General features: G+C 41.1%; 3 protein-coding genes across 3 annotated transcripts; 1 reads left to right on the top strand and 2 right to left on the bottom strand.

Moving 5' to 3' along the window:
- Positions 1-1,897: 1,897 nt before the first annotated feature.
- Positions 1,898-2,845, bottom strand: LOC309553010 (olfactory receptor 5B21-like; the record flags this gene model as incomplete). The annotated part of the gene is made up of 1 exon (XM_082253913.1): positions 1,898-2,845. The coding sequence occupies one exon, from the start codon at positions 2,843-2,845 to the stop codon at positions 1,898-1,900; it is 948 nt and encodes a 315-aa protein (XP_082110039.1).
- Positions 2,846-33,090: 30,245 nt separating this feature from the next.
- LOC309553009 (olfactory receptor 5AP2-like) lies at positions 33,091-34,059 on the bottom strand (the record flags this gene model as incomplete). Its single annotated transcript, XM_082253912.1, has 1 exon — positions 33,091-34,059. One exon carries the CDS (start codon positions 34,057-34,059, stop codon positions 33,091-33,093), a length of 969 nt encoding a protein of 322 aa, XP_082110038.1.
- Positions 34,060-63,466: 29,407 nt separating this feature from the next.
- On the top strand, positions 63,467-64,396 carry LOC309553008 (olfactory receptor 5AP2-like; the record flags this gene model as incomplete). Its single annotated transcript, XM_082253911.1, has 1 exon — positions 63,467-64,396. One exon carries the CDS (start codon positions 63,467-63,469, stop codon positions 64,394-64,396), a length of 930 nt encoding a protein of 309 aa, XP_082110037.1.
- Between the last annotated feature and the right edge of the window lie 7,693 nt (positions 64,397-72,089).

Below are 72,089 nucleotides of genomic sequence, written 5' to 3'. Positions count from 1 at the left end.
TCCCTGTATGTTGTGTTCTTTAAGATGCATGTTCAAGAGTCTTTTAAAAGTATCAATATTCCCTGCTGAGTGCTGACACCACCAATTGTGGAAGAGAGTTCCACATCCTTATTGCCCTGAAAGTAAAACCCCCCTGTGCAGCTTAAGGCTAAACCTCTTCTTCTCCAACCTCATTGCATGGCCGCATGTCCTTTTACACTCCCTGAGACTGAATCGTTTTTTCCTATGCTGGGATCACCATTGAGGTATTTGTAAATCGCTATCATGTCCTCTTTCAAATTTCTCTTCTCCAGCTAGATTAAATGTAATGCTTGTAGTCTTTCCTCGTAATTGAGGTCCTCCAATACCCTTATTAATGTTGTTGCCTTTCTTTGAACTCTCTCTAGCTCCAGCACATCCCTTCTGAGGACTGGAGACAAGAACTGGATGGAATACTCCACATGTGGTCTAACCAGAGTTTTATAAAGTGTCAAGATTATAGTTTTATCTCTGGAGTATATTCCCTTTTTATGAATGCTAACATTCTGCCAGCCTCTCCCCATCTAGATGGCAGCTTACTTCCTCGTAGAATGTTAACAGTTTGTTTTGGCAAGAACGACCCATAGTAAACCCATGCTGATTATTACTAATGATACTTGTGATGAACTCCAGACACCCCAGCCAAGAAGCTGCTTCCTAAGCTCTGGAACACGAAATCCATGAATCTGGCTATAGTTACCCCAAGAACGGGACAGTACCAGTTTTTGAGTCAACCAGAATAAAACTGTTTATTCGAACACAGACACAAAGAGATATACACTTTGGGACAACCCCTCCCCCTTAGCAGCCAATACACATATACATCCCATAATAGGTTGATCTAGGTTGAAGACAGAAACAATAGAACAATGGGATACAGGCACTTAACAATAACAAACCCCACCCCACCTCACTATCTAACAAGGGTGTATGAGACACTTCTGCAATATTCTAGCAATCTTTAAAGTCAAATTGTCTATCTCTATATATCTCTTGAGGGACATTGTCCAGAAATATTATTGTTCCAATTGAAAGAGGCCCTTCACTCTTTCAACACAAACCACACATATAAAACCCAGGATAACCGGGGTAACACGAAATGCTGAGTCCTGTGTGGTTGTACAGTGAGTCTGATTAGTGCAGACCCGACTGGGGTTCTTGGTCACCCTGTGCCCCTAATAGACACAGGGTAACTTACACATAAGAGGGGCCGGGGAAGCTGGACAAGGAGTTTCCTGACCTCTCTAAAGTAATCTGGGTTCCACAAGCCCCCCAACCAAAGTGACGCCTGTCACAATACTGTTTTCTTCAGCAAATTCTTGGATATATTCCCTTATCATCTCTTCCAATATTTTACTTACTATTGATGTTAGGCTGACTTGCCTGTAGTTTCCAGGAATATGTCTCTGCCCTTTTTTGAATATTGATTCCACATTGGCTTTTCTCTAATCAGCTGGTACAATTCCTGTCAGTATGCTGTCCGCAATGATTAGGAATAATGGTCTAGCTATTATTAGTAGGGCATTTTCTATGTTAATATTCCAATGTTTGAAACCGTATTTTAAAGCTTATAAATAAATGTATTAACATTTATAATTTTATGTGGTCTCCCATATTGGGCCTATAAAGTTTTTTTCTTTTCTAGGCGGTGCTTGAGATTGTCAGCCTGCATTTTTTTTTTCTTTTGTAATTTAAACAGTTGTGGCTAACTTCTTGTTTCAGTGACAACTGTAAAATGCTGGATTCCTTCTTATTTTCTGTCACAGTAACATTGGTTCCAGAACCCACATGGTTATTCTCCCCAGGAGACACAGACAAGAATAAAAACCTGGCATGGATTCTAACCTTTTCCCATGCCACATAAAAAATAAATAAATATTTATACAATTTGAAATACATGTAAAATATTATGCATTGCTTGCATGATGGCCTTTTTCACCTCTTTGTTCCTTAAACTGTAAATAAGAGGGTTCAACATTTGGGTCATTACTGAATAAAAGACAGAGGCCACTTTGTTCTTTTGGTCCCAGGCACTGGAAGGTGAGTTCAAATAAGTAATAAAAACTGAAACAAAGAAGACGCTGGCGCACATGAGATGGGAAGAGCAAGTGCTGAATGCTTTCTGTCGTCCCTCGGAAGATTTTATACGTAATATGGTGGTAAAGATAAAAACATAAGAGACCACGACTGTTGACAGTGAATAAAAACAATAACAACCAACAACGAGAATAGTTAACATGCTGCAAAGAAGTGTTTTGGAGCAAGACAACAGGAGTATGGGAGGGACGTCACAGTAGAAATGGTCTATAAGATTTGAACCGCAGTACTGGAGACTGAACAAGCAGCTGGTCAGTACAGCTGACTGAAAGAAGCCCATGGAGAATGAGAGACCTACAAGGGAGAAACATTTGCTTTTGGTCATGATGGAAACATAGTGAAGAGGGTGGCAGATAGCAATGTAGCGGTCATATGACATACTGGAGAGTAGGAGAACCTCAGTTCCTGCTAGGCCAGCAAAAGAAAACAATTGCATGGCACAACCATTAAATGAGATGGTCTTCCTGATGGACGGAAGATCAGACAACATTTTAGGAGTGATAGCTGTAGAGTAGAGGAGGTCAACTGCTGAGAGGCAACTCAAGAAGTAATACATTGGAGTGTGAAGGTTGGAGGCGACAAGGACAAGAATAATTATGCCAATGTTTCCGAGTACGGTCACAAGGTACACCATCAAGAAAAAAGCAAAGAGGAATGGAATTAATTTATCATTATTGGTTAGCCCAGAAAATACAAACACTGTCACCTCTGTGTTGTTTTCCATAGCCATTGAGCTCTTTCTAGATAAGAAATGGACGTACATTTTGGATAGCATGGGTGTGGAATTTTTTAAGAAATCTTATGCTGAGAGAAATACGTAGGCTGTTTATCTCGTTCTAAAAAAAGAAAAAAAAAAACGTATCATCTTGTTGACGTTAGCTTCATTGACTTTTAGGTCAGCAACAAAGGACAAGCATGCAGCAAGCAAAGTTAGAAAGAGCTTTGTTCAACATACAGTATATGTTCCACACCAGGAAGTATTGAAGACATTGAAGTCATGATAACCAGGCAACTATCATTTTCAGAAGAGAGGGAGAACAATGTTAGCCATGTTATTTCTTTCAGTAAAGGCTCTTGCACACCAGTGGCAGTGCCTACCGCCTTCTGAAAAGCTGAGCTAGATGTCTTTCAATAGGGTGGTAATGCAATGGTCGACAGGCTTTTAGGAGATGATCCTGGCACCTCCTTAATGTCTGTCTCTTTTTTATTCTCATGAGGAATTTTGTATAAAAAAATTGCACCAGACCACCAACCAAGCATTTTGGCTCGTGGTTGCAGCAAGCTTCCGTTGACTTCCCGTTGATCTCATTGACTGTCAAATTCTGCAGGCCGGGTTATGCCATGTGAAACAGTCCTAAAGGTTTTCTTTCTGTATATTGCCATCACTACAGCTTTGATTTTTTTGTTTTTTGAGAAGAAAATTGGAAGTCTACTGACTTCAGCACAGTTTGAAATAATTAGGAGAATATTTATGAAGCAGCGAATGTGACATTCACCAAATATTTCCTGCTGGTGTATCTTCCTGGTGTATATGTTTGAAATTTGAATGCTTGTTAAATGTCACACTCCATGCTTTATAAATGTACCCCTTGATTTCACTCATTGAGCTACTTAATCAAAATTTCCTTGTTCTTTTTTTTTTTTTTTTTTAATTTAGAAGGGTTTTTTTTTTCTTCTTTTGCATTTTGGGTAGATTAGTATTTTTTGGATGTTCTGTTCTTGCATTTTTTTTACTGTCATTTTTTTTTTTTTTTTTTTTTTGGTAGAATCTACATTTTAATACTTGGTAAATATCACATTACATGTCTTATAAATATGCCCTTTATGTCACTCATTGGGCTACTTATACAACATTTAATTTATTTTTTTAATTTGGAAGGGGTTTTTTTTCATTTTGGGTAGTTTAGTTTATTTAATTTTCTGTTATTAATTTTTTTTTTATTTCATTTTTTTTCCTGTCAGTTTTTTTTTTTTTGTCAAAAGTTTTAAATATCAGTGCTTGGTAAATGTCAATGTTCCATGCTTTATAAATGTGCCACTTAAATTCACCCATTGAGCTACTTAATCAAAATTTCCTTGTTCTTTTTTTTTTTTTTTTTAATTTAGAAGGGTTTTTTTTCGCATTTTGGGTAGATTAGTATTTTTGGATTTTCTGTTCTTGCATTTTTTATACTGTCATTTTTTTTTTTTTTGAAGAATCTACATTTTAATACTTGGTAAATATCACATTACATGTCTTATAAATATGCCCTTTATGTCACTCATTGGGCTACTTATACAATATTTACTTTTTTTTTTTTTTAATTTGGAAGGGTTTTTTTTTTTTGCATTTTGGGTAGTTTAGTTTATTTGATTTTCTGTTATTAATTTTTTTTTATTTCATTTTTTTCCTGTCAGTTTTTTTTTTTTTTGTCGAAAGCTTTAAATTTCAGTGCTTGGTAAATGTCAATGTTCCATGCTTTATAAATGTGCCACTTAATTTCACCCATTGAGCTACTTAAATTACCTAAATTTTACTTGATTTTTATTTTTATTTAGTGGGTATTTTTTTGGCATTTTGGGTAGTTTAGTTTATTTCATTTTACGTTCTTCATTTTTTTTATTTCAATTTTTTTTACTGTTGGATTCCTCTTTTTGTCAAAGGTTGAAAAATAATGAGACAAATGAGGGGCCACTATTTGGCACAAGCAAGGTTTCAGGATACTTTGAGGTAGCTTCGATAACCCTCAGGAGACATTTAAAAACCCAGTGGATCTTTAAAAACATCACTAAACAACCTAATTTCATCTTCCCTAATAACTTTTTTTTTGTATTTTGCCCAAATTATGAAATTTTGGTGAAATGTTCAAATTTTCAAGGAAGCAAAATCTGTCAATTTCGCTAATCCTTAGTGACCAGTGAAAGTAAACAAATCAAAGCATGTCAAGGTGTCTGGATCGATCTACTTTTTTTAAACATGTTTAAAACTACTCTCACGTTGTTACTTTTAAACATTATTTTTGTTCTCTTTTCCAGCTCTAGTGTGAAAAATTATTGTTGAAGAACATGTACTATACAAACAATACATACATCATGATGATTTTCAAGACCACAGATACAAGGCTGAGATTCAGCACTTAAGGATGCAATTGGGCTGATTTAATAAAGGAGTTAAGAATCTTCATATAATAAATTGTGTGAATGTTTTTTTTGAATATTCAGTCGTGTGCAGATAAAATAGGGATTTACTTTTCACATGATTGGATCGGTTAGTTGAATGCTTTAACGTTTTTGACCGTGAAGATTCTCAGCTCCTTTAATAAGCCGACCTAAAGTATTAATATGTAAAAAAAAATACAGTGGGGAAAATAAGTATTTGATCTCCTGCAGATTTTGTAAGTTTGCCCACTTACAAGAAAATTAAGGGTCTAACATTTTTTTATTTTTTTATTATAGGTGTATTTTAAATAAAGAGAAAAAAAAATCAACCAAAAATCCAGGAAAAATACATAAAACAAATGCTTTAAATTAGGTTACATATAAAATAAAAATAAAAAATAAAAATAAATCCATATAAAAAAATTACTTTCAGATAAATGCTGCAGTTATGACACAAATGACTAGCTTACTAAAAATACTCTGTACCTGCTCTTTCATAAAATGTTGGAAAATAGCATGGAGGCTGAAACTGTGATGAATCACAATGGACATTTTGTTTCCAAAACTGACCAATAAATGAACGATGCCTGGTTACCATTTGCTGTGCCATTTCCTCATCCCTCCTGTATTCACACCAGTCTGATGTTAGAGATCTGTCCATGGAAATCTGGAATATTTTTATAGTATAGCATTTTAGCTTGGGAGCTATTTTCATCAATCCCAGAGCATTTTATTAATTTTCATCAACAAACAAGGCCATTACTAACTGGTTTCTTGTGGATTAATTTACTGTGGCATTGAGGAATTCTTCATTTAGTTTGTGTTTTATGTATTAACCCCACAATTATGAGCAGTGTGAGAAATTATTACTAAATGCTAAAAATACACAAACTCCCAAACTTTTCATAGATACATTGATGACATAGAAAGATCACATAGAAGATGTCAGAAAAAGGCCAATGACCCGTTAAAGTGCAACTAAAGGCATTTTTTTTTTATAAGAGTGGAGAGAGATTAGAACACCCGTTGGCTCTTATTTCTGTATGTGCCCCCCATTAGGGAGATTCACTCTTTGACTTGTTTACCATTATCATTGAAAGTGAAAGTAAAAGAAAATCTCAAATTTTGGATTGTCCCCAGAAAAATAATGGAGGGGAAATCTTCGAATAGGGATGTAGTTCTGGTGACCTGAGGGTTCCCAATGGATTTTTTTAATTTGCAGAGATTTCCTATCACATACTTTGTTTTGGCTATGGGAGAGGAAGTGATGGGAAATCTCCCCAACAGGACACAGAACACTAAAAATAAACTGACATGGGTTTTAACTTTAACCCTCCCTTAGAAGTGAAATGGAAAACGTTGGTTCACATTAACAAACCAATCATTGCCACATCCCTGGGTCATAGACAAAAAGTAAATAAAATTAGTCAGGGGTAGTCTTGGCATTCGACCAAAACAAAAGGCTGGAGGGATACCAGATTTCCACCTCACTAAAAGTGTGGGATTTTTAAGGGCTGTGATATGGTCTGTGAGATTAGTAAGAGAGTATAACAAAAAACAATTGTAAAAAGCAAACAATTTTATTCAATATACAAATACAAACATTAAAAAAAATAATTTGGCAAGAAGTTGCATATCCAAACATTAATAGAAAGATAAACAGTAGTATGGATCACATAGGTCCTACATGTTTCGCCGAGGTGTAAATCCTCATAAAGTGGCTTCTCCAGAGACCAGGTAGGTGTAATCACATTACTGATTCATTTCATACAGGATATGACATCTGCTGAAGGTGACGGCAACCCATGGTGTGAAGGCACAGATGATGGCTCCAGCTGCACGGCAGACCAGGGGACAGTAAGTTTCTGCTTCACGCTAGGCAATACTCCTTGGAATATTGGTAAAATTTATTTTACCCCTTGGACCCACTTACTTCACCTGCGGGCCAATTTTTGGGGACCCCGGTCTCTGCCGAACTCGTCCTGGCTATTACCGGGTCAGCACTCAGGCTGTGCCTTCACACCATGGGCTGTTGTATTTGTATATTGAATAAAATTGTTTCCTTTTTACAAATGTTTTTTGTTATACTCTCTTACTAATCTCACAGACCATATCACAGCCGTTGAAAATCCCACACTTTTAGTGAGGTGGAAATCTGGTATCCCTCCAGCCTTTTGGTTTGGTCGAATGCCAAGACTACCCCTGACTAATTTTATTCACTTTTTAACCCTCCCTTACTCTATCCAAAATGAAAAAAAAAAAAAAAGTTTTGCCTGTAATTCTACTGTCTTTTTTTTAACATTGTTTCCAAGAATGTTTAAAGGCTAACTTCACTTTCGTGGGGGAACAAAATCAGCAAATAAGGAAAAAACAATATAACATATACAATTGCGACACAAATCATATTGTAATTGAATGTTATTAAAAATGATCTTTCCTTTTCAATCTGTAACTGTTATAAATTTCTGAAAATGCAATGCAATATGGCCACCTGGAGCTGTTCTGTATGCAGAAGGAGGAGCTAATCCAGCGTCACCTCGTCACACCCGGAAGCCCGAGGTCAGCCATCTTTTTGGTGGTAACAGGGAGATTGATCGCCAGAAGCCTCCGGTTCATCACAGCAACTATATGCTCGTTTATTTGGTTTGTGGGTGAGTGCAATTCCTATTTTTGTTTGGCAATAAACTATATTTGGCGGTATCACACTATGGGCTTGTCCCGCTTGTCTATTATTCCCCACTCCATATCATTCCTATGAGAGATTTACCATCAAGATTCTGAGGGAAGCCAGTGCTGGATTGTACCTGTGGTTGGATTTTCCTGGAGCAGTCACGCTGGGAGTAGGCTGTAGTAGTCCTTAACTACTCAATGTGCATATCCTATTTCTCTCTGGTAAGAGACTGTGTTTGGTGGATGGGATCACATGCTGTTTGTCATCTTATCATTCACCTGGGTGGAAGATCTCTGTTATACAACCATTTGGATTGAACTCTATTATTTGATCGTTTATTGGATCATCTACTATTTGAGTGGACTGTACAATGTTTTTGATTTAGGTCACATTAGTGTATCGTTTATATGCTTATACCTAACGATCCTGACTGATCGATGTTACCTATTCGTATTTCACAGCTTTTATAATACGCATCGTCCAGTTGCCACATTTTGATTCTACACATGCTTTAGCGCGACACCCTTTGTCTTTTTTTATATCTTTTAACTTACCAAGAGTTAGGAGTACGCTGCTTCAGCCTCATAGGGGCGCAGGTATATTTTATTGTATTTTACAGAATATATACTGACCACACTACAGAAACATAATTTCCTGCTTGTGTGATTGGCTTACCAATTTTCCCAGAAGTCTACCTGAGAAACAAGTCAGATTTCTTGCATCCCCTGCAACAAAAATTAAATTTTTGGTGAGAAACTCCTAATAGGAACACGTCCAAAAGGATGCAGGCCCAGCAGCTTTCCTCATTAGAGCCCTGCAGCTGCCACAGCTGATAGATAAGTATGAATCCACTCCCATTTGACCCACTTAGCACAGAGGAACAAACAATAATTCCTTCAGAATAACAAAAGGTAGGAATTTGTAACAAAGTTTTTTAAAATCCCTGCAATGTACAGAGATCACCCAGAGGGGAATGTTTTTTTCTCAACAAAAGTGGAGTTACACGTTAAGCAGTTGTAGACACCAGGTGTGCTACACTCATCGTAAAAAAGTCATCAAAGTACACAGTTAAGTGTAAGTTGCCCAGTCCTTCTGCCCTTCTTGCACTTGCAGGCAATTTTCAGCTGTCAAAAAGACAGTCAGGAGTTGCTGTGGAAATTCAACTGTTAAAGTTGAAAATAAAGTACTAACTGCATAAAAGTAATAACCCCATGTACATAAAAACTTTGTGATAGGTGGCTTTCTTCTTGTCTCGTTCAGATCCGGTCCTTCGCCCCTTTTGCGTTTTTTTTTTCCATATTATTTTATTGTAACAAAATAAAGAGCAATACAGAATATTAACTTTAGTCCAATACATCTGTTCATTACAAATAGTACATTTCAATACTGTATTAATTTTGGCAAGCATCATATATGGTAAATATACAGGAAACATTGGTCCCGATTACCGGGTGAAACCTTTGGGTTTATGGTTTGGGGTATAGACTAATATTAGTTCTCAATGTTGTATATGTTAAAAAATATGTATCTGGAAGACTATGTTTACGGGGTATCCCGCTCATTCAGAAGATTGGGTAGGCAAGTTACATTGGTCAGTTGTCTTTGTGGATCGTATATCAGAGATTCAATTTGGTGAAAATCAAGGTAGTACAAAGTTATTGTGTAGAGATACAGTATGATACTTGGTTTCTTTGCATTATTATAATTGGGACTGTGTAAGGGTAGGGGAGGGGTGTACAAGAGGATAGAGGGAAAGGGGTGAGAGGGTGGGTAGAGAGGTAAAGAAAGAGGGAGAGAGAAAAAAAAAGGGGGGGGGAGGGGTTGGGGGAGGGGGTGTGAGAGGAGGCAGAGGGGAGCCTGAGTTGGAATTTGCCTACTTGGTCTCTACCATGGATAGGACTTAGTCTCTTGAATAAGTGAATAGTTAAACAGGTAATATGGCCTATGGGGATACTTAGTAGGTACGGATTTATTCTTAATCACGGATTTGGGCCTCATCAATAGAGGTCTTTTTTGACGTGGCAACCTCCCAAACTCTTTCCATGTTTGTGGGAGGGAGGGCAGATGTCCGTAACTAGGTGTGTAGCCTGATTTGAGAGAAGTACCGGTAAAACCTATGCTGTGAGCGGGATCCAGAGACCATAGACAGATCAGACTGGGCTGATTACTAATCCTATATACCCATACGGAAATTCTGACCGGGAACCCTAAGCAACCAGGCACGTAAACAATGAAGGTGAGAGATGGTGAGAGGGGAAAGACCCTCCCGGAAAGGTTGCAATGACTGGGCTCACAGGGTAATGTGTGCAAAAAAATCTAATTTTATTAATTAAGCGGTGCAATACAAAAAAATGATGAACATTCATGAACAAGTAAAAACTACCTTGTAGCAATAGTAACACAAGTAGTTGTGGGCCCTAGACCATTGATGGCCGCAAAAAGGGCAAAAAATCTGGGGGACCATTTGGTATACTCCAAATTTAACAAGAATAACACACAAAGAAATTGGCTCACTGACCTCCCCAAAATAACGGGAATGTTTCCTTGTGGACATTGCCACATCTGTCAGTATGTTGAAAGAACCAACACATTTACAGATGCACTTGGCTCCAAGCAATATAACATTACATCGTTTATCAATTGTAGCACCTCACGAGTACTTTACCAAATTACATGTCCCTGCAACAAGATCCATGTGGGCAAGACAAAGAGGATTCTTCGAATACGAATAGGTGAACATCTCAAAAGCATCAGACTTAAAGAGGAAACCCCAATTGCCCAACACTTTATTGAGGAGCATGGAGGTGACTCAAAAGGGCTTAGGGTCAAAGGATTCTGGACATTAAATATCTCAGCAAGATGAGGCGATTTTGACAAAATACTCTTACGCCAAGAAAAAGCCTGGATATTCAGGCTCTGTACCTTAGCACCCCTGGGACTTAACAACGAACTCAGTCTCTAGGTCTTCCTAGATCCTTGAAACTACCCTTAAACAGCCTTCCTTCTCCCCCCCCCCCGGTATACATGAGCATATGACAATTCCCTCCCTGATGTTGGTCCTCACCCATGAGGTGATATTGGGTCCATCTTCTCTCTATGTTACTAGTCTAGACTAATGATGCTGAGGAAACCAAAAATATGTTAATCATTATTTATGAAATCTTCTTACAATTATATCTATAAAGCCATATTCAGCACTCTGATAGTCTAACGAATAAGGCACTAAAAAGTGTCTCCCCTCCCTAGCCCCTATTTCCCTCTAATCCCGGTATTCACGGGAGCTACCATATATATATATATATATATATATATATATATATATATATATTTTTTTTTTTTTTTTTTTTCGTTTGGGCTCTGTCTGTCTTTAAGCCCTTCCGCACTATTGGAATGCCAAGATGACAAATTACGGCGGTACATAATGTCTGGGACGTAGGGACATATGACAATAGGTTGCGATAATGACACTAGGTGGCCATAAACATTGTGGCTCCACTACCAAATATAAATTATCCTCCCCCTCAGTATAAGAAAATCCTCCTCCTTAAATAGCCAGCATGCTCTTTCCTCTGTATAATCAAAATGAGTCCTTCTCACTGGGTAGCCTCAGTAATTCTACTTGAGGACATGTATAGGCTCTCTGCAAACCTTCATCTCCTTCTATGGTGTTTTATTCATCATTTACCTATAGTTAACAATATACCTATTGTAATACTCAAACAAGACAAGCCATAATATTAGTATCTTTTAATCCTTCTTTTTATTCGAGTAGACTTATGTGATACATTGTACTGACCACCAGATGGCGCTGACCGGGCTACTCGGTAAGCTGTGATCAATTACCTTCAATTAGGCTGCCGACTATATAAGTAAACTAACTAGCCACGCCATCACGTTCTGAAGAAGCGTGCGCGAGCACGCGAAACGCGTCAACGTCAGACGCCAGCACTCCACGGGCACAGCAGGAAGCCACCTGTCTCCAAGTGGACCAATCGGGCACGGTCACGTGAGACGCCGGAGGAAGTTGTAGCGAGGACGTCCCGGCATTATGGACTAACGGACATTGCTTCCCGGGGAAAAGACACTGGATGAGCGAAGAGAGCATGGAGGATCAGCGCGGACGCTAAGTCAATTATCATCCGGGGAAACGTTACACACCACCTGCCGTGAGTATTACCGGACAAGAGGTAATGGACTTTACCCTTCTACACTGGGAAACATAGAGGAGAAGCTACCGGTAAGGCCCGCCCCTCATACCTCCGCTGGACATTTACTTAGCTATGGCTGCCAGGCGGACTGCCGATGTCTAGCTCTCCCTCACACCACACAGGGTAACGACCTAGGTCACAACAAATCTCACGAAGTAGGACAGGTGACACACGTATCCCCCACAAGTGAGGAACTTCTCCCCCAACTGGAACTATCTGCTCCCTCATGCAAAACCACCTCTCTTCTGGCACCCCATCCCATCCTCCCTCATTTCCACACACTTCCTAAAACCGGCTTCATTATCACCGTGCCATTACGTGCTCAATGGTCCCTAAACCATTTCTACAACTTAGAAGGACATTCTGCCCTCACCATTTAGGTGACAACAGGTCCGCTTGAGACCATAACAGGGTACTTGTGAGCTCTTTTCTGGGTGGCCACCCAGTACACGAAAACACCTTTTTCAAATGACATTTCATTTTTGAAACAAAGTGATACCTAGTGTACCCGCCACCCTCAGATACAATTTGCCCTAAGCAGTATATCCAGCTCCCAGCTGTTATATGTCTACACCGTAGAATACTATCTAGGGTCTATTGACCCATACCTGACACTCTGCAAAATTATTTTGCAGATACTACGAGACATACCAGCATATAGGGATCAAAGTAGTGATCTGCAGCTGTGAATATATCAATATATCACTCCTCTCCCATCGGGCTCTCCGAGACAGAGTCCCTGCACCAGGTGGAGTGCTGGCCAGGGTGGTGTCCCCATACTGCACTCACCACCCATACTGACCCTAGGGGTTGGCTCTTTACTACTTGTGTTACTATTGCTACAAGGTAGTTTTTACTTGTTCGTGAATGTTCATAATTTTTTTGTATTGCACCGCTTAATTAATAAAATTAGATTTTTTTGCACACATTACCCTGTGAGCCCAGTCATTGCAACCTTTTCGGGAGGGTCTTTCCCCTCTCACCATCTCTCACCTTCATTGATTTGAGAGAAGGTTGGTGTAGTCTGCGATTACTGGGGGGGGGGGGGGGTATTATAGTGCCCCAGACCCAGCAGGGTTTTGTAACTATCTATGAATTGGAAGTGGTTCCAGCAGGCCCATGTGCGAGAGAATTTAGTTGGGGAGTCATACAGAGCAGTTCCTCCCATTCCTGAGGTTTTGTTAATGCGTTTGAGCCATTCAGATATACTTGGGGGAGGAGGGAACCCCAGTGTGTCGGGATCCATAGTTTGGCAGCATTTATCATGTGAATGTCCAGGGATTTCCTATAAGAGTGAGCAGATCTGAAAGAATGATGATATCGCATCCTGGTTACATGGCTTCTGGTGATGGCATCTCAGCTTGCTTGTACAATGCCTCCATTTTGTTGGTTCCCCAGCATCCTGGCATTAGACAGTGTCTTAAAGGCTCCCCTGCTTGTCCTAGACTTCCCTGCTTTGAATGGCCACAAGGTTGGGTATGTCTAGCCTCAAATGCCTAACATCTCACCAAATGCAGCAGTTGTTGGTTCAGGAGTTGAGTATTGATCACATTTTATATTGTGCATTATCTTTTAAACATTAAAGTTTAAAAGGTAGACCGTTTTCAGCCCTAATCTATGGCATGGTGAATATTTTTTTATTTCTACATGGGATATTACTTTTATGCAGTTAGTCCTTTATATATTTGATGCGCTATAAGGATGGAGATTATTTTTTCACCATAAAGCAAGTGGTTTTCTAAGAAGCACTAATTTTTTTATTGGACTCTGATCACCAACAACAGCTAGGGTGATCTAGCGCCATGGCATATAGACTGTTTTTGTCAAAAAAAAAAAAAAAATTGGATGACAAAATAAACATTGTGCAGATGCAAAACAAACAGAAGAAAAATACAAAGTAACATTGTTATCTCTATATTTACTCAGTTTCATTAATATACAGATCAAAAGGATGATTATTTATCTGCATATGATGTTATTGAAGCTAAAAACATAAATAGACAGCGCTAACAGGTGACAAAATGTAAAATGAATTATAAATATATATAAATGTGCTACAATAATTAATTGGTGCCCTAAAACATGGATGCTCTAAAAAAATTGATTGGTACAACCAAAAGGTGTATTTATAAACAATACATATATAATAAATAATAAAGTGCTATGATTAAGTGTCCATAATATAACCATTAAGGTGCAAAGTGATTTGTTAAGGTGCAGTCCAATAAATGCTTCTTCAACAGAAAACTAAAGTGCCAAACAGGTGCTCGAATCCATAAAAGTGCCCAAGTGCTCTTCAGGAAAAAGGCCCCCAATGGGGATGCACTCACCAGATTTTGGGTAAAAATGAGCCTTGAACATGTATAATGTTCCTTGATCGGATCACAAGATCGATGCAGCTACCCTAGCATATGAGATATCCCTCAAACGGATGGATGGATGACATGCACCTCATAGACTGGCTCCTTAATAATTCGTCTCCTCTCTCTCTCCCATGTGTGTTTCAAATATAAAGAGAGAAGCCATACATAGTGAAGCCCATAGTATTTATTTAAAACAGAATGGTAAGAATAATACTCACAAAGTATCTTTAAAAAATCGGCAATAAACAGCATTAAGCAGCCTAGCACAGTCAATCCTCTAATTTCCGTGTCGCTGCCGGCGTGCGTTCCACGGTGGTTAACAGGAAATGACGCTGCAAAAGCTCCGCTGCCCGGAAGTGCGTCGACGCGTTTCGCCCGCCTTAATGGGCGTTATCAAAGGTCTTTGATAACGCCCATTAAGGCGGGCGAAACGCGTCGACGCACTTCCGGGCAGCGGAGCTTTTGCAGCGTCATTTCCTGTTAACCACCGTGGAACGCACGCCGGCAGCGACACGGAAATTAGAGGATTGACTGTGCTAGGCTGCTTAATGCTGTTTATTGCCGATTTTTTAAAGATACTTTGTGAGTATTATTCTTACCATTCTGTTTTAAATAAATACTACGGGCTTCACTATGTATGGCTTCTCTCTTTATATTTGAAACACACATGGGAGAGAGAGAGGAGACGAATTATTAAGGAGCCAGTCTATGAGGTGCATGTCATCCATCCATCCGTTTGAGGGATATCTCATATGCTAGGGTAGCTGCATCGATCTTGTGATCCGATCAAGGAACATTATACATGTTCAAGGCTCATTTTTACCCAAAATCTGGTGAGTGCATCCCCATTGGGGGCCTTTTTCCTGAAGAGCACTTGGGCACTTTTATGGATTCGAACACCTGTTTGGCACTTTAGTTTTCTGTTGAAGAAGCATTTATTGGACTGCACCTTAACAAATCACTTTGCACCTTAATGGTTATATTATGGACACTTAATCATAGCACTTTATTATTTATTATATATGTATTGTTTATAAATACACCTTTTGGTTGTACCAATCAATTTTTTTAGAGCATCCATGTTTTAGGGCACCAATTAATTATTGTAGCACATTTATATATATTTATAATTCATTTTACATTTTGTCACCTGTTAGCGCTGTCTATTTATGTTTTTAGTTTTTTCTGGTATTTTACCTAGTGAGCAGCAGCTTCAGGTTTTATACATTGTTTTTATTTTTTTCACCAAAATATACATCACAGCGCGGAAAATAATTTATTGTTTTACATGTTATTGAAGCTATCTGATTTTTTAAATTTTGAATTAAAATAAGTTGTATCTTAAACATTTTCAAAACTTTTTTTACCCTTCTTAGCCCAAATAAATCCTTTCCCATTTCCCCTTTAATGATGAATTCCAGGTATGTATATTTTTGCATGTTTATATTGGTGTAGCTTGGACTTATGTACTGTAAGTATGTATATGTTATACCTGGAAGATGCCAGTGGAAGCTGGATATCACTGTAGTAGGCACCACGACTACAGTGATTGCTTCAAACTTCCATCTCCTGTGCTGAGCAGTAGTGATGGGCCGAACACTCCCCAGTTTGGTTTGCACCAGAGCTCCTGAACATGGTGGTTTGAACCACAAATCCTATTAAAGTCTATGGGACCTAAATTTGAAAAATCAAAAGTCCCCAATTTGAAGGCATATATGCAAATTATTGAACATAAAAAAAGTATTTGACCCTCACGGCTCAACATAGACGTGAGCGGTATGAGAAGATCTGGGGTTTCTGGAATATGTTTATCCTCTCTGACAGGGGGAGATCCCTGATGTGTTCACAAAGTCATGACAGTTGAAGCATGTTCACATCCGTGCCTCCTATCCTACCTTGGCCTTTGCCGTCCCCGCCGCCCGCTCACTCCCCCCCTTCTTTTTTTTTTCTTCTTCCCTCTCCCTCATTTCTGCCTTCTTCTCTCTGCAGCTTTTCTACCTTTGTTCTATCTCTCAAAATCTGGCAGAGACAGAAGGAATTTCCTACGGACATGTTACTCCATATGCGGGTGCTCACGCACCTTCGGGCGTTGCATACACTTTATGCAGCTGCAATGTTGTGGCTCCACTGTTTATTTTGGGTTCATGCTGCCTTTTCTATGTTAATAGCCATTGTGTTAACACTTTTATGGTTTGGTGTGTATGCACTTTACTTTGACGTCGTCCGTTCTGTATGCCAATGTTTTTTTCCACTGTTTCTGGCTTTCTAAATAAAAATATAAAAAAAAAAAAGGTACTGCCCTGTGGGACATGTTTCAATGCAAAAAAGTTTTTAAAAAAGATTGTTTTTGAAGGAGCAGTGATTTTAATGATGCTTAAAGTGAAACAATAAAAATGAAAAATAATGATCCTCTTAGTCTGCCTGTAAAGTGGTGCATCTGTACCATGTATAGAACTTGCTGCAGCAAAACTGACATATATAAAAAAACAAAATTACATTTAAATAGATTTTCCCTGCAAGTTTTCTTTATTTTGGCTTGGGGAGCCAGTCTGTAAATTGAGGCCACTGTTTTTAGCTCTAATCTATGGCATGGCAAATATTTTTTTTTATTTTTTTTTACATGGGGTATTACTTACGCAGCTAGTCCTTTATATATTTGATGCGCTATAAGGATGGAGATCATTTTTTGACAATAAAACTAGTGGTTTTGTGAGCAGTATCCTTTTTTTATTGGACTCCGATCACCAGCATCAGCTAGGGTGATCTAGCGCCATGGCATATAGACTGTTTCTGTAAAAAAAAAAAAAAAAACTGATTGAATGACAAAATAAACATTGTGCAGATGCAAGATAAACAGAAGAAAATACAAAGTAACATTGTTATCTCTATATTTACTCAGTTTCCTTAGATTACTTAGTTTCATTAATATGCAGATCAAAAGGATGATTATCAATCTGCATATGATGTTACTGAAGCTATGTGATTTTTTAAATTTCAATTAAAATAAGTTGTAATTTAAACATTTTTAAAACTTTTTTTTACCCTACTCAGCCCAAATACCGCCTTTTCCCCTTTAAAGTGTGAATTCCAGGTATGTATATTTTTGCATGGTTATATTGGTCTAGCTTGGACCAATGTACTGTAAGTTTGTATATGTTATACCTGGAATATGCCAGTGGAAGCTGGATATCACTGTAGTAGGCACCACTACTACAGTGATTGCTTCTAACTTTTCAGCTCCCGTGCCGTGCAGTAGTTATGGGCAGAACACTCCCCAGTACGGTTCGCACCAGAGCTCCTGAACATGGAAAAAGTTTGAACCCCAAATCCTATGAACGTCTATGGGACCTGAATTTGAAAAATCAAAAGTCCCCAATTTAAAGGTATATATGCAAGGTATTGGACATAAAAAAGGTATGGGGGCCCAGGTACTGCCCTGGGGGATATGTATCTATGCAAAAAAGTTTTTAAAAAAGAATGTTTTTGAAGGAGCAGTGATTTTGATGATGCTTAAAAGGAAACAATAAAAAAGAAAAAAAAAATCTTTAAATATAGTGCCTGAGGGGTCTTCTTAGCCTGCCTGTAAAGTGGTGCATATGTACCATGTATGGAACCTGATGCAGTAAAACTGACATATATAAAGAAAACAAAATTACATTTAAATTGATTTTCCCTGCAAACTTTCTTTATTTTGTAAACAACAGCTTGGGGAGCCAGTCTGTATGATGAGGCCACAATTTAGTGCACTGGGAACAAGATTAGAGATTTTCTGGATAAATTCTGGTGTCTCTTTGGCAGACTTTGGTTTAAAATACCAAAGTTTTGCACCTCACCAAGCAAGCCTTATGTGAAGATGTCAAATTATAGTATACTCAGGCCAAGATTAAAGATTTTTTTTTAGATAAAGTCTGATGTTTCCTTTACATGCTCTTGGAGTCCAGTGACTTCGGCACAGTTTGAAATAATTAAGGGTATACTTATAAAGCAGTGAATTCTACATTCAATATTTCCTGCTGGTGGTGTAGCTTCATGGTGTATATGTTTTCAATTTTAATGCTTGTTAAATGTCCCAATCCATGCTTTATAAATGTACCCCTTAATTTGACTCATTAAGCTACTTAAGCAAAATGTACTTGTTTTTTTTTAAATTAGAAGAGTTTTTTGCATTTTGGGTAGCTTACTGTTTTTTAAAATTTTCTGTTCTTACATTTTTTACTGTCAGTTTTTTGTTAAAACTTTACATTTCAATATTTGGTAAATGTCACATTACATGCTTTATAAATGTGCCCCTTTATGTCACTCATTGAGCTACTTATGCAACATTTACTTAATTTTTTTTTAATTTATAAGGGTTTTTTTGCATTTTGGATAGTTTAGTTTATTTATTTCCTGTTCTTATTTTTTTTTTATTTCATTTTTTTTTACTGTCATTTTTTTCTTTTTGTCAAAAGCTTTACATTTCAATGCTTGGTAAATGTCAAATTCCATGTTTTATAAAATTGACACTTAGTTTCACTTAATGAGCAACTCAAATTACTTAAAATTGACTAGATTTTTAATTATATTTAGAGGGTCTTTTTTGCATTTTGGGTAGTTTAGTTTGTTTAATTGTGTGTTCTTTATTTTTAGTTTTCAATAATTTTTATTGAGAAAGTAAATATAAGAATACAATATTAACAAATACAAAAAAGATATATAATTAACACCACCGATCCATAATACAACCGTCTTCTAGAACGCAATGTGTAGCGTGGAGATCATGGTGTAAAAACAGGAAGCGACGTGCCTGGGAAAACAGGCAAACAGCTGTCATGAACAATTCAATAAACAAGTATCACATGTTCTTTATTTATTTTTTTTATTTATTTATTTTTTTAACTGTCAATTTTTTCTTTTTGTCAAAAGCTTTACATTCCATTGCTTGGTAAATGTCATATTCCATGCTTTATAAATTCAACTCTTAATTTCACTCATTGAGCAACTCAAATTACTTAAAATTGACTTGATTTGTATTTCTATTTAGAGGGTCTTTTTTGCATTTTGGGCAGTTTAGTTTGTTTAATTTTATGTTCTTTATTTTTTTTTTCATTTTTTTCACTGTTAAATTTTTCTTTTTGTCAAAGGTTGAAAAATAATGAGACCAATGAGACAAACGAAGGGCAGTTTTTGGCACAAGCACAGTTTCAGGATACTTTGAAGTAGCTTCTATAACTCTTATGAGACATTTAAAAAAGAAGTGGATCCTTAAAAACATCACAGAACAACCAAATTTCATCGTCCCTATTAACTATTTTTGTATTTTGCCTAAATATGTCAATTTCACTAATCCTTAGTGACCAGTGAGAGTAAACAAATCAAAACACGGCAAGGTGTCTGGAATTGATCTACTTTTTATAAACATGTTTAAAAAAATTCTCACATTGTTACTTTTAAACATTCTTTTTGTTCTCTTTTCCAGCTCCAGTGTGAAAAATTATTGTTGAAGAACATGTATGATAAAACATCATGATGATTTTCAAGACCACAGATACAAGACTGAGATTCAGTCCTTAAGAATGCAATTAGGCTGATTTACTAAATGAGTTGGGAATCTTCAGGTAATAAAGTGTGTGAATATTAATGTTAATTTTCTGACCATGTGAAGATAAAATAGGGATTTACGTTTCGCATGATTGTATAAGTTAATTGAATACTTTAACATTTTATCGATTGTGAAGATTCTCAGCTACTTTAATAAGTCAGCCTGAAGTATTAAGATGTAAAAAAAAAAATACAGTGGGGAAAATAAGTATTTGATCTCTTGCCGATTTTTCAAGTTTGCCCATGCACAAAGAAATAGTTTTTATCATAGGTGTATTTTAAATGATAGAGATAGAAAATCAACCAAAAATCCAGGAAAAATACATTTACAAAATGCTATAAATTAGGTTATAGTTCAGTGTGTAAAATTAGTATTTCATCCCCAAGCAAAACATGACTTAGTACTTGGTGGAGAAACCCTTGTTGGCAAGCAACGAGGTAAGACATTTCTCGTAGTGGTGACCAAGTTTTCACACATCTCAGGGGTTTTTTTTTTGTCTACTCTTCTTTACAGATCTTCGCCAAATCCTTAAGGTTTCTTGGCAACTCAAAGTTTCAGCTCCCTCCATAATTTTTTTTCATAGGATTAAGGTTTGTAGACTGGCTAGGCCACTCCATGACCTTAATGGGCTTCTTCTTGAGCCACTCCTTTGCTGCCTTGGCAGTATGTTTTGGGTCATTGTCATGCTAGAAGACCCCTCCATGACCCATCTTTAGTGTTCTGGCTGAGGGAAGAAGGTTCTCATCCAAGATTTTACAATACATGACCCTGTCCCATGGCCCCTCAATGAGGTAAAGTCAGCCTGTACCTTTAGTAAAGAAACAGCCCCAAAGCATTATGTTTCTACCTTTATATTTGACTGTAGGGATGTTGTTCTTAGGGTCATAGTCAGCATTTTTCTTTCTGCAAACAAGGCGATTTGAGGTAATGCCAAAGAGCTCAATTTTGGTCTTATCTGACCACAGCTCTTTCTCCCAATCCTTCTCTGAATCATTTAGCTGTTCATTGGCATGACTGTACATGTGCCTTTTTGAGGAGGGGGACTTGCTGTGTTTGGAGGAAGAAAAATGCTGACTATGACCCTAAGAACACCATCCCTACATTAAAGCACAGAGGTGGAAACATAATGCTTTGGGGCTGTTTCTCTGCTAAAGGTACAGACGGAGTTTGACGCATTGAGGGGGAAATGGATGGGGCCATGCATTGTAACATCTTGGATGAGAACCTTCTTCCCCCAAAAAACTGAAGATGGGTCGTTGATGAAAATGATCCAAAACAAACCCCCAAAGCAACAAAGGAGTGGCTCAAGAAGAAGCCCATTAAGCTCATTGAGTAGCCTAGCTAGTTTCCAGAGCTTAATCCTATAAACAAATTACGGAGGGAACTGAAACTTTGAGTTGCCAAGCAACAGCCAAAAAACCTTAACGATTTAAAGAAGATCTATAAAGAAGAGTGGACCAAAGTCCCTCCTGAGGTGTGTGAAAACCTGGTCACTAACTATAAGAAATGTTTTACCTCTGTGCTTGCCAACAAGGGTTTCTCCACAAAATACTAAGCCATTTTTTGCTCAGATTCAAATACTTATTTTACTCACTGAACTGAAACTCAATTTATAACATTTGTGTCATGTGTTTTTTATGTATTTTTGGTTTATTTTCTGTCTCTATCATTCAAAATACACCTGTGGTAAAAATTATAGACCCTTAATTTCTGTGTAAGTGGGCAAACTTACAAAATCTGCAGGGGATCAAATAATTTTATTCCCCACTGTAAAAAAAAATTACTTTTAGGTAAATTCTGCAATTATAACACAACATACGTACTTACTAAAATACTCTTTACTTGCTCCTTAACAAAATTTTGGATAAATAGCATGGCAGCTGAAACTCTGGTGAATCACAATTGACATTTTGTTGCTGGAACTGACCAATAAATGGACTATGCCTGGTTACCATTTGCTGTGCCATTTCTTCATCACTCCTGTCTTCAAACCAGCCTGATGTTAGAGCTCTGTTCATGGTAATCCGGAATATTTTTATAATATATAATTTTAGCCTGGGAGCAATTCTCATCTATCCCAGAGCATATCATTAATTTTCATCAACAAACAAGGCCATTATTGACTGGTTTCTTGTGGATTCATTTATTGTGGCATTCAGGGATTTCATCCTTTAGATTGTGTTTTATGTGTTAACCCCACAATATTGAGTGGTGTGATAAATTGCTACTAAGTGCTAAAGATACACAAACTCCCAAACTTTTTCGTAGATACATAAATGACATAGAAACATCACATAGTAGACTGATGACAGAAAAAGGTTTAATGGCCCATTAAAGTACAACTAAAAGCTATTTTTTGTTTTATATAGAGTGGAGAGAGATTAGAACACCCGTCAGCTTTTATTGCTGTATGTGCCCCCTGTTAGGGATATTCACCCTTTGTTTTGTTTACCATTATCATTGAAAGTGAAATTAAAAGAAAATCCCAAATTTGGGTTGTCCCCAGAAAAGTAATATAGGGGAAATCTTCCAATAAGGAACTAGTTCTAGTGACCTGAGGGTTCCCAAGGAATTTCTTTAATTTTCAGGGATTTCCTCTCACTTACTGTTTTGGCTATGGAACAGGAGGTGAAGGGAAGTCTCCCCAATGCAACACAGATCACAAAAATAAATAAATAAACTGACAGGGGTTTTGACCCTCCCTTACTCCATCCAAATAAAAAAAAAGTTTTCCCTGTGATTCTATTTTAAGTCTTTTTTACCATTTTGTCTAAGCACGTTTTGTGTGCTACACTCATCAGAAAAAAGTCATCAAAATACACAAGACAAGTGTAAGCTGCTCAGTCCTCTGCCCCTCTTGAACTTGCAGGCAATTTCCAGTTGTCAAAATTATCTTCTGGAGTTGCTGTGAAAGTAAAACTGCTATAAAAAAAAACAAATGCCTGTTAGAGATTTAGAGTTTTATTATTATTTTAAATGATAAAAGTCTCTGAAATACATATGGATGTTATAATGTAATATGTTAGTTTTGAAGGTTACTTCATTATGTCTTTGTGAAGGACAGAGAAGCCATTTTGCTATGCATGTATTTCTTTTATGAGTTTCCTAAGTTAGTATGTTGGGTGGAGTTATGTTATGTGTCTTAACTATAGACTGAAACCATATATGCAAGAGTGGGTGTTACTTTTATATTTAGAATTACTACCTTCTTGGGACACACTTTTTGCTGACATCGTCTTTACATACAGTAGAAGTATACACTATGTTAGGCTTTTTTGAGAGAGAGATGAGAAAAGGACATCCTACACTCTGAAGACATGTGACATCTGTCAAATATCTCATTCTCCTTCTGTCCATTTCTATTGTGTTCTGTTTCATATGTTTTGCTTCTCTTTAAGAAAATAAACAACTTTCCCTAAGTATTGTGACAGCTGAGAAGTCTATATCGAACAATGCCCATTCTTGTATTGCACCAACATATATAAAGGAATAACTGCATAAAGCTAATAATCCCATGTACAAAAACATGGTGTGATGGGCGACTTTCTGCTTGTCTTTGGTTCAGATCTGATCCTTCCCCCCCTTTTGCCCGTTCTTTTATTTGCCCGTTCTTTTATTTAAGCTCTCTTTAGTATCAACCTTTCTTGGATTTGAGAAAGATGCAGCCATGTTGAAATGCATCAACTGTGTGGTCCCTTTCTTGTCCTGTACCAGGCGTATGGCCGAGTGCTGACACTACATACAAGTTACATGGATTCCGGTGAAGATATCTCAGGTTCCCAACACACCACCGGAATTTTGTTGGTTACCCAGCATCCTGGCATTAGATTGTATCTTGCGGCTCCCCCGCTTGTCCTGGGCTCCCTTGCTTTGAACAGCCACAAGGTTGGGTATGTCTAGCCTCTACTGCCTAACATCACACCAAATGCAGCGGTTGTTGGTTCAGGAGCTGAGTATCAATCACATTGTTTATTGTACATTACCTTTTAAACATTAAAGTAGACCATTTTTTTGCCCTAATCTATGGCATGGTAATTTTTTTTTTTTCATGGAGTTGTTACCTTTATGCACTTTATTTATTTATAGTCCTTTATTTACATTAGTGCGCTACAAGAATGGAGATATTTTTTTTCACCAAAAACCTCTAGTGGTTTTGGGAGCAGCACAAAGTTTTTATTGGACTCTGATCACCAAAATCAGCTAGGGGGATCTAGCGCCATGGCATATAGACTTTCTGTTACAAAAACAGACCGTATGACAAAGTGTTTATAAACATTGTTACATCTATATTCACTCAGTTCCATTAATATGCAAATGGAAGATTATTGATCTACATGTGATTTCACTGAAGCAATGTGATTTTTTAATTTAAATACAATTAGTTCTAATTTAAATGTGTTTAATCCTTTTTTTTACCCTAATCAGCCCAAATAATTCCTTTCTCTTTTCCCCTTTGATGCTGAATTCTAGGTATGTATATTTTTTTGCATGGTTACATTGGTCTAGCTTGGACCAATGATAATGACTATGTGTAATACCTGGCAGATCCCAGTGGAAACAGGATATCACTGTAGTAGGCACCGCTACTACAGTGATTGCTGACAACTTCTGGGTCCCGTGCAAAGCGGCTGTCCTGCTGCTTATTGAACACAGGGAATTGCTTGCTTAGCAGAAGCACCATTTAGAGAACACAGCAAAGCATTCTCTGACTGGACAAGGTGTACACATGGGGTGATGACATCACAATCTCTACCTCGTCCAATCAGAGAATGCTTTGCATTCATTGAGAAAATACAAAGTGGTTTCTGAATGGCACTTGTGCCAAGCAAGTGACCTTTTGTGCTCAGCAAACAGCAGAGCAGCTGCTTGACATGGGTCCCAGAAGCTAGTAGAGATCACTGTATTGGTGGTGCCTACTACAATAATATATAGCTTCCACTAGGTTCTTCCAGGTATTACACATAACAAGCTAGTGAGAAACAAAGGTGAGGATCTGGACCCTGCATGTGGGGATACCACATACTGTATGTGTATTTTTTTTTGCAGCCTAGCCACACAGTTTGGGGGCAAAAATCCTTAATTGATGCTCTTAAGGGGCATAAATTAGGCATCTGATTTTTAGCTTTCCTAACACATATTTGTATGCCCTGCAGTGACAGAAGCACCCATACAATGACTGCATTATGTAAAACATACACTCCAATGTATTTTTATGAGGCATGGTGAGTATTTGAAAATTTCATTTTTCTGCCACAAGTTTTTAAAAAAATTTGCAAAAAAATGAAAATGAAAATAAAGTTTTAAATTCATAAGGTATTTCTAACACACAGCATGGGCATGCTTATAACTATACCCCAAAACACATTCTGCGACTACAGAGTATTGGGGATATCACACATTGCATGTGAGACCTTTTTGGAGCATAGCTGCATAGAGGGGCCCAAAATTCAAGGAACCTCTTAGGGTTTGCATGGGCATAAATTAAGCATCTAATTTCCTGATTACGTATCACATTTTTGGTGACCCTGGAGTGCCAGAACAGTAAAAACAAAAAGAAAGCAACCACCACACGGTATTTCGTAAGAGGCATGAAGATTTCATTTTCTTGCACACATGTTCTTGGAAAATGTGGAAAGAAGTTTATTTTATTTATTTTTTTTACACAAAGTTGTCAATTTAATAAAATGTTTTTTACACACCTTACATTTTCGCCCCAAAGCACATTCTGTGACACCTTCCAAGTATGGAACACCATATGTGAGACTTTTTCATTGTTTAGACTGATTATCTAATGGACATTGTATCTTGTGTATCACAAAGATCAACCAACATTTTATAAAAAACAAGAGGTTACAAGAGGTTTCCCACACAGGGGTTTAGCATCACACTGGATATAAAGCAAAAAAAAGCCTCCTGACTATCTGGACTGCTTAGTCCCACAATCAGTCTCTGCACAGACTGCATTAACTTAGCCTTCTAGCTATTTGGACACCTTAGTCCCTCAGTTTGTCTTCACCCAGACTTTTACAACTTTCAGGTGATGGCCTGGTCAGCTTGCTTGTGTTTTAATGCCAGACAGGCCAAAACACAGACACAAAAACTACTTCTGTGTCTGTACACACTCTTCTTTTCCCTGCAGCATGACCTTGTTGGTGAGGGAGAATCTTGGACCAGGCAGTATTACTGCTTTTGGTAGGCCAGCAAGCAGTTGCAAATCAATCTCATGCCTGATTAATGCAAGACCAAGCTTACCTGCATCTCTATTGAGTACCATACTGTTATAATGTTTTTTTTTCTGTATTTTTTGGTAAATAATGCTGTAGTTGGGATGCACACCGCAGAGGCCAAGAACTTCTAAAATGCCACTGCTTGACAAGCATAATATTTCTCCTCCCAGGCACTCAGCAGCCAATATATATATATATATATATATATATATATATATATATATATATATGTATATATATATATATATATATATATGTATATGTATATGTGTATATGTATATGTATATATATATATATATATATATATATATATATATATATATATATATATATATATATACAGTATCTCACAAATGTGAGTACACCTCTCACATTTTTGTAAATATTTTATTATATATTTTCATGTGACAATACTGAAGAAATTACACTTTGCTACAATGTAAAGTAGTGAGTGTACAGCTTGCATAACAGTGTAAATTTACTGTCCCCTCAAAATAACTCAACACGCAGCCATTATTGTCTAAACCATTGGCAACAAAAGTGAGTACACCCCTAAGCCAAAATGTCCAAATTGTTAATATTTTGTGTGGCCACCATTATTTTCCAGCACTGCCTTAACCCTCTTGGGCATGGAGTTCACCAGAGCTTCCAAGGTTGCCACTTGAGTCCTCTTCCTCTCCTCCATGATGACATCACAGAGCTGCTGGATGTTAGAGACCTTGCGCTCCTCCACCGTCCATTTAAGAATGTCCCACAGATGCTCAATAGGGTTTAGGTCTGGAGACATGCTTGGCCAGTCCATCACCTTTACCCTCAGCTTCTTTAGCAAGGCAGTGGTCATCTTGGAAGTGTGTTTGTGGTTGTTATCATGTTGGAATACTGCCCTGCAGCCCAGTCTTCGAAGGGAGGGGATCATGCTCTGCTTTAGTATGTCACAGTACATGTTGGCATTCATGGTTCCCTCAATGAACTTTAGCTCCCCAGTGCTGGCAGCACTCATGCAGCCCCAGACCATGATACTCCCACCACCATGCTTAACTGTAGGCAAGACACACTTGTCTTTGTACTCCTCACCTGGTTGCCGTCACACGCGCTTGACACCATCTGCACCAAATAAGTTTATCTTGGTCTCATCAGACCACAGGACATGGTTCCAGTAATCAATGTCCCTATTCTGCTTGTCTTTAGAAAACTGTTTGTGGGCTTTCTTGTGCATCATCTTTAGAAGAGGCTTCCTTCTGGGATGAGAGCCATGCAGACCAATTTGATGCAGTGTGCAGCGTATGGTCTGAGCACTGACAGGCTGACCACCCCTTCAACCTCTGCAGCAGCAATCATACGTGTATTTCCCAAAGACAACCTTTGGATATGATGGTGAGCACGTGCACTCAACCTCTTTGGTTGACCATGGTGAGGCCCGTTCTGAGTGGAACCTGTCCTATTAAACTGCTGTATGGTCTTGGCCACCATGCTGCAGCTCAGTTTCAGATTCTTGGCAATCTTCTTATAGCCTAGGCAAGTGATGGCAAACCTTGGCACCCCAGATGTTTTGGAACTACATTTCCCATGATGCTCATGCACTTTGCAGTGTAGTTGAACATCATGGGAAATGTAGTTCCAAAACATCTGGGGTGCCAAGGTTCACCATCACTGGCCTAGGCCATCTTTATGTAGAGCAATAATTATTTTTTCAGATCCTCAGAGAGTTCTTTGCATGAGGTGTCATGTTAAACTTCCAGTGACCAGTATGGGAGAGTGAGAGTGAAAACACCAAATTGAGCACACCTGCTCCCCATTCACACCTGAGACCATTTAACACTAACGAGTCACATGACATTGGGGAGGGAAAATGGGTACTTGGGCCCAATTTGGACATTTTCAGTTAGAGGTGTACTCACTTTTGTTGCCAGTAGTTTACACAATAATGGCTGTGTGTTAAGTTATTTTGAGGGGGCAAGTTTACACTGTTATACAAGCTGTACAACTCACTACTTTACATTGTAGTAAAGTGTAATTTCTTCAGTGTTGTCACATGAAAAGATATAATAAAATGTTTAAAAAAATGTGAGGGGTGTACTCACTTTTGTGAGATTCTATATATATATATATATATATATATATATATATATATATATTGTTTATTTATGTTTTTCCTTTAATTTTAGTCAGGGCACTGAAGATATAGCTGCAGGGAGAAAACCTATAGCCATTGGCACCATCAAGTGCTGCATGTGGATGTAGCAGATTGTAAGCGTAGCTAATGTACAGTCCTTCTTCTAATTCACCTCTAATCCACCTCCACCTCTTCTTCCTCCATCTCCACCATCTACTCCTTCCTCTCCCTCTTAATCTCCTGCTTCTCCTCTTCCAATCCCACCATACCTCTGCCAACAAGACCAATCCTTCTTTTCACCTTCATGTGGAGGATTCTTTTTTTGACTTACTTCCTTAATTCTTCAATGAATGCTCAGATGTATAGGAGAGCCAGTCAGGAGGCTGACATCCACTGTCATGAACAGAAGGTATTGTTTTGTTTTTGGCAGGTTGCAGAGAAATCCTATAACTTGTAGCCTCTGGAATCTGATAAGTTGTTGGATAGGGATGAGCTTCAGGTTCAGTCAAGCACGAGGTCAAGGCAAAGCCAAGTCATTTGTGCTTTGGAAAAATGGCAAAATAATGTGGCCAGTTGACTTAGAATGACTAATAATGGGGGCTGTAGTATGTGCAAGCCTCATCACTAAAAAAAAGGCGAGGTTCCCAGCAAGCATTTGTCAGTGTGTGGTGCTATAAATGCTGACAGAGTTTTAATAAGGATAGATAGTTGATCTATACTGTGCTATATAAAGTGCCCTAAAGTGCTATACATAGTGCTTTGTTGTGCTAGGTTACTTTTATTTGTGTGTGCATTGCGGTGGGCTACATATTAGAGTTTAATCCCCTTTGTTCACAGTGCATAGACTCAACACTCCTTTCTAGGATTTATAGCATTTTTGTGTTGGTCAGGAACAACTTTTTTTTCTGTTTAGCTGCTGCCCCCTTCTGTATTTTTGAGGTTGACAATGTATTTTATACAGTATTTATTTAAGTAAGACCATTTGTTCCACAAATATTATTCCAGTGGATGACCACTGATTATAGATACAGTAAGTGATCCTAAAGTTTTAATAAGGCAAAGTCAAATGGATTTGGATAGCCAGATCTTAGCTCAACTGTCAGTATTATTTTTGGCAATTCAGATTTAAATAAAAAGGCTACTGTGAGAAAGGGACCAAAGGCTACTCCAAAAGGCTGATGGCCCCCTACTGTACATTTAACTTGACTGCCATTGCCACAAGGGCCCACCCTTTTATCTTAACCTCCCTGGCGGGCTGATTATGTCAGATTCTGTCGGAAATCTGTTGTTTTATATTTTAGGCCTGTAATTCTTAGGAATAACCCACTTAAATCTGTCCAAACAAGAGTCTAGTAGACATCCCAGGTATGATAAAGTTTGAATTATAAATTATAATAGAATAATAATAGATGTTATTCAATAATATAATCAAACCAAAAACACTGAAATATGTACAAACAAGGGGTGCGATATTACTAGTCACTGTAATAAAGGTTCAGTAAACATCTCGGGTATGAAACATTTTGAAACATGGGACTGCACAAAGTCCGACGTCACAATTGGGACAATGGTATCTGGTTTCTTTTCTCATTTTCCTTCCACTGTCATCTCTTTTCTAGCAACAAACCACGCACGTCCTTTTTAGGTGCCAACTTTTGCTCAGTTGGTGGGATATAGTTCATGAAGTGAAGACCAGTCAGGCGTTCCGGGTTTACAACGCCAACAGCATGACGTCCAGATCTGTTCACAGCCATTGATGGTGTTTGGTGACTCAGAAAGATTTGTTCGGCAACTTTCCAAATAAAGTCCGTATGAATCAAAGGCTCGTCACTCTTTTTTTTGAGCAGAACGTATGCATTGCACAAGCATTGCTCAAGAAAATGTCTGAAGATCTTCTTATAGTATTTTTTTGCCTCTTCCTGATAGCTGGGTAAAATGTCATTGCTTGGTCAGCCCTGTCGACATCTCCCATGGTGTTGTTGTAGTTAATCACTACTGTTGGCTTCATGACTTCTTTCCCACCTTTCATGCGTACCATAACAGTGGGGGTGTTAGGCACTGTACACATTAGGCACACATCTTTCTTGTCCTTCCATGGCAGTGCCATCATTTTGCCTTTCTGCCAGGCAACCATTGCTCCTGTCTTCAGCTTCTTTTTGCCAAACATTGGCAGCATGTCGCACCGGTTAGCCCTTACGGTTCCATAGCCATCAGTTTTGTTGTGCAGTAGAACCACATAAAGTTCAGGAGATGTATAAAAGTTGTCCATTGTTACACAATAGCCCTGATTTAGCAATGGCTCAATCAGTGAAAGAACAGAAGATGTTGCCACTCCATAATTGCTGTATTTTCCATCAAATTTTGTTCCTTTTCCAGTGCATATCACTGAATTCCAAATGTAGCCAGTTGATGATTCACACAGCATGTAGGATTTCACGCCAAATTGCGCCCTCTTTGATGCAATGTATTGCACCCAGCTGAGCCTTCCATTAGACTTTCATCTATGCTGATGTCTCTTTCTGGCACATCGCTCCGTTGGATATTCTGAAGAATCATTTGATATACTTCCCAATTTTTTTTTAGTTTTGGTTCAGGATGGGCAGTTTCATCAAATTCTTCATTATTTTCAAAGTACAGATATTTCATTATGAGGGAAAATCTATATTCTGACATGACCGTGCCAAAGAATGGAGTGGCAAATAATGAATTGGTTGTCCAATACCACTTCTGCAGGGGTTTCCCCACCAATCCCTGAAGAATAATTAGGCCCAGAAATTTCATCTTTGATCACTGCTTCCCACTTTCTGCATCTTGCAAACCTCCGATGCGTAGGGCATTGTTGGTCTTTGTACCGGTTGGTCTCGGTAACAATTTTTTCAATAACCTCATCGGTCAAAAATAATTGAATGTATGCCAAGGGGTTGTCATGGTCGACATCAACTTTTATACCAGGTGCTCTTGTAAATGGGAATCTTGGGGGTGCTGCCTGATCTGTACCGCAGTCAATAGAGCACCAAGTCCGCACATTGCTGAGCAGAATCGCAGAATTGTCGCTGTCCTCGTCACTTTATGTACCTGATGACAAATTTTCCCATGAATCGCTATCGCTCAGCACTTCTAGTAACTCCGTTTCGCTCTCGCTGTTTTCCAGTTCATCTAAAAGCGCTTTTGCGCAAAAAGAGCGATTTTTGGACGCCATGTTCTAAATTTTCTAGGCACAAAGAACTTGAAAAGCATAGGCAGGGCATTGGAAAAGTCAGTAGGTGAATTTCTGAGGTAAATGACTTGATACAATGTAATCCTTTAGGAAAACAACTTTGTATCAAGTCATTTATTTTATTTACTTTTTGAATTTCCCGCCGGGTCCACCCCCTGTGTCGCAATGCTCGCAGGGAAGGGAACCAGAAGACAGGTGCCAGCATCGGCCGAACACAGAGTGGGGAGAGAGTGTGAGGATGGCTGCAGGACGGCTGGAGAGAACGGCGGGGGATCGCAGGGGAATGTCAGTATGATTCTGGGGTATTCCCGAGTGTGGCTCGGGGTTACCGCTTTTGGTGCACTATATTAACCCTGAGCCACACTCGGGAATACCGCTAGGGAGGTTAATATACCTGGTAAAAGTTTAAAAAGAAGTGTACCAGGTTGTTTTTTGGCCCCATCAACTCATCGTGTCAGACCACACTGAGTTTCACAAACCATTCTGCACAGTTTTATACTATTGCTGCACAATTTCTTGAGCCCAGGTTGGGTTTCCATTGATTAAATTGGACTTCCAGTTTTGGAAATTCTAAAATTCAAACTTTACAGAATTTGTAAATAGTTCAGAAGAACTGTAAATGATCGGACTTTTCAGAGGTTCACTCATCTCTAGTGATATATAGTACAATTTGTCCTTGGGATCTTGATGCTTGCATCTTTTGGCAGGGAAACGGTTGGTCTTTGGTACAATGGATTGTGAAGCAGTTGAAGTGTGTATGGAAACAAAAGGTTATGTTTACATTGGGTAGGAAAGAGTGATAGATATATAATATTTTTATATGATATATAATTTGAATTTCTCTGTTCCAAAATCTAACTAAAAAAAAAAAGAAAAAAACACAATGGCAATATTATCACTATTCCCTCTCTGTAAATTGTAATTGTCACTGTAATGTGTTATTAAATATGAAAAAAATAATAATGATAACCTTAAAGTTTATCAAAAGCGTATTTTATTTTTTATTTTTTAGCAGGCTTGTTGGGGTGATTTATTTATTTCCTGTCCCAAATATAGGAGAAAGTGAGGGTAAATCCTTTCCTAGATGGTCAGTCTAGGAGTGGCAACCATAACATTTTGGAAAAAAAGAAAAAGAAGAGGGGAGATTAAGCTGCCTTCAGGAGTGCACAGACCAGTTCCACTTATGGACTCTATGGACTTTTCAAAACACCATTCAGGTCCGTTTATTTCCCCATATGATTTACAGGAGGCCATTGAGGTTCGCCTTTGAGTCTTGTTGCGCCAGTCTATTTATGTTTGTTTTTAACCATAACATTTTGGATTCCCTTTCAATTTCTGTCATAGTAACATTGGTTTCCAGAACACATAGGGTTATTCTCCCCAGGCTACACAGACCGCAATGAAAACCTGACACGGGCTCCAGCCTTTTCCCATGCCAGAGAACATTATTTTTTTTTTAATATTTTACCCCTAAACATTTATAAAATTCTAAATACATGTAAATATTATGCCATGCTTGCATGGTGGCCTTTTTCACCTCTTGGTTCCTCAAGCTGTAAATAAGAGGGTTCAACATTGGGGTCATTACAGAATAAAAGACAGAGGCCACTTTGTCTTTTTTGTCCAAGGCACTGGAAGGTGAACGCAAATAAGTGATAAAAACTGAAACAAATAAGATGCTGGCGCACATGAGATGAGAAGAGCAAGTGCTGAACGCTTTCTGTCGTCCTTTAGAAGATTTTATACGTAATATTGTGGTAAAGATAAAAACATAAGAGACCAGGATTGTTGACAGTGAAGAAAAACAAAAACAACCAACAGAGAGAATAGTTAACATGTTACAAAGAAATGTTTTGGAGCAAGACAACTGGAGTATGGGAGGGGCGTCACAGTAGAAATGGTCTATAAGATTGGAGCCACAAAACTGAAGACTGAACAAGCAGCTGGTGTGCACAACTGACTGGAAGAAGCCCATGGAGAATGAGACACCGACGAGAGAGAAACATTTGCTTTTAGTCATGATGGAAACATAGTGAAGAGGATTGCAGATAGCAATGTATCGGTCATATGACATAGTGGAGAGTAGGAAAACCTCAGTTCCTGCTAGGCCAGCAAAAAAGAAAAATTGGATGGCACAACCATTAAATGAGATGGACTTCCTGATGGATGGAAGGTCAGACAACATTTTAGGAGTGATAGCTGTAGTGTAGAAGAGGTCAACTGCTGAGAGGTAACTCAAGAAATAATACATTGGAGTGTGAAGGTTGGAAGCAACAAGGACCAGAATAATTAAGCCAATGTTTCCGAGTACGGTCACAAGGTACACCATCAAGAAAAAAGCAAAGAGGAACGGTATGAGTTTATCATTATCGGTTAGACCAGAAAATACAAACACTGTCACTTGTGTGTTGTTTTCCAAAGCCATTGAGCTCTTCCTTTGGAGATAAAAAAAGAACCTAAATGTTGGATAATATGGATATGGTTTTTTTTTTCAGGAAACCCATGCCAAGAGAAATACGAAGGCTATCATTGTAATGTTCTGGTACCTCTGGTACCCTTGTCTCCATATTTCTCCTCTGCTAATTGCGTCCCATCTTGTATAACAAGAGAGGCATACACCTTTAAGACCGGATGACATCATTGCCGAGCGCCGCTATGAGCGGCTATTTCAATCGCCGGTTTGCTTTCACTCATCGCTTGTTCAAACCACATGTTCACCGCACCTCTTCCTGTGAAGTCGGAGCTGCTGACATTCTCCCTCACTGAACCTGAAGCCGGAAACCTCGCTGGTGATCCGTATCTCGCTACGGGATCACCCTTCTCCAATGGACACTGTTACTACTAAACCTTTCTAAGTGATAAGTACCCCGCAGGGGATTCTTACTAACCAATCTCCTACTGTCATCTACTGCAATTACCAAGACTATCTGTATCTATCTATTCACTATCATCTGCAAAGACTGTTAGCTCTTGGGACTACCTTCAACTATCCTTGCACTAGGTTACTCTGTCTAAGTATACTCCATCTGTGTCCTCTTACCATCTGCACTATACTTGACATCAGAACCTATCTGCTTACCATCACCTGCAACTCTCCTATTACTACTTCTAGTGCTCACCATATAATAGCCTGTCTCTCATCTATACATCCTCATATATTCTATCCCTCCATTAAACATCTATTAATATATATGGTATATAACAGGCTGTACACGGTGATGAAGTCCTGAGAGTTGGATATGTTTGTTCAACAGATTATCTACAAGGCTACTGAGTGTAATAATTCTGCAGCTGTAAATCCATCCACTAACAAAAACGCATGAACGTTACAGATTGAACGAGCCTTAAAAAAAATATGGATTCAGCAGAATTATCCACTCATGTACTACAATTAAAACAGCAAGTAGATGCATTGATCCTTGCGCTTACCGAGGTACAAAATGAAAATCAGACCTTGAGACAGCAGCTTGGCCGTCTCACACAGCCTCCTGCTGCTCAGCCCCGTGAGCCTAAGATAAACCCTCCTATAGTGTTTTCTGGTGATTGGAGCAAATTCCGTGAATTTAAAAACGCATGTCGATTGTTTTTTTTGTTAAAACCTCTAACCTACACCACTGACCAAATTAAGGTTTGTACCATCATCTCCTATTTAACGGGTGAATCCCGGGCCTGGGCAGATGCTCTCTTTGAAAAGGATGATCCACTCCTTAATTCTTATCCCCTATTTCTAGCACAACTTGCTAGTTTATATGAAGACCCCAACAAGCAGAGTACCGCTGATACCCAATTACGGGCCTTAAAACAAGGAAGGAGACCTGTTGAAGATTTAGTGGCGAATTTTAAAAGATGGTCCCCTGATTCAGGGTGGAACGACACATCTTTGCGAACGCAGTTTAGACTCGGCTTATCTGAGGCCGTTAAAGACGAGCTCGCCCGAGCGGATTTACCTGGCACTCTAGAGGGACTGATACAGACCAGTATCAATATTGACAGACGACTACGAGAAAGAAAGGCTGAGAAGATGGGCTCACCATTTTCCAGTCCTTCTCGGATGTTGCCTGCTGACCCTACTCCTATGGAAGTAGGAATGATACGCCCACCTCTGACCCTTTCTGAACGTGCCAGGAGGAAAACCGAACATCTTTGCATGTACTGCGCATCCCCGAATCATTTGGTAAACGACTGTCCTCTTGTCCGCAGGAAAGAGGGTGAGTGTTCAAATGTCTTGCTAGGGGGACTCACAACTTCCTTTTCTAATCCTTATCTTTTTGTTCAATTAACATTGCAGTGGGACCAAACTAGGATCACCACCAAGGCTATGATTGACACCGGATCTTGTGGAAACTACATTGACATTTGTTTTGTCTCCCTTAATAAAATACCTATTGTTTCAAAACCCAAACCTGTCTCCGTTAGTTTTATTAACGGTACCCCTTTATCCTCTGGTCCTATCACCAGTCAGACACAGGCACTCCTTGTAACTGCTGACGAGTCTCATGTGGAGACCACCACCTTTGATGTATTAACTTCACCACATTTCCCAATCATTTTGGGACTTCCCTGGTTACACATACATCAACCAATCATCGATTGGAAAACAAGAACGTTAGCCTTCTCTTCTCACTATTGTGAGACGACGTGTAACCTCCCCACACATGATAGGATCCTGTCTGTACTGCCGGATGACATGATTCCCAAGTGTTATCAGGATTTATCGGAGGTTTTCCTTGAGAAAAACGCTCAAATGCTACCTCCCCATAGGGACTATGATTGTTGTATCGATCTACTCCCTAATAGCAAGTTGCCTTTCGGACATGTTTATCCTCTCTCACAGGATGAACTCTCTCATCTTAAGGAGTATCTGGATGAGAACTTGGCAAAAGGATTCATCCGACCTTCTACTTCCTCCACTGCTGCTGGGCTCTTCTTCGTCCGCAATAAGGACTCTAGCCTTAGGCCTATCATTGATTTCAGACAATTAAATGCCATCACAATAAAGGATCGTTATCCTTTACCTCTTATTCCTGAACTTATCGAACAGGTGCGTGGGGCTTCTTTCTTTTCAAAATTGGACCTAAAAGGGGCATACAATTTAATTTGAATCCGTAAAGGGGATGAATGGAAGACGGCATTCAGAACCAGATACGGACTGTTTGAGTACATTGTAATGCCATTTGGGCTATGTAATGCTCCCGCAGCCTTCCAACGGTTTATAAATGAGATATTCCGAGACTTGCTTGATGTTTGTGTGGTAGTATATTTGGACGATATACTTATCTATTCTCATTCCTTACCTGAGCACATAAAACATGTGAGACTTGTGTTGTCAAGACTACTTGCACATAACTTATATGTTAAATCAAAGAAATGTTTGTTTCATAAAGAGGAAGTACTATTCCTAGGATATATTATATCTAAAAGTGGAATTAAAATGGACATGAGCAAAATATCCTGCATTCTGGATTGGCCTGTGCCAACCACTCGCAAAGCATTACAAAGGTTCCTAGGATTCTCTAATTACTATAGGAAATTCATTAAGAACTTCTCCGCGATTGTGAAACCTCTCACACAACTTACAAGCACGAAGAAACCATTTATTTGGACAAAAGAAGCAAGTGGAGCATTCTCTCTGCTGAAATCAAGATTTACTACTGCCCCCATACTATGCCATCCAGACCCATCCCTTCAATACATCTTGGAGGTAGATGCGTCTAATATGGCAGTAGGAGCAGTTCTCTCACAACGACCAACAAACACCTCACCTCTTCACCCAGTTGCTTTCTTCTCAAAGTCATTAAGTAGCCCCGAGGTGAACTACCCAGTAGGTGAGAAGGAATTATTAGCCATAAAATTGGCGTTAGAGAATTGGCGACATCTACTAGAGGGCACTCAATTGCCAATTCTGATATATACTGATCACAAAAACCTTCAATACCTTCAAACTAATAGAACTCTTTCCCACCGGCAGGTACGGTGGTCGTTATTCTTTCTGAGATTTAATTTTTTAGTGACTTACACGCCCGCAGACAAAAATAAAAAAGCGGATGCACTCTCACGACTAGCCGAGAAAGATTGTACTGAGGTTCCCTCAGTTCCTATAATACCACGTGAACGTATTATCGGAGTCGTTCGCTCCCTGAAGGAGGAGATTTTGCACAGCATAGGATTGGACTCACCTCCACCACAACTAACTACTGACGCAGAAGGCTTCCTCTACTACAACGATAAATTATACATACCCCCTACTATGCGAACCAAGATCTTAGAATTGTCGCATGATGTACCTATGGCAGGACATATGGGTATGACTAAAACTCTCAATCTACTCACTAGGCAATTTTGGTGGCCAGACATGAAGACAACCGTAAAAAAGTTTGTTTCATCTTGTGATATCTGTGCAAGGTCTAAAATTGACAACACGAAACCATCAGGGTTACTTTGTAGTTTACCGATACCCCAGGTTCCGTGGGAAGTAGTATCCTTAGACTTCATAGTGGAACTACCACCTTCCAAAGGATTCAACACCATCTTGGTGTCAGTGGACCATCTGACCAAGATGGCACATTTCACTCCTATTCAAAAACTACCATCATCCAAACAAACAGCGGAATTACTTGTGAAACATGTCTTTAAGTTACATGGTATTCCAAAAACATTGCTGTCTGACCGTGGTTCACAATTTATCTCAAAGTTTTGGCTAGCTCTATGTCAGATACTGCGAATAGAGCGTAGCCTTACTTCTCCCTACCACCCTCAGACCAACGGACAGACAGAGAGAGTTAACCAGTGCATTGAACAGTACCTGCGTTGCTATACTTCGTATCTACAAGACGATTGGGCAGATCTCCTCCCACTGGCGGAATTCGCCTATAACAACGCTACTCATAGCACTACTAAGCAAAGTCCGTTTTACCTGAATTATGGGTTTCATCCCACACTCCTTCCTCCACGTATCTTTCCATCAAGTAATCCAGTGGCATCTGATTATCTTGCCCAGATAAAGGATTCTCTGGCATTACTCAACAATACCATATCCCATGCTCATAGCCAACAAAAAAAGTACTACGACCTCCGTAGGAAACCCTCTCCCCAATATGCCATTGGGGATCTTGTTTGGCTTTCTACAAAAAATCTGAGACTAAAAATTCCTAGTAAAAAACTTGGACCTCTATTTCTGGGACCTTTTCCAATAGAGAAGCTTATTGGAAAAGCTGCAGTACAACTCACATTGCCAGTAGATCTCAAGATACATCCTGTCTTCCATGTGTCTCTACTGAAGCCCCATGTTCCTAACCAAGGAATAAGGCCTACTATCTCACCTCCACCTCCTGTACAAGTGGAAGGTGGAGAAGAATTTGAGATAAAAGAAATTTTGGATTCCCGTTTCAATAGAAGAAGACTCCAGTATCTTGTACGATGGAAGAACTATGGGCCCCAAGACGACACCTGGCTGGATACCTCCGATATACATGCCCCTAGACTGATTCGCAATTTTCACTCGAAATATCACCAGTTCTAGAGGCCTTCCGGAGCCGGCCTTAAGGGGGGGTACTGTAATGTACTGGTACCTCTGGTACCCTTGTCTCCATATTTCTCCTCTGCTAATTGCGTCCCATCTTGTATAACAAGAGAGGCATACACCTTTAAGACCGGATGACATCATTGCCGAGCGCCGCTATGAGCGGCTATTTCAATCGCAGGTTTGCTTTCACTCATTGCTCGTTCAAACCACATGTTCACCGCACCTCTTCCTGTGAAGTCGGAGCTGCTGACATTCTCCCTCACTGAACCTGAAGCCGGAAACCTCGCTGGTGATCCGTATCTCGCTACGGGATCACCCTTCTCCAATGGACACTGTTACTACTAAACCTTTCTAAGTGATAAGTACCCCGCAGGGGATTCTTACTAACCAATCTCCTACTGTCATCTACTGCAATTACCAAGACTATCTGTATCTATCTATTCACTATCATCTGCATAGACTGTTAGCTCTTGGGACTACCTTCAACTATCCTTGCACTAGGTTACTCTGTCTAAGTATACTCCATCTGTGTCCTCTTACCATCTGCACTATACTTGACATCAGAACCTATCTGCTTACCATCACCTGCAACTCTCCTATTACTACTTCTAGTGCTCACCATATAATAGCCTGTCTCTCATCTATACATCCTCATATATTCTATCCCTCCATTAAACATCTATTAATATATATGGTATATAACAGGCTGTACACGGTGATGAAGTCCTGAGAGTTGGATATGTTTGTTCAACAGATTCTCTACAAGGCTACTGAGTGTAATAATTCTGCATCTGTAAATCCATCCACTAACAAAAACGCATGAACGTTACAATCATAGCTAAACTCATTAGAATCTCAAATAATACCCATCTGGCTTACTGTAGCTTCATTACCTTCTCAGTCAGTAGAATAAAGTAAACATCTCTAGTCAGTATACTGGTTCCATGTCAGGATGTATTGAAGACATTGGATCATCATGATAACCATGCAACTGTCATTTTTAGGAGACTGATAATATCCATCTCATTTCTCTTTGTAAGGGTTTTCATTCTGTATATTTCCAGCATGCAGCTTTTTTCTTGAGAAAAAAAAAATGGTTGCATTGGTGTTTCTCAAAATGTAACATCATAATTCTAGCTAGAGAGAAGTGGAGTGATGTTGGCACATTTTTGATTGCACAGTGAAAAATGCTGGGTATATTTATAAAGTAGAGATTTTCTGCCTACCTGTGTTTGACCCGGCTTGACCTCGACCCTCCTCTGGATTCCCACCTGCCTGTGACCTCGGCCTGTGCTTTGACCCTGCTATGGTCTCATACTATTGTACCTCGCTGCCTGACTGTGTACTGACTTTGGTTTGTATCCTGACCCTGCTCTTGTCTCATGTTCCTGCACCTGCATTGCCCAGCTGTTGATGACCCCTTGGCTTGTGTTCTGGCTACGCTCCTGCCTACTGATGCAGCGTCACGGAGTTCAAGTTCCGGATATCTGTCTGGTGATCCACGGCCATCAGTTTCCTGTCAAGCCTCAGCTGGTGCTGCCTGCTATACTGGCCCTCATGCCACTCTGTGTCCCACACTCCCAGTCATCTCTACCAGGGGTTAGACAGGAGGTGCAAGAATCTACAGCTCGATGTCCACCAGGTACGTGACATCCAGCCAATTCTTGGTGAAGTGTGCCCAGCCATATTAATAGTCTGAGATTTGGAGCAGCAGGGTTCTTTCTTCTTCTCTTTGTTGGAGGGAATCCACCCATCTGCATAGGGGGTGGATACCCTCATCTGCAGCAGCTATCCTGTTTCCAGCAACCACTGACTTCCCAGCTGTGGCAGAGCTGGGGGGCTATCTCTTAGGATCCCTTCTTGGTCCTTAACTGGGGTTTAGAGCTCCCACTTGTTTTTGGAGTACAAGACAATCCCCAGGTGTTCAGTAAACCAGAATCTCAGTTCTCCAGAGAGTACATCCTTGTTCCCAGCTGTGAACTGCTCCACACTACCTCACAGACCCCTGCTTCCTTCCTGCTGCTTTTCATAGTCAGGGGTTTAGGATTTCTCCCTCCCAAAACTTTTCAAAATTCTGAAAAGTAAGCCAGTTCCTATTTATGCATTGGGGTGGTGTGTTACAATATTCTGGCTGAAAAAAAGATACAAGTCCATCTAGTTTAACAAATAGAGGAGAAAAAAATGATATACAGTATCTCACAAAAGTAAGTACACTCCTCACATTTTTGTAAATATTTTATTCTAACTTTTCATGTGACAACACTGAAGAAATGACACTTTGCTACAATGTAAAGTAGTGAGTGTACAGCTTGTATAACAGTGTAAATTTGCTGTCCCCTCAAAATAACTCAACACACAACCATTAATGTCTAAAGCGCTGGGAACAAAGTGAGTACATCCCTAAGTGAAAATGTCCAAATTGGACTTGAAAATAATGGTGGCCACACAAAATATTGGCACTTTGTGCCCAATTTGGATATTTGCACTTAGGGGTGTACTCACTTTTTTTGCCAGTGGTTTGGACATTAATGGCTGAATTATTTTGAGGGGACAGCAAATTTACACTGTTATACAAGCTGTACACTCACTACTTTACATTGTAGCAAAGTGTAATTTCTTCAGTGTTGTCACATGAAAGGATATAATAAAATATTTACAAAAATGTGAGGGGTGTACTCACTTTTGTAAGATACTGTATATATATGTATATATATATATATATATATATATATATATATATATATATTCACACACACATACATATATGCACATATATACATACACATACTGTACATACAATCCTATATATACACAATCCTTTACCCACACATTAAAAAAAAAAAAAAAAAAAAAAAGCATGATCCAATTTGCTCCATCAGGGGAAAAAATTCCTTCCTGATCCCCTAAGAGGCAATCGGATATTTCCTGGATCAACTCAACTTATAAATATTAGTATCCAGTTATATTATGTGCATCTAGGAAAGAATCCAGGCCTTTCTTAAAACAATCTACTCAGCTGGCCAGAACCACCTCTTGAGGGAGTCTATTCCACTTTTTCACAGTTCTTACTGTATAAGAAGCCTTTCCGTATTTGGAAATGAAATCTGTTTTCCTCTAGACGTAAAGAGTCCCCCCTTGTCCTCTATGATGTCCTCAAAGTGAATAACTCAACACCAAGTTCACTATATGAAACCCTTATGTATTTATACATGTTGATCATTTTCCCCTTAATCTCCTCTTCTCAAGAGAGAATACATTCAGTTCCTCCAATCTTTCCTCATAGCTGAGCTCCCCCATGCCTCTTATCAGTTTGGTTGCCCTTCTCTGCACTTTCTCCAGTTCCTCAATATCCTTTTTGAGAACTGGTACCCAAAACTGAACTGCATTTTCCAGATAAGGTCTTACTAATGATTTGTACAGGAGCAAAATGATCTCTCTCTCTCTCTCTCTCTGGAGTCCATGCCTTTACTAATACAAGAAAGGATTTTGCTTGCTTTGTAAACTTCAGCTTGGCATTGCATGCTATTATTAATCTTATAATCTACCAGAACACTCAGATCCTTCTCCACCATTGACTCCCCAGCTTTTCTCCTCCTAGTATGTATGATGTATGCATATTCTTAGCCTCCAAGTGCATAACTTTACATCTGTCAACATTAAACCTCGTTTGCCACATAGTTGCCCAATTAAACAGTGCATTGAGGTCGGCTTGTAATTTGGAGACATCCTGTAAGGACATTATTCTACTGCATAGCTTGGTGTCATCTGCAAAACACTGAAATAGTATCTTTAATCCCAGACCCAATATCATTTATAAAGATATTAAAAAGTAATGGTCCCAATGCTAAACCTTGGGGTACACCACTGATAACCTTAGACCATTCGGAGTAGGAATCATTAACCACTACTCTCTGAATTCAGTCTTTAAGCCAGTTTTCTATCCATTTACAAACAGATTTTCCCAAGCCTGTAGACTTTACCTTACCTATTAGCCGTGTGTAAGGAACTGTGTTTGGAAAAATCTAAATATATGTCCACAGCCACCCCTCTGTCCAAGGTTTTACTTACCTCCTCATAAAAAGAAATCAGATTTGTTTGACAACTTCTGTCTTTCCTGAACTCATGCTGTCTGTTACTTAGAATATTTTTTTTCCCAGCAAGAACTCATCTATGTGGTATTTTATTAAACTCTCCAGTATCTTCCCGACTATAGAAGTTAAACAAACAGGTCTATAGTTACTTGGCAAAGACTTTTAACCCTTTTGGATATAGGCACCACATTGGCCCTACGCCAATCCAGTGGTACTATTCCAGTCCTTAACGAGTCCCTAAAAATTATAAACAATGTCTTTGAGGTATTGAGAGGCCATTGAAAATTATAATTTTTTATAGACTTATTTTAACAAACATTGATTTACATACAGTATTTACATAGTTACATCATTGGTAAGGTTAAATAAAGACACCAGTCAACCTGTCAACACCTGTCAACACCAGTCAACAGTTCAACCTATGTAGGTGTGTGTGTATGAGTGTATATGTACTGTATTAACTGTATGCCTCTACCATTTCCCATATCCCTGTATATTGCATAACCATGTAAGATTTTTTTTAAATTATTAATACCACCAATTGTGAAAGGGAGTTCCACATCCTTATCGCTCTAACAGTAGAGAACCTCCTGCGTAATTTAGGGTCAAACCGCTTATTGTCCAACTTCATTGAGTGACCGCGTGTCTTCTTAAGAGATCTGAGACTGACTATTTTTTTCCCTCTACTAGAATCACCATTTAGATGTATATTGCAATCATATCTCTTCTTAAGCACTTTTTCTCCAGGGAGAATACGTTTAATGATTGCAATCGTTCCTCACAACTCTGGTCCTCCATCCCCCTTATTAGCTTTGTTGACCTTCTCTGGACTCTCTCCAGTTCCAGCACATCCTTCCTGAGGACCGGTGCCCAGAACTGGACGGCTTACCCAAAATTACAACTCTCTATGTTCGATACAGAAAAGAACAAGCTTGTAAAAATGGCGTCATATAAAAAAATAGCTTTAAGGTAAATACTGCAGATATAAAACAAAAGATGTGCACACTAAAAATACACTGCACTTTTCCTTTAATAACATTTCTGAAAATAGCGTGGGAGCTAAAAAAAAAAAAATGGTGCGTCGTGATGGAAATTGTCCTAATTTTGTTTCAAAACTGAACAATAAATAGACTTTGTCTGGTTACCATTTGACATGTAATTTCCTCACCTCTTCTGAATTCACACGTGTCTGATGTTAGGGTTCTGTTCATGGGAATCTGAAATCCTTTTATAATATAACGCTTTATCTTGGGAGCCATTCTCATCCATCCCAGAGCATATCATTAATGATTTTCAACAAGAAAACAAGAAACAAGGCCGCTACTAACTGGTTTCTTGAGGCATAATTTAATGTGCCATTAAGGAATACATCCTTCATTTTGTGTTTGATTATGAAATTATCGTTAAAGTGTATTTTAAAGATTTGCTAAAAGAACCCCCTACCCCCAACTTTTTCAAAAAAACATTGAAGACGAGTGACAAAAAAAGACCAAATTGTCCATCAAGTATAGACCAGCTATAGCAAAAGTAGAAAGAAGAAGGCACACTGGCCTGGTGCATTACCAAAATACGTTTTATTGATAGAATAATATTTCAATTTACTCACACAAATAAGAAAAGAAACACATGTAAAATAATCCCATCCATTCAGAATAGCGTGGCTAATGTGTTTCAAGGGCTGTACCCTCTTCATCAGAGCTCAGGCTAAGTGTTTTTGTGAGTACATTAAAATCATGTTTTATCAATAAAAGGTATTTTGGCAATGCACCAAGCCTTTTTCTTTTTGCTTTTGTTCCTGTTTGGTTCCCCGGACTTGAAGTGGGCAGAAAGGCTCAGGTGGTGTTCTGACTCCGTGAGGTGACTGCTCATTTTTGTTCCACAAGGGAGAAGTCTGCTATGTGGACCTACGTGGACCCTACATGGAGGGTTCTTCCATCTGTAGCACTGACTTAAACAATGAGTTTGTTTATAGACCAGCTACAGACCAAGGGCCTCTTAGGATATCGGGAAGATTATAGGATATCTGGAAGATGCTAATATGCCTGCCTGTATTAAACTACTCCTATGCCTTTAATTTTATTTATGTGAAGAAAATTAAAGCAATTCTGTGGAAATCTTCTGATCCTCCCTCCATAAGGTTATTAGCCGAGACTCGTTAACCAGGCCTTGCCAAAGTACGACAAAACCTTTAAGGTCTGTTTTGGCTCCCCCCAAAAAAAAATCATAAGTTATGGATTCCCTGTGTGAGGACTAGGGTTGCCACCTGTTTGGGATTCACCTGGACAGTCCAGATTTTTGATCCATGTGTCCAGGTTTCAGTCCACCTGAAATCCGGACACATCAGTGGCAGCCCCACAGCATCAGTCCTCCTCTCTCCCTTTCCCCTCCCGTCAGCCTCCAATGCTTTGAATTATATTTGGGGGGGTGCTTTAACCTATTGCATAGGCTTAGCAACATTCCCGCCTCCACTCTGTTTCCTCCAGCCTCCCCCTTGTGCAGAGCCTGGTTCGGATCAGCTGTCCTGGTACAGTGAGGGAATGGAAAGCAAGCAGTGTAAGCAGCAGTGACAGACCCATCCAGAGCTCAATCACAGCCATCTAAACTGTACAGGATATCTTCTTCCTCCTCCGCTACTGCGAGTCACCCCTCTCTCTCCACACTATGACGGGGGCTGCTATTTGTGTAGGTTCTCTGCATGTGTTTACTCTCTACACACCATTCACCTTCTCCAGCGGGAATATGGGGCAGCTGCATATAGTCTTCCTAGCCAGTGGTCTCTTAGTACTAGAAGGAGGTAGGGAAGGTCCACTGTCATCACCCCCCTGCAGTCCTCCTAGCTGGGACTCTTCTATAACTGGAGGGGGGAGGGAGGCGAATTCCTGTATATCTAGAATATCAGAATTCCTGCTGTCCTCCCAGCTGGGAATCTTTTTAAACTGGAGGGGGGCTCCCATGTTCCTGGATGTTGCTCCCATCTTATCACCCCCCCCTGCAGTCCCCCTAGCTGGGGGTAGTCTTTAACTGGAAGGAGCTTCCTATGTTTCTGGATGGGGGCTCCCCTCTTATCAGCCCCCTGCAGTCCTCCTAGCTGTAGGTCTTCCTTATCTAGAGGGGAGAGGGATGGGAGTGTCTTTATCCCAGGGAGGGGGTTCCCTTCTGATCACCCCCTGCAGTCCTTTTATCCAACGGTATCCTTTAACTGTAGGGAGGGGGGTGGCTGTATTCCCTGGTAGGAGACCCATCTCATCATCACCATGCAGTCCTCCTAGTCAGGTGTCTCTTTATAGGGGGTTCCTGGATTCCTTGATGGGGGTTTCCTTGTATTTGTCTGTATTCCAGTACACCTGGAATTGTGTGTGGGTAGGGGGAGGTCCCTAACTCCAGTTGGTGTTCTCAGATTACTCCTTGCACTTCTGAATGGGGGTCTCTGATTACTCCTTCATTATGGGTGCCTTTAAAATACTGAACTCTCAGATTATTGGACCGGACAGTTGTACAGAGTCCTTCTTTCTCCTTTCACACCAACCTCTGTTTGCATTACTGCAGACAGTCCATCTCCTCTTTCACCACCTCTCTGTGCACAGACATTTTGATGGGAGAGGTGCAGACTACTATGATCCATGTGTCCTTCCATACACAGACCTGATAGGGACACAATGAGATTGCTATGGGTTTCATATGATTGATTTGTCCTTTCACACAGAGTTCTTAGAGGAATGTAAAATGGGATTGCTTTGGGCTTATACAATCATCTCCAGGACAAGGGGAAGGAGGGGCACGTGCCCTGGATGCAATGTTATTATGTAGAGGGGGTTGCACACTGAGAACTTTGCTACAACCATTGGCACTATTTTAGTGCATGGCATATGGGTTTCCCCCGCTAACAGCTGAATTAAAAAAAAAAAAGTGCCTTTGGGTTTGGTATAGATTTGGAGAGGAACCCCATGCCAAAACCTGAAAAAAATAAATGGCGTGGAGTCCCTCCCAAAATCCATACCAGACCCTTATCCAGGCATGCAGCCTGGCAGGTCAGGAAAGAGGGGAACGAGTGAACGGCCCCTCCTCTTGAACCATACCAGGCCACATGCCCTCAACAGGGGGGGGGGGGTGATTTTGTGCAGGGGGGCTGTGCCCCTCCCACCCAAAAGCATCTTGTCCCCATGTTGATGGGTACAAGGGCCTCTTCCCGACAACCCTGGGCTGTGGCGGGGGGCTTATTGGAATCTGGAAACAAGAGGGCCTCAGATCCCGGCCTCCCCTAAGTGACTGAGTGAATGTGTATGTGACGTCATGTGATGTCAGAAGGGGGCGGTGTCATCATATAACTTAGCTAGGTGGCCCCGCCCCTTGCCTATATAAGAAATGTCAAAGCGCAGAGCAGGCATACAGCGGGAGGCCTCCCAGGAGGCGAGAGTTTTTTAATTTTTTCTATTTTTTGTGTCGGCGGGCAGCGTGATTGACGATGAATTTACATTGAGGGACACAATTTTTTATGTTTTTAAAAGGAATTGTTGCTTGTGTTTATTACTTTTTGACACTTTTTTGGTGAATGGGTAAGGGTACTATCCGTGATACCCATTCACATAGGGGGGCTTGGGGTCTGGGGCTTCCAGATTCTGGTAACCCTCTCACCCACAAATCCCGACAACCACAGCTCAGGGATGTCGGGAAGAGGCCCTTGTCCCCATCAACAAGCACCCTCCCCCATGTTGAGGGCATGTGGCCTGGCATTATTTTTCAATAGCCGGGTGTTGGTAATTGTAACTTTGAGTAATTTAAAATGGGATTTGATTCGTTTTTTTTTTCTTTAGAAATTTTTTCCTGTTCTAACATGACTGCGCAGCAGTGTTCAAAGCAAGGTCCATAAAGACATGGATAAAAAGAGAAAACAGGGTGCCAGGCCATTGCGAGTACAAAAAAAAAACAACACTTTATTCCAATATCCACTTACATCTGAATAATTTGCAGACTGCATGTAGAGGTGCTGTGGTACCGTATGTGGCAGCATGAAGAAGGATGCTGGGCCTCAGAAACTAGTTGCGGGCCGCCCCTTCCCCAACTTGTGTGCCCTATTTTATTGCAGTCAGTAGTGGTGCGTGAGAGCCTGTGAGGCTGCCGTTCTCCTGCTTTCTCATGCAGCAGGTCCAGACTTGTGTGAGCAGTGGTCTCCCTATTGGGCCATTTTATCTTCGGTCATACGGCGATGGGAACCTTGGAGTTTGCTAATGTGATTAGCCCCAGTTGTCAACTTCACTGGGTCCAGACATCTTCAGCAGCCCTCCAGCCCACCCTGTCTACCATCTTGGATTATCACACATGATACCACAGCACCTCTACTTTCAGTCTGCAAGTTATTTAGATGTAGGTGGAAATTGGAATAAAGTGTTGTTGTTTTTACTCCCACTGACCTGGTGCCCTGTTTTCTCTTTTTATTTTTGTTCTCGAGGGAATCCCATACCTCAACAAGGAGCTGCCGTTTTGTGAGTGTCCTGTCCAGTCGCCACCTGCCGTTTTTACCACTGGCCTTGTTATCTTGAGGTCCTCAGCTATCTATGGACTACATGGACGTTAAACACCATAATATTATTTCATTATCATTTTTTCTCTGTTCCTATCAGTCTGCATGTTTTTACCTTTTTTTTCTATTTTCATTTAACCACTTAAGCTTTGGCTGCTAAAAGACCAGGGTTTTTTTTGCGATTTTTTACTGCGTGACTTTAACGGACAATTGCGCGGTCATGCGACGCTGTACCTAAACAAATTTGACGTCCTTTTTTTCCCACAAACAAAGCTTTCTTTTGGTGGTATTTGATCACCTGTGCGATTTTTTGATCATGCGCTATAAACAAAAAAAGAGCGTCAATTTTGCAAAAATAACAATATTTTTCACATTTTTTTATATGAAATTCCCCCCAAAAAAATGTAAAAATCAAAATTTTTTAACATTTTCAGCCAATTTGTTTTATGCTACCTATGTTTGGTAAAAAAAATTGCAAAAAGCGTATTTTGATTGGTTTGCGCAAAAGTTATTGCGTTTACTAACAAAGGGAAAGATTTTTGTATTTTTTGGTGTTTTTTTTTTAACGCGTAATGGCGGCGATCTGCGATTTTTTTTCGGTACTGCGACATTGCTGCGGACAGATCGGACCCTTGACTGACATTTTTGACACTTTTGGGGTTACCAGTGACATTACTGCAGTAATCAGTGCTATACATATGCACTGTTACTGCAAAAATGACACTGGCAGGGAAGGGGTTAACTGTATTGGACAGGGAGGGGTTAAGTGTGTCCTAGGGCGTGATTCTAACTGTATAGGGACATTGCTTTTGGTGTAAAAACAAAGATCAACGGTCCTACATAGTAGAACCGTCTGATCTTCATTTTTACACCAGGGAGAATGACGGGCGGCTTGTTTACATTAGCCGCCTGCCTTTCTCCCTTCACCGGAGCGATCGTAGTGTGACCGGCGGACATCGGGTCCGCCGGTCACACGCACTGACTTGTTAGTGAACGAGCCGCGGCGGGCGCGCACCTCGGCGGGTGCGCGCCCGCCCGCAATTGGCTCTCAAGTCAGTGACAGGCGAGTGACGTATCCATACGTCACTCTGCCTGGCCGGGGCTGACCGCCGCAGTATATAGTCGTGCGGCGGTCGGCAACCGGTTAATCACATTGGGTGGCACAGTGGTGTAGTGGTTAGCACTTTCACCTAGCAGCAGGAGGGTCACTGGTTCAAATCCCAACCATGACACTACCTGCCTGGAGTTTGCATGTTCTCCCTGTGCCTGCGTGGGTTTCCTCAGGGTACTCCGGTTTCCTTCCACACTCCAAAGACATGCCGGTAGGTTAATTGGATCCTGTATAAAATTGGCCCTAGTATGTGTATGTATGAATGTGAGTTAGGAACCTTAGATTGTACGCTCCTTGAGGGCAGGGACTGATGTGAATGTGTAATATATATGTAAAGCGCTGCGTAAATTGACAGCGCTATATAAGTACCTGAAATAAATAAATAAATATAAATCTAACCTAATGTCAGTGAGCGCTGACTCCCTTACTTTCAGTTGGTGAATTGCTTGCACATCCATAAAGAGATGGATGAGCGAGTTTGGGGTGGAAGAACTTGACTGTCCTGACTTCAACCCGACAGAACACCCTTGGGATGAAATAGAGCTGAGACTATAAGCCAGGCCTTCTTGTCCACAGCAGTGCCTGACCTAAAAAATGTGCTTCTGGAAGAATGGTCAAGCATTCCCATAGACACACTCCTAAACCTTATGGACTGCCTTCCCAGAAGAGTTGAAGCTGTTAAAACTGCAAAGGGTGGGCCAACTCACTATTGAATCCTACGGACGTAAGAATGAGATGCCATTAAAGTTCATGTGCGTCTAAAGGAAGACGACCCAATACTTTTGGTAATATAGTGTATGTGAGCTAGACTGTGGATCAAACCTTTGACATGGATACTGGGGAGTAAGATGTTTAAGCTGGGCTGTAGATCACCCTGGTGACATGGATACTGGGGAGTGAGGTGAATGGGCTAGAATTCAAATTTTGTTGGTGGTAATATTACCGGGGAGTAAACTGTGCGTTAAAGTGCAGATTTTATTGGTGACATGCATACCCAGGAATTTGTATCATTCCTCCAGTTATGGAAGAGTTAATGTCAGTGGGAGTGGACAAACCCCCGGTAGATGCACATTAGAGAGTGGAGTGAGCAAAGAGAGACTTCAGCTACTGTGAAGAATTGAAATCACAGTGTATAAACATAGGTAGCCAGCATACAAGAGGGAAATAGAGACACCAGTCAAGTCTGTCTGGCCAATCACATCTCTCTGCATTGCTGCAGAGGTAGAAGTGAGAGGTGATTAAAGATTTATTGTTGGGTGAATGTGGTCAGACTCAGTGGGGATTGAATTATGTTGAATGAGTAGTTCACAAGTAGATCAGAAATGTCACAACTCTACCCACTGTCCTGAATGTATTTTAATCTAGAGGGGAGAAAGACATGAAGCTACCATGACACACTTCCATTGGATCTCCTTGCATTGACACAATTTCCTCTTCAGAAATGGTTTACATAGAACAAAAAGAATATAATTGGTTTGTGTAGACTATAAATAAATTGGCTCCACACCTATTTGACTTGCTAAGGAAGGTGGTTTTTATAAAAATAATTTTTAAGAGACTGCAGATACCGCCCCTCCTCCAGCCAGTCTAGGTTCTTATGCCACCTCCTCACACAGAAAGAGCATTTACTAGACTTTAAGACCTCAAGGTATGAGGGAAGGCTTGACCTCCATCATATGACAGTGTCTCGGGCTGAACTGCCAATTACCATGCTAGAACACTGTCACATGAGGGGGCCCATCACTTTATTCCCATCTAAACTCCAACACCAGCCTACAGGCTTAGATGCTTCAGGGAGTATGGATAGGTAAATGTAGCACCCCGTAGCGTTGCTAGAGTGCTAGTGATAAGATTTTTTTTGTTGTGTTAGAGCAGGTACAATTTCAGGCTAGGCTGGCAGCCAAGTCTGTGTGGGTTTTTTTTGGGTCAGGTGAGTGACTCAGGTTGGGTGTATGACTCATCAGCAGCTTCTCTGGTGATTCCCCCTGCTATTTGGAAACTGGGAGAAGATTCCAGAAGCAATTGGGAGGGATCTAAGAGGAGCTAGCTGGAGTGTTCTGAGGGCCCTGACCAATCCCCAACAAAGGGTTGGCAGGAGGCAGGACCCCTTAAATACTCAGGGTCAGCCCAGCTGGGGGTAGAGTTGAGCTGGAGACGGAGTGTTAGGCTGTTGTGGCCTAGGAGGGAGCTCCCCAGTCTGTAGGGGGGGGGGGGTGACCTTGGGCCCGGGCTTGGGTGCAGACAGGACCCTGCTCGAGACAGATGGAAGTGCCCTAACCAGAAATCATAGGAGCATGGAGAGGGCAGCGAGAGAATACTGCCAGGCAAGTCTCCAGGAGGAAAGGAACAGCCAAGATGGCTGGTGAGTGACACACAGTCAGGAGGACTGGAAGGCATGCCTGAGAGGACTGGGGTGGAGCAGTCTAGGATGGATGCAGAGCCAGTCAGGAGGACTGTGGTTGCATGGGCAGGAGAAAAAAAAGCAGCTGTAGCCAGGAGATCTTGCAGGGTCTGAAGACATGGTGCTGGTAGCAGTAGCTACAGATAGGACAGCTAGCACCATAGACTTCTATTTTTGCTAACCAGAGGGGCCCACGGTCTATGCCTGCAAAGGGCATTCTGCTAAGATCCAGCTGAGTTTTTATTGGATCCTGGATCTAAAATCTGTGCTAGCTGGTCCTGGAAGTAACAGTTACAGTTTGCAAGCAAGTTGTGCTGGAGGTTGAAGAGGAAAGGAAGTATATACTGGATGTATATAGTTCAAGTCTCTAAAGAGATCTACTGATCAATTAGGCATCCCATATCAACCCTTCCCTATCCAAGTCAAATTTCCCTAATAAAAAAGCATACGAACAAAGCTGCAAGGACTGCTAAGTGGAAAATCATATGCCTGGCTGTGCAGAGTGGGAGATGAACACATACACCAGTGGCCCCTACAGTGGTAGCACTACATAGAGATAAATGGCCGGGGGTTAGTCTATCTGCACAAATTATCACTTTTTCCTGATTTAGCAAAATTAAAAAGTGAGGGAAGTTGACAACCTTGAGAGAAGTATTCTTCTCTCAGGTGGCTAGAGGGATTATGTGAGGCTCTCAGAAACAGGAACACCCAATTAATTTCCTAAGTCAAGTGAAGATGTGAGGATAGCAAACCCAGAAATAGCAGCCCTTGATGTTACTGCTATCCCTAACAGCCTGGAGAGCAGCTCATCTAATAGGAATAGGGGTAATTAAGGAGGGCCTAAATGGTGGGTGGTAGTGAGGGGATTTTATCATCAGAAAGGACTAATAATTGTGTTGCCAGGATCACCTCAACCAAATGGTTTAATTTTCATATGTTCAGCTCTATCAAGCATTTCCTGAAGAAGCCAGTATGGCGAAACATGGAGAAAACTATGTGTGAAGGGTTTTTTTTTTTTTATTTGTAAGTCATGCATTCAAATAATTGGCTTAACCAGTTGCTGACCACCCGTCACAGTTTTTTACTGCGGCAAGGTGGTTCAGCTGCACACCCGCTGTTCCTGTGATGTGCTGATTCTGTTCAGAACCGATCAGTCATCAGGTCCAGGCCAATGATTTTTGGCCTGGACCTGGTGATCCATTCTGACCAATTGCAGAATGGAAATGATGCAATCTCCTCTCCTGGAGCCCTTTTCAGTTCCAGTGTGAAAGAAGAGAACCTCGGACAGTGAGTACACAAGCACTACACTGACACCAGTACACATAGGTACATTTGTCACCCACTGATCATCCCCCCAGTCACTCTCTGTCACAGTGTCACTATATAAAGTATACAGATAATTTACTGATCACTGTATTAGTGTCACCTGTGACGCAAGTTAGTGTGAGCGGCAGTTAGTAGCAGTCCCAGATAGGTTTAAGTTGACAGATGCTCCTAGTGCTTTCCAAGGGCTCCAAGCACTCCACCAGACACCGTAACCACTTCAGACCCCAAGAACTGCTGCAGCTTGGTTAGGGTCTTGGCATCTCCTACCCACCCTGGACCTATGACAAGGATCCAGGTTCCCGTGGGTAAACCTCTCTTTCCCCAGAGAGTGCAGCAGAACAAGCTCTTATACAAGCTCTTACAAGAGCTTAGGGATTATCCAAGGGAGTATGAAGGACATAGCAATCCCTTGTAGCCGATTCCCCCAATGAGAGACAGGACAGAGGTGACAGCTTTTTATATACACTTTGAGAATACAACATGAGCAATTACACAGATCCACCCACCACATCACACAATGGTTTCTATACGATCCCCAATACACATTACCCTGTGTAATTAAATGCCCTAGCAGACAGATAGGTGAGCTCATTAGCACACTTAACAATAGGTGAATGGAAAAGCTGTCTCAGACCCTATTTTAGATAAAAGCACTTCAATGATTAGCAGACATGGTGTCTCTCATAGTTCCTGGACGCCCAAATTAGGAGCTGCACTTCCTGTGCCTGACAGTGTAAAGAAATAAGATAGATCTCCATATTTCCTGAGAGATATTGTTAATGCATTTTATTGTCCCATTTGAAGTAGTCCAAACCATATTCTCAGTGTTCACCACCCTCTTGGTCACCCTGCATCCATTATAGACGCAAGGGTGACTTAAACATAAGAGAGCCCCATAAGGCTGGGCATGGTGCCCCCCAACCTCTCTAAAGGAATTTGGGGTCCACAACCCCCATGCCCAAAGTGACTCCTTTCACATCCCCTAATAAAGATTTAATCCCCTGATCACCCCCAGTTAACCCCTTCATTGCCCTGTCACAGTGTCAGTATTATAGTGTACAGATCTTTTTTTTCTGATCACTGTATTAGTGTCAGAGGTGACATCAGTTAGCGGTAACGTTAGTTAGCGTCAATCCAGGACAGCGTCAGATTGCCCGCTGCATATTTAATGTTCCCAAAATGCAGCGTTAGCAGGATCAGCCCTGACACCTGCCAGCACTTGCCTTTAGCCTCTCCGCCCATGGCCCAAGAAGTGCATCATCAGCAGATTACTGTCACTTCCAATACACATCACACTAAACTGCAGCATTAGCAGAGTCAGGCCTGATCTCTGCTAGCAGTTACATTTTTAGGTAGCTGGTCAAACAGTCCTTGACAATCGGGTGCTTTTTTACCTGTGAGTCACACTAGGTGCCTATAAATTTATGGGCCAACATGTCCAAACAGAGGTACACTAGTGAAGAGGCCTACACGATGCAGAGCATGACAGATGAGAGCGATGGGGAAGCCTCACTGTCATAATCAGGCTCAGTATTCAAACCTGTAGAGAGCAGCGGCACCCTGACAGATAGCTCTGATGACGAAGTAGTGGTCCCCGCTAAGGTCAGGCATACCTGACCCCTTTCTTCTGTTGCTGAGGAGCAACAATGGCAGGGTTCTCGTATGCAGCAGATTGTCGGTACACAACCTTCTGGTGAACAGCACCAGCGGCCTAAAACATCCTGGTTGTAGTCACTGCACTGCAGTATCACTTGGTGCTTGGGGAGTCCCATAAGTGCAGTTCAAGCTTGTGCGGTGGCTAGCACAAGTAGTGTCCCGCAGCCACAAATAATTTGAAGACAGGCCCGTAGAGCCCATAGTGTCCTTCCTGATGTGCTTGCAAATCCTGATTGGGAGCCCACCACTTCTGCAGCACCCGTACTTCCCCATTCTCTGTCCAACCTGGAATTCAGGTGGAAAAAGCCAATTTTGCTTCCCTTGACTTTTATGAGCTGTTTTTCACAGAAAATCTGTACAGATCTATTGTGTACCAAAACAATTTATATGCCGATAAAATGTATCACCGCAAACCCAAATTTGACCCTTGCCAGAGAATTTGCATTGAAACGTACCACTGTTTCCAAATGTAAAACCTTTCTGGGCCTATCCCTCCTCATGGGCATTACTAAAAAGAGTGAGTTGCGGTCATATTGGGCCACTGACCCAATTCATCATATGCCCGTCTTCTCTGCTGCCATGGCCAGGACTAGATATGAGTGAATCTTGCGGTTCATGCATTTCAATTACAATGAACTCTGTTGTTCTCGGGGTGATTCTGGATATGACCGGCTCCACAAAATTCAACCCCTCGTAAATCACTTCACTCAAAAGTTTGCAGCCCTGTATACACCCCAACAAGATGTCTGCATTGATGAGTCCCTGATTAAATTTTCTGGCTGCCTTGTTTTCAAACAGTTTCTCTCCAGCAAGCATACCAGATATGGGGGCAAGATGTATAAGCTCTGTGACAGGGCAACAAGCTATACATGTAGTTTCTGGGTTTACGAGGGTAAAGATAGAAATGTGGAGTCCCCCAACTGCCCAGACTACATAGGGAGCAGCGGCAAGATTGTTTGGGACTTGGTGTCTCCCTTATTCGGAAAGGGGTACAATTTATAAGTGGACAATTTTTACACAAAAAAATTTTAGTCACCTTTTTGATTCTGGAATTGACGCATGTGGCACTGTGCGACCTAATCGCCGGGGCTTCCCCCAGCGGCTTGTAGATTCCCAACTTAGATGGGAGGAGAGAGCCTGCTTGAAGTGTAATAAATTGCATGCAGTGAAGTGGAGGGACACACTGAATGTTTTCGTTCTGTCCTCCATTCATGCAGATACGACAGTCCAAATTGCAATGGTGACTGGTGTTGTTGAGAAGCCCCTCTGTGTCCATGAATACAACCTTAACATGGGAGGGGTGGACTTCAATGACCAGATGATGGCGCCGTACTTAAATGCCCATAAGGCCAGATGCTGGTACAAGAAAGTGTCTGTATACTTATTCAAATTGTCTCTGCTGAATGCTTATGTGCTATACAAAGCGTAAGGAAGAAGTGAATCCTTCCTAAAATTCCAGGAAGAGATCATCTCAGCCCTTCTGTATCCAGGAGGTGCTGTGGCCCAAATTCACAATCCAGATGCAGTGAGTCGGCTGCATGAGAGGCATTTTCTGGATGTCCTCCCTGGTACCCCTTCCCAAAGACACCCCCAAAGAAGATGTCGTGTCTGTAAAAAACGTGGATTTAGGTGTGATACCAGCTTTTTTTGTCCCTCCTGTCTTGGCCAACCTGGTCTCTGCATCGGGGACTGTTTCCGTCGCTACCACACCACAGTATTAGTATAGGGTACAGCACGGCACAGTCTAGGGCATACTTTCACACAGGTTTTCGAAAGATGTTAGCTGGCTATCTCATTTTGAGAGACCCTAGCCTGGAGCATTAAAAGTTACAAAAAAAGTGTAAAAAAAAAAAAAAAGTGTAAAAAAAATAAAAATTAAAAATATTAAAAAATAAAGAAGCCAAACATAGTTGTTGTTTTATTGAGTCAGTTTTCTGTTTTTGCTGTTTTACTGTAATTTATAATATACTGAATATACTGCTATACTGTAATGTTTTATTGTTACTGTTTTTCATTGTTAACCATAGTTTGCTTTGCAGATACCACCATTCTACTGTTTTACTGCACTATATATTATTATGTTGTAATGTTTTATTGTTACTGTGTTTTATTTGTGTTTTTATTTATTGGCCTGGTGAGTATTTTGCAGCTCTCATTTGTTTTGGAAAATTAAGAAAGTAAAGGAAAATATAATTTTTCCAAATTGTGACAAAAAAGGAGATGTGCAAAATACTCAACATTCCTTTCAGCAAATAGCTTTGGGTGTCTACTTCCTGAAAAGGGGTAATGGGGGGGGGGGGGGGGTTGTGCTGTCTTGGCATTTCATGGCCTTCAAAACTATGATAGGTAGTGAGAAGTGAAATCAACAATTTACGCCATTAGAAAGCCTGAAGGTGGTGATTGGTTTTCAGGGTCCTGTACGCGGCTAGACTGCCAAACAGTCTCACATATGTGGTATCCTCATACTCAGGAGAAACAGCAGATTATGTTTTGGGGTGTCAATTCACTTCACATATACCCATGGTATGTGTGAGCAATATATAATTTAGGTGGCAACTTTGTGTAAACAAAAACAAAAAAAAATTATTTTCCCGAAACTTGTGGCAAAATATAAAATATTCCATGGACTCAACATGCCTCTCAGCAAATTGCTTAGGGACATTGGGGGGGGGGGGGAGGGGGTTGGGTTGTGCTATCATTTCATGGCTCCTGAAACTGTGATAGGTAGTGAGGAGTGAAATCAACAATTTACGCCCTTAGAAAGCCTTAAGGCGGAGATTGGTTTTTGGGGTCCTGCTAGACTGCCACACATGGGGTATCCCCATAGTCAGAAAAAGCAGCAGAATGTATTTTGGGGTGTAATTCCACATATACCCATGACATGCGTGAGCAATTTACATTTCAATCACAACTTTGTGTAAAAAAAAATATTTTTTTGTTGTCATATTTCAAACACCTGTGACAAAAATAATTGTCATCAATGGGCTCAACATGCCTCTCAGGAAATTCCTTTGGGTGTGTACTTTCTAAAAATTGGTATTTTGGGGGGGAGGTTTGCACTGCTCTTCAATTTTAGGGCTTCACGAAATGAGATAGGAGGTCAGAAAGTAAAATCTGCGTAAAATTCCAGTATATACACCATAGTTTGTAGACACTATAACGTTTGTGCAAACCAATAAATATACGCTTATTGAGATTTTTTTTTTTTTATCAAAGACATGTAGCTAAATACATTTTGGCCTAAATGTATGACATAAATTGGGTTTATTGGATATTTTTTATAAGAAAAAGTAATTTTTTCTCAAACTTTTTGGTCTCTTTTAGTTTATATCGCAAAAAATAAAAGCTGCATAGGTGATCAAATACCCCCAAAAGAAAGCTCTATTTATGGGGAAAAAATGACATAAATTTTGTTTGGGTACAGCATTGCATGACTGTGCAATTACCAGTTAAAATCACGCAGTGCCAAATTGCAAAAAATGGCCTTTCGTAAATACAATGATGTCATTTTAGGAGCAGCTTGTGTAATAGGAGTCTTGCACCTACCAAATCCCACCATTAATTCTTTTATCAGGACTATTCCTAAATGTAACCATTTTTTATGTAAAAATTGTGTTATTACGTGGCCACTGTTTCCATCATATTGGGACAGTAATTAAACAATTAAAACTTTCCCAAATGTTAGAAAAGCAAAAACTGCAAGTTTTTGGTCATCCCTACCAAGAAGAAATCAGATGATGAATATGTATACAGAGAGTGTATAATAAATATTATTTTATACAAATAAATAAAAGTGTATATATATATACACACATACATGTTTTTATTTTATTTTATTTTTATTGCGTATTGTTTATAATTGTATTTTTAATTGTGTTCTAAGATTAATACATAATTGGCTTGTTTCTATTTGACATTGTTCCTGAAGCTCTCTGGAGAAAATGGGAACCATTCTCAAAGGGAAAAGGGATTTTATAAAAGGCAAGCCCTTGGCAGTCACAATGTGAATGGCTTCTATATGATGCATTATTGTAAGCCCAACAGGTAAGAATATCATAATAACATTTACAGTGTATCTTTTTTTATAAATAAAATGTGCAGCATTAAAAAGAGTATATTCCAGATCTCTAACATCAAATCTTTGTTTAATGAACACAAGGCAAATTCTACAAAATTGTTACACTTAAAACAGTATTTGTAATGCAATCATAAGATATGTGACTTTATTTTATGCCAGTACTACATATATTTGAATGGTTGCAACTATGTTCAAGTCATCAGTAAATTAAATAAAAATTGATGTCATTAGGATTCTGACCATGCCAGAATGTGAAGCACCACAATAAACTGTTCACCCATGTGTGCTAAGAGAGCTAGGGTCAGAAAAAGAGTTTGTCATATATTTATACTGTATGATGGCTAAGTGCTTGATATAAAGTCAAGCAGTGTGAGGGTCTCAAAACTGCAGTGCATACTCACCAGGACTGTTTATGCATAAGGCTGATAGTTAAAAGGTTCCTTGTTTGTCTGGGTTTCGTATAGGTGCTCAAAATCTAAAAGCATACTGGTAAGTTAGTTGGCTTTTGAATTAATTTGTCTGTATATGTACAGTATATATTTTTTAACACCCTACATTTTTGCAGCATGGGGTGATTTAGTATAGATTTATTGACAATATCTTCGCTATATGGGGTGGAGATATAGAATATTTATTGACAATGAATTCATACCTTCATAGTATTGTTCCTGGAACTGCAGTTTAACGTGCATTGTAGTGAGGGGGGTCTATCCATTTTCTATACATTATTGTGTATAGAAAAAGAATATAAAATTGAAACAGATTTATATGTGAAGTCAACAGACAATAATAATTTACTACTACAACATATATACGTATAATAAAATATTTATAAAAAGGTGAGGGGTGTACTCACTTTTGTGAGATACTTTATATATATATATATATATATATATATATATATATATATATATACACACATGTTTTTATTTTATTTTATTTTTATATATATACACAGTATATATACAATATCTCACAAAAGTGAGTACACCCCTCACATTTTTGTAAATATTTTATTATATCTTTTCATGTGACAACACTGAAGAAATGACACTTTGCTACAATGTAAAGTAGTGAGTGTACAGCTTGTGTTATCGCTCTCACTCTCTCATACTGGTCACTGGAAGTTTAACATGGCACTTTATGGCAAAGAACTCTCTGAGGATCTAAATAAAAGAACTGTGCCTCTACATAAAGATGGTCTATGCTATAAGAAGATTAGCAAGGTTTAATAGGACAGGTTCCACTCAGAACAGGCCTTGTCACAGTCGACCAAAAAAGTTGAGTGCATGTGCTCAGCATCATATACAGAGGTTGTCTTTGGGAAATAGACGTATGAGTGCTGCCAGCATTGCTGCAGAGGTTGAAGGGGTGGGGGGTTAGCCTGTCAGTGCTCAGACCATATGCTGAACACTGCATCAAATTGGTCTGCATGGCTGTCATCACAGAAGGAAGACTCTTCTAAAGATGATGCACAAGAAAGCCTGCAAACAGTTTGCTGAAGATTACTGGAACCATGTCCTGTGGTCTGATGAGACCAAGATAAACTTATTTGGTTCAGATGGTGTCAAACGTGTGTGGCGGCAACCAGGTGAGGAGTACAAAAACAAGTGTGTCTTGCCTACAGTCAAGCATGGTGGTGGGAGTATCATGGTCTGGGGCTGCATGAGTGCTGCTGGCACTGGGGAGGTACAGTTCATTGAGGGAACCATAAATTCCAACATGTACTGTGACATACTGAAGCAGAGCATAATCCCCTCCCTTTGGAGACTGGGTATTCCAACATAATAACGACCCCAAACACACCTCCAAGATGACCACTGCCTTGCTAAAGAAGCTGAGGGTAAAGGTGATGGACTGGCCAAGCATGTCTTCAGACCTAAACCCTATTGAACATCTGTGGGGCATCCTCAAATGGAAGGTGGAGGAGCGCAAGTTCTCTAACATCCACCAACTCCGTGATGTCATCATAGAGGAGTGGAAGAAGACTCCAGTGGCAACCTGTGAAGCTTTGTGAACTCCATGCCCAAGAGGACTAAGGCAGTGCTAGAAAATAATGGTGGCCACACAAAATATTGACACTTTGGGTCCAATTTTGACATTTTAACTTAGGGGTGTACTCACTTTTGTTGCCAGCGGTTTATTTTGAGGGGACAGCAAATTTTCTGCATTAAATTGGTCTGCATGGTTGTTGTCCCATAAGGAAGCCTCTTCTAAAGTTGATGCACAAGAAAGCCTGCAAACAGTTTGCTGAAGACAAGCAGACTAAGGACATAGATTACTGGAACCATGTCCTGTGGTCTGGTGAGACCAAGATAAACTTATTTGGTTCAGATGGTGTCAAGCGTGTGTGGTGGCAACCAGGTGAGGAGTACAAAGACAAGTGTGTCTTGCCTACAGTCAAGCATGGTGGTGGGAGTGTCATGGTCTGGGGCTGCATGAGTGCTGTTGGCACTGGGGAGCTACAGTTCATTGCGGGAACCATGAATGCCAACATGCACTGTGACATACTGAAGCAGAGCATTATCCCTTCTCTTCGGAGACTGGCCTGCAGGGCAGTATTCCAACATGATAAGGACCCCAAACACACCTCCAAGACGACCACTGCCTTGCTTAATTAGCTGAGGGTAAAGGTGATGGATTGGCTAAGCATGTCTCCAGACCTAAACCCTATTGAGCATCTGTGGGGCATCTTCAAATGGAAGGTGGAGGAGCGCAAGGTCTCTAACATCCACCAGCTCCGTGATTTTGTCATGGAAGAGTGGAAGAGGACTCCAGTGGCAACCTGTAAAGCTCTGGTAAACTCCATGCCCAAGAAGGTTAAGGCAGTGCTAGAAAAAAATGGTGGCCACACAAAATATTGACACTTTGGGCCCAATTTTGACATTTTAACTTAGGGGTGTACTCACTTTTGTTGCCAGCGGTTTAGACATTAATGACTGTGTGTTGAGTTATTTTGACGGGACAGCAAATTTACACTGTTATACAAGCTGTACACTCACTACTTTACATTGTAGCAAAGTGTCATTTCTTTAGTGTTGTCACATGAAAAGATATAATAAAATATTTACAAAAATGTGAGGGGTGTACTCGCTTTTGTGAGATACTACATATATATATATATATATATATATATATATATATTGACATTGAGAAGCCTTGTGTGAGACAGGATTCACATTTTGAGATAATATGAATTTCCAGACCAGTGTTTCCGAGCAGAGAAAACTGTGTATTTGGCTTTCTCCGGATTCTGTAGGTTTGGATCGGAAATTTCAATCCTGTGTCCGGATTTTACCAGACACCTGCAACCTATCTGAGTATACATGTGTGCAGAGTCATTATATACTCAAGCCTGAGGATAGCACAGAGCTGCCAGTTGGAGACCGCTCCCAATGTGGGAGACTGAAAGTTTCATGCAGGGGTCAGAGGACCCCAGCTAGAAGCCAAGAGACAGAAAGTCTCACTGAGGAGTCAGAAGAGCCTCAGCCATAAGCCAAGAGAAAGAGGCTCTTCCTGAGTGGTCAGAGGTGCTCCAGCTAGAATCCAAGAGACAGAGGGTATCACGGTGGGGTCAGAGGGCCACATCTAGAAGCCAAGCGACAGAGGTTCTCCTCGAAGGATCAGAGGTGCCCCACCTAGCAACCAGAAGACAGTAGGTCACATTTCCAGGAGTCAGGTCAGCTTCTATCAGGGTGTCAGGAGGACTCCAATCCATAGACCAGAAGTGGGCCGTGCAGCAGGATACAGCGACTGAAAGCTAAGAAAGCTAAAGTGATCCAGGAGTGTAAGTATAAGAGGGTGGGAAGGATTAGCTTTAAAAAGTACTTGTCGCTTTGCTCTAAATAGGCAAATACTTTTTAATAGTTATCTCTCATTACAGTATATAATTTTTATAGATTTCTTCATATAACTAATGTAAAACAAATACCAGCTCATAATAGCCCATGCAATTGGATGCTCTGTATGCTCAGATAGATAGATTATTGCAGAAATAATTGTTGCTGCCTTTTTAATGTACTTGACCCCTCATTCATTGATGTGAACTACATCTTTTAAATCTACTTTGACTTTTTATGGTTTCTACATTTTCATTGTAGAGAAAGACATCAAAGATCATACAATTACCATGAACAAGACACAACTGACCATGTTTGAATTGGCTGGACTAACTAATGACAAAACCCTTATTCCATTCCTTTTCATATTCTTTTTGGTTGTATATGGGGTCACCATTGTGGGTAATGTTGGGATGATGGCAATTATTCAAGTGTTTTCCAGTCTTCATACTCCAATGTATTATTTCCTGAATTACCTCTCTTTGGTGGACCTCTTGTACTCCTCTACTATAACTCCTAAAATTTTGGTTGACCTTGTTTCAATAAAGAAGTCAATTTCATTTATTGGTTGTGCCTTTCAGGTTTACTTCTATGCAGCTCTGGCAGGTGTTGAAGTCGTACTTCTGTCAAGTATGTCATATGACCGGTATGCAGCTATTTGCCATCCTCTCCGCTATTCCACAATAATGACCAAACCTAAATGCACTGGACTGGTCCTCCTGTCTTTTGCTGTTGGTTTTTTACAGTCAGCAGCACAAACCAGTTGTTTGTTCAGTCTCGAATATTGTGGGTCTAACTTCATAGAACATTTCTACTGTGAGATACCTCCAGTACTTAAGTTGTCCTGCTCCAGGACACATCGGTGTGACATTGTAACATTTTTCTTTGTAAGTACTTTAGGCATATGTTCTTGTCTAGCAATGCTGGTCTCATACACTCTCATCATTTTGTCCATCCTACGGATGAAGTCTGTGCAGGTCAGGCTGAAAGCCTTTAACACATGCTCCTCACATCTCATATGTTCCTCTATGTATTTCCTGACTATCTTCTTTATTTATCTACGTTCTGACACCAGAGTCCTCAGTAAACAGGATAAGGTGGCTTCTATTTTTTATTCAGTAATAACACCAATGTTGAACCCTATTATATACAGCCTGAGGAACCAAGAGGTAAAAAGGCTCATTTTACAAGCAGTAAAAAAGTGTTGCTCATGTATATAAAACATTGTGGATATTCCATCAGCTGTGCTCTTTGGTAGCAATCTCATACACTTCAAATATTTCTTCCATTCTATCGATTAAGACTAGGGAAGGCTGACTGAAAGCCTTTAACACATGCTCTTCACACCTTATGAGTTCTTCCATTGATATCTGACCAACTGTTTTGCGTATCCATACTCTAACACTTTGATAAATAGGACAAGGTGATGTTAATCTTCTATTTTGTACTGTTGCCTATTCTGAACTTTATTACTTACAAGAACCAAGGCCTGAGGAACCAAAAGGTGAAAAGGGTAATTTTACCACAACTGCAAAATATCATTGACATACTTCCATCTTTAACTTAACTTTAAACCTTCTATAGACATCCCTAGCATTCTTGACCCAAAGCAATGAGACTTGCATTCAACCATTTCCTTCTTTTGTAGATCACCATACCTAAAACAAAAGTTAATGTCTTTCTAGAGCCTGTGGTGCAGCAAAGATGTCAAGTTGGGTTGGGTTCTGGATTTAATCTCATTCACATCTTTATCTTTTTTTTTTTTCCCTATACTTCATTTTGATTGTATTTATAAACATTTACAGTACATCTTATGCAGTCACATACAAGAAATAAGCAAATTGTATAAATATTAAAAATATTACAGGAGAATGTAATAATACTGTTAAAACAAACTTATTGCCTGGAACATTAAGTCCCACATGCTGTTGTATATCTAAGAATCAGTATACTGTTGGTATGTTCAAGGATCTTAAAATATGCATGCCTAAAAAATATAATAATAAACTAATAAAGCATGAGTAAAAAAAAAAAAATTAGAACAAACACTGTTGAGTTAGTGGTCTAAGAAGAAAGATTCCAGGATATACAGTAGGCAAACCTAGCCAAAGATCACGTATACAGCCACAGGTCATTGTGTTCCTCCACAGAAGAAAATAATTCCTTTAAGATACCTAGGTATAATACAACACCTTTATACAATAATATTACATGGGAAAAAAGAGAGCCAATCAGGTTTTTTGCAATTCACAATTTCCAAATTATCTCCGTACCTTATCTCAAATTTATGAGGGCATCTCCTCGCTTCATTGGTTAGTTTATAAAGCGGTATTACCTGATTAATCAGATTCTTCCAGAGATTGATGGGGACAACCTCTAAATGAATCCATTGCAACACCACAGTTTTCCTGGGATAGAATCATAAATACCTGAGGAATTGTTTTTTTTTTTTTCCAAGAAAATAAACTTTTATTGAGCACATAAATAAATCCCAAGTGCAGACAAGAGCAGAAAAAAAAGGTACAAAGTACAATTGGTAATACAGATATACAGACCAGAATATCAAGTAGCACAAACAGTCAGGGCACAGGTACCAGTAACTGCAACATTAGTAGAGCAAATACAGTGTAGAGATCGTGGCTCAATCATAGCATATCACAACCGTTGAGGTAACCATAATACGTATAGGTAAGTAAGCACAGATTGAAAAATTAGGGACACTAAACTAGAGAAATGGGAAGGGGAAGAAGGAACCACTGGAGAGAAAGGTGGATCAGCACACAGAACAATCAATAAATATACCGAACTTATCGCATCAAGAGCCTATCCATCACTAGCTGGGGAGGGGCCTGGGATGGATCATCCAGCCAAGGTTGCCACAAGGAATAAAACCTTTTATGCGCCCTACAATGCTGGTAGGTAACTTTTTCCCTGATCAACAGATGATTAACTTGTTCGATCCATTGCGCAGTCGTTGGGACCCTGGAGGTAATCCAGTATCAGCAATCAGTTTGCGTGCCACATACAGCAGTCTAAGGACCGCCGTATGGGCATGAGGGGTCAAGGTTTCATCCTCCAGCGCCCCAAGTAGACACACAACCGGATCTCTGGGCAATGTGAAATGATATACTCTGGATATAGAGTCAATAACCTCGCCCCAATACCTAAATAATTTGGGACACCTCCAAAGCATATGAACCAGCGTGCCCTGTTCCCTGTCACATTTGGGACAGGCATCACTGACCCTACGCCCCCATTTGAACAACTGAACCGGAGTGCGATATGCCCTGTGAAACAAAAATAAATGGGAAACCTTCTGCGATGCCGACACTGATACTAACGGTATAGAAGAGAGACACAGCTCCCACGTCTCCCCATCAATGGGGCCCAAATCCCTCTCCCAGCCCGCTCGTGCCGAAAGAGAGGCCGAGTCCTGTAGAGCAGCCAACAAAATAAGGTAAACCCGAGAGATCATTCTTTGTCTATCAGTAGACTTAAAGACATCAGTTGTCAATATGTGTTCCTTCAGTCTAAGGGGGACAGTCCGTGATTGGGCATCTAAAGCATGGCGCAACTAAAGATATCTAAAAAATAAATGCCTAGGTATGCCAAATTCCTGTTGAAGTTCCTGAAAGGACTTCAGCGCCCCGTCTCTACGATAAATCTGTACAAAGAATGCTAGGCCCCTTGACTCCCAGCACCCCACTCCCTCCAACCGAGACAGCTCCCGATAGTTGGAGTTCCGCCACAGCAAAGTACCATGGAAGAACCCCTGTATTCGCAGCATTTTGCGCACACAGCGCCATAAGGTAAGGAGAAGTCTGATAGTCGGGAGCGAGGCCTGCAAGTGCGTGAAACCCGCCTCTAAATGTGCAAACGTCCCAACCACTCAGGTGCTGAACCTGAGAAGCGAGAAAGTACGCCCTAGGATTGGGGACCACCAAACCCCCGCTGTCTTTACTCATCTGGAGTGTAGTCAGTCTAATACGGGCCACCCGAATGAACCAACCTCTCGGAATCCATTGAGGGGCATTGTGTAGAACATAGAGAAGCTGGGGTGCCCAAATCATTTTAACCAGGTTGACCCGGCTCGCCACCGACAAGGAGAGTTTACACCAGGCTGTACACTTAAGTCGAAATTTATGAAGCAGGGGCACTAGGTTAAGTTCTAAATAGCGGCTGACATCTGGGGTCACCTGGACACCCAGGTATCTAAACTGATCAACTACGCGCACTTCTCTAGCCTTCTCCGGCAGGGGGGCCGTAATAGGGTCTAGAGGCATAAGGACCGACTTATCCCAGTTTATAGAGAACCCGGAGAAGGAGCCGAAAAAGTCAATCAAAGTCATGACCTCACTCAGTGACCTCCCCGTGTCCCCCAAATAAAGCAGGGTATCATCTGCGTATAGTGAAACAACATCTACATGGGGGCCCCGGCGGAAGCCAACAATCTCCGGATGGGCTCGGATACGCGCCGAGAGCGGCTCCAACACCATGGCAAACAACAGGGGCGAAAGTGGACATCCCTGCCGAGTGCCCCGGAACAGAAGGGTTCCGACAGGTCCCCATTGACCCTAAGTCTGGCTCTGGGGTTAGCATACAACAGTTTAACCCAGTTAATAAAGGTATCCCCCACTCCAAAGCGCCTCAACACCGCCCAGAGATAAGGCCATTCGACGCTGTTGAAGGCCTTAGCTGCATCAAGGGAGAAGATCGCTCTATTACCAGGATTATCCACGGGGAGCTGGAGGTTAAGAAAAAGGCGCCGCAGGTTCAAGGCCGTAGCCCTCGTGGGGATAAAGCCCGATTGGTCTCTATGTATAATGCTCTGGACAACCGCAGACAGTCTAGTGGCCAGTATTTTGGCAAGGAGCTTAACGTCCGAAGTCAACAGGGAGATGGGCCTATAAGAGTCAGCTTGCAATGGATCCTTACCAGGTTTAGGGATCAACACTACGATCGCTTCGCACATAGAGTCAGGCAAAGACCCCTCTGCAGAGCGTCATTAAACACCTTCAAGAGGACGGGGACCATCTGCTCAGAATACCGCCCATACACCTCAGACGGCAGACCGTCCGCTCCCAGGGACTTACCCCGTGGAGCGGCCTTCAGTGCCATGAGGAGCTCGTCCTCCATCAGAGGAGCATCCAGACCCTCCGCCTCCTGGGCAGAGAGCACCGGCAGATCGCACGCGTCCAAGAAGTCCTCCACCACACGTGGGGGGGCCGACACCTTAGACGAATACAAATCCGAGGAAAACTCCCTCAGAGCCCTAGGGATCTCGGGGGGGGGGGGGGGTGTTCCACAGGGCACCCGAAGGGTCCCGAAGCGCAGTAATGAACGCCGCCGGCTGCTGGGAACGAACTAACATAGCTAGCACGTGACCCGTACTTTCCCCCTCCTCAAAGTGTTTCTGTTGAAGGAAAAACCGCTTATTTTCAGCTAACTGCAGGGCCACCGTCTTAGAGAGGGACTGAGCTGCTAGCCAGGAGTGCTGAGACTCCTCCGAAGGGTCGTTAACATAAGCTGCCTCCGTCTTAGTCACCTCATCCAACACGGTAGTCTCCCATGCCTTAGTATAGGACTTAATGTTATTAATCAAGTAACTAAACTGCCCTCGCAGGAAGGCCTTCGCAGAGTCCCACACAACCCCCAGTTCAGCTGTGTTCAAATTAGTTGCAAGGTAGGAAGTCAGTAGGGCAGGTATAGGATCAGAACTAGGAAAGAGTGTGAGCCAGAAAGGGTTCAGCTTCCAGAGGGGTCTCCCTGATCTAGACGGCATGGACAGCCGGATCCGAAGCGGAGCATGGTCCGAGACCAATCTCGGCCCATACTCAGCCCCAGCCACCAGAGGCAAGAGGGACGGATTGCCAAACCCCAGATCAATGCGGGAGAGGCCAGCCCGTGCGGTCGAGAAGCAAGAATACACTCGGTCATCCGGATGCCCCATCCGCCAAACGTCCGTCAGTCCCAACTCCCCCATCAACCGGGCAAAGGGAGACCCATTACCGGTCAGCGGAGGAGGCTCAGAGCGAGGGGTAAACCTGTCCCAATGGGGATCCAGGGTGGCGTTAAAATCGCCAATTACCAGCAGAGGAACCGCCGGAAGGCCGGCAATTCTCTCCGCTAGTAACCCAATAACCCCAGCCGAAAATGGCGGGGGCACATACACAGCAATTATCGCACAGGACAGACCCCCAATATTACACAGCAGCAGCACAAATCTACCCTCCGGATCAATATAGTAAGAAGAGCAGGTAAAATCAACCCCCCGCCATACCAGCAAACTCACACCTCTAGAGTACATAGAAAAACTAGAATGGTACTGGTGGGGATACAAACCAGGGGCTATACTAGGGGGGGGATCAGCAGACAAGTGAGTCTCCTGCAGGCAAACTACGTCCGCCCGCAGTCTCTTCAGATTCCGTAGGACAGCAGTTTTCTTCACCGGGTTATTCAGTCCACGCACATTCCAAGAAACGACACACAAGGTTTCAGCCATTATAGGGCACAGGGCAGAGTGAACAGTGACGGAGTCCGGTGTAACGGAGGATAAAGCGTTCCAATAGATCGTGCAGGGGCAAAGAGGCACGTCCAGAAAAAGGCTTCAGCCAGGTACTTCGGATAAGGAGGGGTAGTCCGAGACTCCAGCAGGCACAGAAGGGAGTCCGGATATCAGGAAGGCAGGTCCTCCATGGGACAGCAAAGGTGCGGCAGTCATCTCCAGTGGCCAAGAAGGGTCTGGAAATCAGGAAGAACAGGGGTGCCAAGGGGCAAAAAAACAACATAAGGTCGGGGATCCTCAAAGCGCCCACCGCCAACGTGGTTAGGCGAGCGTTGATCAATAGCAAGGTTGGTCCAACCAGGACCCATAGGGGGGAAAACGGTGGGAGACGCAGCTGTCTCAGCAGTCTCCACAGGAACAGTGTGTAAATCCAACAAGGGTGATAACGGTAAACCGTGCATATAGGGCAGCTTACGCCCAAAGAGGGGTATCACCGGGGACACCCGATCAGCAATGTGAGCATCAGTTCAAATCTGGGCCACAAGTCAATTGTCAAGGAGCCCCCAGTCGTGGAGACAGGTCAGAGCGCTGCGCCCTACCCTCCACCTCAACCCATTGTGCCGCAGCCGCAGGGTTGTCGAAGAATTTCACTCCATCTCGCATCACCACTCAGAGCTTAGCGGGATAGAGCATTGCATATTGTAGGTTCAGGGCTCTCAATCTCCTCTTCACCTCCCCAAACTTTTCCCTCTGCCTCTGCACCTCCGCCAAATAGTCCGGAAAAAGAGAGATTTTGGAATTGTCCATTCCCAGTTTGTCTTGCAGGCCCCGGGCCTTGGTCAGGATAGTGTCTCTGTCCTTATAGTTCAACAATTTAAAGATGAAAATGCGGGGAGGCGCTCCGGGGGGAAGGGGGCGCATGGGAACTCGATGTGCACGTTCCACAGAGAACATAGGAGTAAAGGATTCCTGTCCAAAAGTCTCCAGCAGCCATTTCTCAATGAAAGTAACAGGGTTCTTCCCCTCAGCCAGCTCCGGGATACCAATAGCTCTCACATTATTGCGTCTCATCCTGTTCTCGAGATCCTCCAACCTGGCTGCCTGCTGAGCAGCCAGGAGCGCAGTTTGTTTGACCTCTCTCTGAAGGGGGGGCATGTCATCTTCAATGGAGCTAACCCTGCCTTCCACAGCCGCAGTGCGTTCCCTGAGTTTCTGCATGCCATGCCTAAGGAAGGTGATTTCAGTCTTAACCCCCTTCATATCCACAGTGAGAGCAGCAATAGAGGTATTGCAGGCCGTAACCGCAGCCATTATGTCCCTCAGAGTAGGCTCAGCATCAGCTGCAGGGGAGGGGGGCTGAGGATTCCCAGCAGTGTCCCATGCAGAGAGTTGTGCTGAAATATCCCCCAGAGGGGCGGTATCGTCTGCATCTGACTGTGGGGCAGGGGAGGCAGCAGAGGTGGTCGCCACACTAGAGGCAGTTTTCGTGGCCGGCTTGGAGAAGAGCTTCTGGGCAGCCTCCTTATAAGAAGGTTTCTGTGTGCCACGCTGCGGCTGGGCACCATCTTGGATTTTCCTGTCCGGGGCCTGTCGTCTGCCAAGAGGACATCGTACAGCAGGGAAGGATGACTCACCGGGAGGTCCGGGTGTTCAGGCGGGCACGGGGCAGCGAATGCCGAAGAAAAAACGAGCCGATCGGGTGTCCGGAAGGATGAAATCTCAGGATGTTCGGCGGAGCGGGAGCTACACACGTCCGGCTACATCCGCTGCTCGGCCACGCCCCCCGAGGAATTGTTTTTGATGGGATCACAGATCTATATCCTCCAGGACCCTTATATACACCACCTCAGGCTACATAGAGATCAAAGTGTGTACCAATAAATTGAGTTACCTGAGACCAAAAGGGACATATTTTTTCACAACTCCATAACATATGCAAAAAGGTTGTGACACTCTGGATTATCTCTCCTGTGCATCTGAAAGAGCCAGGGTGGGGTATAGTAAGTCCTATGAAAAATGCTCAACTGAATCAATCAAACCTTTGTCGAAATAGTTATAGTAAAGTGATTATGAAGCATCTCATCCCTATTATCATAATACAGATCAGGAATAGTTGCCATCAAATGGGCTCATACAATATCTAGGTGGGATGGGGTACTATGAATGAGAGTGCCATAGTAAGAACTCATAACTTTAGAATGCTCATTGCATAGCAATTCTTTTTACAACAGGGAATTACCTAGGCAAACTTTGCTGAGTTCTAGCTGTACTGAGGCTGCATATCTCAATTGGAAGGTATCGATAATACAAAGAGTTCAGAATCTGGATGTCCTGTTTCAATTGGGTAAAGGATTTAAATATATCTTTATCATATAATTGATGAACATATTTTAGACCTCTCCTTTCCA

The sequence above is a fragment of the Pelophylax lessonae genome, assembly GCF_965119305.1.
Source record: "Pelophylax lessonae genome assembly, chromosome: 4".
Lineage (NCBI taxonomy): Eukaryota > Metazoa > Chordata > Amphibia > Anura > Ranidae > Pelophylax > Pelophylax lessonae.
This window is presented reverse-complemented; position numbering and strand designations above follow the sequence as displayed.